General features: G+C 50.3%; 6 protein-coding genes across 11 annotated transcripts in view; 4 read left to right on the top strand and 2 right to left on the bottom strand.

Moving 5' to 3' along the window:
* The first annotated feature begins 806 nt into the window (after positions 1–806).
* Positions 807–18,721, top strand: LYNX1 (Ly6/neurotoxin 1). 3 transcript variants are annotated; one of them, XM_060195895.1, is made up of 5 exons: positions 13,196–13,419; positions 13,871–13,958; positions 14,426–14,585; positions 14,937–15,038; positions 15,268–18,721. In XM_060195895.1, the coding sequence occupies exons 3-5, from the start codon at positions 14,534–14,536 to the stop codon at positions 15,462–15,464; spliced, it is 351 nt and encodes a 116-aa protein (XP_060051878.1). In that variant the 5' UTR covers positions 13,196–13,419; positions 13,871–13,958; positions 14,426–14,533; the 3' UTR covers positions 15,465–18,721. The 3 variants fall into 3 exon arrangements, with proteins under 3 accessions (XP_060051877.1, XP_060051878.1, XP_007535096.1); XM_060195894.1 differs by lacking the exons at positions 13,196–13,419; positions 13,871–13,958 and adding an exon at positions 807–938; XM_007535034.3 differs by lacking the exon at positions 13,871–13,958 and having other exon boundaries at positions 13,197–13,419.
* A 400-nt stretch (positions 18,722–19,121) lies between these two features.
* On the top strand, positions 19,122–22,802 carry SLURP2 (secreted LY6/PLAUR domain containing 2). The gene is made up of 3 exons (XM_060195896.1): positions 19,122–20,128; positions 22,190–22,288; positions 22,485–22,802. The coding sequence occupies exons 1-3, from the start codon at positions 20,077–20,079 to the stop codon at positions 22,613–22,615; spliced, it is 282 nt and encodes a 93-aa protein (XP_060051879.1). The 5' UTR covers positions 19,122–20,076; the 3' UTR covers positions 22,616–22,802.
* Positions 22,803–31,992: 9,190 nt separating this feature from the next.
* On the top strand, positions 31,993–34,735 carry LOC103124647 (ly6/PLAUR domain-containing protein 2-like). Its single transcript, XM_007535379.2, has 3 exons — positions 31,993–32,109; positions 33,766–33,885; positions 34,463–34,735. Exons 1-3 carry the CDS (start codon positions 32,049–32,051, stop codon positions 34,666–34,668), a joined length of 387 nt encoding a protein of 128 aa, XP_007535441.1. The 5' UTR covers positions 31,993–32,048; the 3' UTR covers positions 34,669–34,735.
* Positions 34,736–45,568: 10,833 nt separating this feature from the next.
* On the bottom strand, positions 45,569–48,757 carry THEM6 (thioesterase superfamily member 6). 3 transcript variants are annotated; one of them, XM_060195897.1, is made up of 3 exons: positions 48,037–48,757; positions 46,692–46,844; positions 45,569–45,731 (listed from the first exon to the last, which is right to left on the bottom strand). In XM_060195897.1, exons 1-2 carry the CDS (start codon positions 48,547–48,549, stop codon positions 46,731–46,733), a joined length of 627 nt encoding a protein of 208 aa, XP_060051880.1. In that variant the 5' UTR covers positions 48,550–48,757; the 3' UTR covers positions 45,569–45,731; positions 46,692–46,730. The 3 variants fall into 3 exon arrangements, 2 of the variants coding, with proteins under 2 accessions (XP_060051880.1, XP_007535085.1); XR_009551130.1 differs by lacking the exon at positions 45,569–45,731 and adding an exon at positions 47,150–47,690 and having other exon boundaries at positions 46,757–46,844; XM_007535023.3 differs by having other exon boundaries at positions 45,569–46,844.
* Positions 48,758–52,852: 4,095 nt separating this feature from the next.
* Positions 52,853–56,246, bottom strand: PSCA (prostate stem cell antigen). Its single transcript, XM_007535358.3, has 3 exons — positions 56,142–56,246; positions 54,608–54,715; positions 52,853–53,543 (listed from the first exon to the last, which is right to left on the bottom strand). The coding sequence occupies exons 1-3, from the start codon at positions 56,197–56,199 to the stop codon at positions 53,329–53,331; spliced, it is 381 nt and encodes a 126-aa protein (XP_007535420.2). The 5' UTR covers positions 56,200–56,246; the 3' UTR covers positions 52,853–53,328.
* A 7,466-nt stretch (positions 56,247–63,712) lies between these two features.
* Positions 63,713–67,624, top strand: part of JRK (Jrk helix-turn-helix protein) — a 5,211-nt gene continuing 1,299 nt past the window's right edge. Inside the window, exons 1-3 of one of the 2 annotated variants that reach the window (XM_060195898.1) lie at positions 63,793–63,831; positions 65,172–65,233; positions 65,959–67,624. The exon at positions 65,959–67,624 is cut by the window's right edge and continues 1,299 nt beyond it. In XM_060195898.1, the coding sequence (XP_060051881.1) occupies positions 66,293–67,624 (1,332 nt within the window). In that variant the 5' untranslated portion in view covers positions 63,793–63,831; positions 65,172–65,233; positions 65,959–66,292. Of the gene's footprint in view, positions 63,832–65,171; positions 65,234–65,958 lie in introns of both variants that reach the window. The other variant, XM_007535348.3, reaches the window with a different exon arrangement.

The following is a 67,624-nucleotide window of genomic DNA, read 5'->3' on the forward strand; positions in this document are numbered from 1 at the left end:
CCACAGCACTGAAGCTTCCTCCCCCAGTGGTGTAGCACTTCTATGTGGTGGACTAAGGGGCAAAGCAGATGCCCTCCCAGATAAGCTATCTCAACAGTGCCAGAAAAGAATTTTCACAAAGAGAAGTTTTATCCTTTGTTCAAAGGGAAGGAGAGAACACGTGCCCTGAAAAATCCTTCTTCACCAATCCTGCCAATAGCGGATTGACAGTGGTAGGAACTACTCTCTAGGAACAGTCAACAGTAAAGGGCTGGGGGAGGAAGTGATGCACACACTAATTTTCCAGCAAAAGTGGAGAGTCAGGTTACTGTCCACTACCTTGTGAGAGTCATGCTTTAGGGGAAATGAGGCAACTGCTTAGTTAGTCTTGCAAGCATTATAGATGTCATTTTGCTTACCACAGGTAAATTAGGAACCAGTCATGTAGACTTCATTTAATTTATTTAAAAAAAAAAAAAGACAGAGGCAAAGAGACATAAAGGGTGAAATGGACACAGTAGTGCTGTCTCCTTCAGTGCAGTTCAGGCTGGACTTAAACCCGAGTCATGTGTCTTGCAAAGCAGCACGCTATCCAGGTGAGCTATCCAGGTGAGCACAACGGTCACAGGACTCTGAAAAGATACAGTACGAGGAGTCTGTCACCTACAACATCAGAAAAAAGGTATTGATTAATAGTTTTATCCTGCTAACCTGCAACTCCAGGAAAAGGCATTGCGCAATGATTTTATCTCAGACTTTCACAACCCACCAAGCTCTGGTAATCCAGCATTCCTTCTATTGAGTGGACGGCCTCAGGACTGGGCCTTTGACATCAGTCAGATGGCTGTGTAACCAGACGTCTTCTTCCCACACACACTGACTCATGAGCTTGAATGAACGCTGAACCCCAGCCTGAAAGTGAGATGAGTTTTTGAGACTAGAATCTGCCGTCTTCTCAGGTACGGTAACACCTCTTTAAGTTGTCTTGTCTTTTTTTTTTTTTTGCCTCCAGAGTTATTGAGGGGGCTTGGTGCTGGCACTACTAATCCACTGCTGCTTCTGCTGGCCTTTTTTTCCTCCTCCTCCTCCTCCTCCTCCTCTTCCTCCTCCTCCTCCTCCTCCTCATTTTCCTATTTTATTGGATAGGACAGAGGGAAATTGAGAGGGGATGGGAAGAAGATAGAGAGGGAAAGAGAAACATAGACACCTCCAGACCTACTTCATTATTTGTGAAGTGACCCCTCCCCCCCCACCCCCCACAGGTGGGGAACTGGGTCAGGTGGGCTCCTGTGGTTTCAGCATAGTCAGCAGCAGAGAGCTGCTCCAGCTCAGTTGGTCAGGGAGTCCTCTCTGTTACTACTATTGTTCTGCATTACTCCATAACAAAAATAAGTAGAATATAGTTGATGGGCACAGTGCATACTAAAATATTTTATTTTTAATTATTTCAAGTCGTTCTGGGATAGTGGCTTATTCATTTGAAGCATCTGCTTAAAAAATAAGTTAAGATTAAAAAATTAAGTCTTTAAAATGTTTATTGCTAATCACTAAAGATATAATAGTAGAACCAAACAGTCTTAAATAAAATAGAACTGGGGCCGGATGGTGGCACACCTGGTTAAGCGCATACATTATAGTGTGCAAGGACCCAGATCCAAGCCCCTGGTCCCCACTTGCAGGGGGAAATCTTCACAAGTGGGGAAGTTGGGCTGCAGGTGTCTTTCTGTCTCCTTCCTTCTCTATCTCCTCCTCTTCTCTCAATTTCTCTCCAAATTTTCTTATCCAAAAATAAATAAATAAAAATACTTTTTTAAAAAGGGTGGGGGTTGTAGCAAAATGGTTGTGCAAACAGACTCTGATGCTTGAGCCTCTGAGGTAACAGGTTCAATCCCCTAAACCACCGTAAGCTAGAGTTAAGCAGTGCTCTGGTAAAAAATAACAACAATAATAAAACAGAATCGATTAGATTATAACATGTGAGGAAAATATATTTCAATGTAATGTGTACAGAACAGTAATATTTTGTTAAAATTTCTGATAGAAAGAAGACTACCAATATTATGTACATTTTAGTTGTTACAGTATTAACTATAGGGACGGGTAAATAGCATAATGGCTATGCAAAAGAATCTCATACCTTTGGCTCCAGTGTCCCAGGCTCAATCCCCAGCACCACCATAAGTCAGAGAGGAGCATTACTTTGTTTTCTCATTTTCCTTTTTCTTTTCTTTCCCTTTCTTTTTTAAAATATTCTTTTTTTAAAAGTATTTTGTTTATTTTATTTTTGAGAGCGATGCAGAGAGAGAAAGTCACAGAGAGAAACACCAGAGCACTGCTCAGCTCTGGCTTATGGTGGTGTGGGGGGATTGAACCTGGGACTTGGGAGCCTCAGGCATGAGAGTCTCTTTGCATCACCATTATGCTATCTAGCCCCCTCTCTTCTTTCCCTTTCTTTCTTTGTTTTTGTACTTGGTTTTTCTGTGACTTTATGTAATCAGTATCTAACTAAAATTAAGAAGAATATTTTTAAAAGAGTAAAAATTAATTTTCTGTATTTACTATTTCCCAATAATTCCATAAGAGAATATTTGCACTACACAGCTCTGGCCCATGGTGGCATCCAGGATTGAAGCCAGGATCTCAGAACCACAGGCATGAAAGTATTCCACATAATCACTACGCTGTCTCTCTAGGGTTCAGTCTAGGGCTGGCAAAATATCTGGCATGAGAGAGTATCTGTTTTGCCGTGTGTGGCAGGTTTGATCCCAGCCCCCACTGCACTGGAGGAAGTTTCAGTGCTGCGATCTCTCCTGCCTCTCTGTGTGTGTCTCTGCCTCTTTCTATCTGGAAAAAAAAAAAGTCATTTTGATGCAGTAAAGCTCTAGGGATGATTGAAAAATTAATCAATTAAATAACAGAAAATTGGATCATGGAGACTACTTAGTGGCATTACCTGTGTGGGAAGCCCTGTTTACACCACCTTAAGAAGAAAGAAAAGGAGCAGGGAGCAAAGGACTGGCAAAACAGTTCACTTGGCTAATGTGCTGCTTTACCATGTGCACGACTGAGGTTCGAGCCCAGCTCCCACTGAATTAAAGGAAGATTTGGTGCTATAATATCTCTCTCTCTCCTCTCTCCTCCCTCCCTCCGTCTCCCTCTCTGTCTCTGTAAAAGGAGGAGGAGGAGAAAGAGAGAGAAAAGAAGAGAAGAACAGAAAAGAAAAGAACAGAAAAGAAAAGAAAAGAAAAGAAAAGAAAAGGACTAGTCCCCCAAGAGTGGTATTAGACTGGAGAGAGTAAAAGAAGGAATGAAAGCAAGAAGGACCATCAAGATAAAATGATCACAACCCCCACCCCCAGCCCCACTCCCACCCCCAGGAGGCAGGGCTGGGAGTTACAGGGAGGAGAAGGTGTTAGGGCAGTTGATGCTGCTGTTTTCTGCCACCCCTGCCCACTGCCCAGGCCACTTCAACACAACCAAGAGGCCAGGTCTGGTAGAACCGCAGATATTTTAAGCCTGTCTAATTGCCCCCCAAGAGAGTATTTCTTCCTCTTTTCCCTTGAGGGTGGGAATGAGGAAATGAAATCCAGGGACTTTCCTCAGTTGTCCACTCTGCATCCTGCCAACTTGGAGCCCAGCAAAACTGGGAGAGGAGGGGCTGAGAGCTTGTGGACAGGCACCAGGTCAGAGTGGGAGCTCACAGCGGCAGCTGCAACTATGGCCCCTGTAGCAGCTGCCACCAAGGACCAGCAGCCCTCACCAAGACCTTGCAGAGCTCACATATATAGTGAGGACTCAGGTCAGACACCTCCCTATGCTCTGAGACACACGCGGAGCTCAGCATCTTGCCAGGCACATGGTGTGACACCTGCTCTCCCTATTGTATTACGAGTGCATACTTCCTGGCAAAACCTGTTTGCACACTTGCCTGACTTGGGAGGTTAAGTTGACTGGCATAACAGAAGCAGATGTAGGGCTTGTGCACAGCGCCATCGTGTGAGCACATGCAGCAGCTCATGCTACTGATGGTGAGAATTTGCTATTGACCTTCCACTCTTGGTTCCTCAAGATGAGTTTTCCAGAGTTGGTGGTGGTCACCCTGCCACCAGCAGCCACTGTAGCTGCTCTGCTACCAGCACCCATTTATCCCCCTTCCACACTGGTTCCACTCAGGGAGCCTGAGGTGAGCATCTTCATTGCACCTGAGAGGACCCAGCTGTCTTTGGCTCTCCTGTGAATAGTCCTCCAAAAACTGTAGCCATTCTTGAATACCTTGGTATACAGGTTGCAAATATAGGGTCCCTGGTGGTGATTGGGGCCATTGTGACCTTGGAGTCCTTGTCCATGGAATATCTCCATGACTATTCCGCAAATGGGGTACTGACCAGCCCAGACTGCAAGAGAGGTTACCCAGTCAACTTTGAAGGCTCTGTGCCAAGGATCCTTCTGAAAGTTCCATCTCGTTTATAGAAAATAGAATGCTTTGCTCTGCTCGGCTGAGCTTTGCTTTGCTTTTTCCAGAGCACTGCTCAGCTCTGGCTTATGATGATGTTGGGGATTGTATCTGGGGCCTCCAGAGCCTCAGGCATGAAAGTTTTTTGCATAAGTGTTATGCTATCTCCCTAGCCCCAGAATATTCTAATTTCTCCCTTGCTTTTGGAAAAAAAATTGAAACATTGATAGCCTGTGAAATTCTTCAGTTTTGCCTAAACAATTCCATCTTGTGCTGGAATTCCATCCAACTGAATTTTCAACTTAAAAAAATGGCATTGTTTTCTGAGAGCAGGCTACCAGCTAGACACAGCCTCTTCCTGAATTCTGCAAAAATAAAGTGTTTTTCTTTTTTCTTCTCTCCATAGTAAACAAGGTCAGTTTGGCTAACAGCAAGTGGTATTACATAATGTGATATACAGCCAGTCCTAGCTTTTGATGAATAGCTTCTACATTCCTGTTCTTCCTCTTATGTTGTCCTTCAAAAACCTCTTCAACAAAAATCCCAGCCAACTACAATTTTCAGTGGTACCAGAGTCTGTGCTCCTTCATTTATAAATCTAAGACCTGAAATTAACATTACTTAATCTTTCAAGTGTTTTTCTTTATTGACATTTCTATTATCATTAAGACATGAGTGGAAAAGACAGGGTGGAAACATCCTTGTGAAAACTTATCTAAAAGGAGGGTCACTGATAAAATGAAAAAAAGTGATTTTTTATTTATTTGCTATTTTATATCAACTAGGGTTATCAATGGAGCTCAGTGCCTGCATGACAAATCCATCACTTCAAGTATTTTTTCATTATCTTTATTTATTTATTGGCTAGAGATGACCAGAATTCAAGAGGGAAGGAGGTGATAGAGAGAGAGACACCTGCAACATGGTTTCACCATTTGCAAAGCTTTCCCCCTTCAGGTGGGGACCAGGGGCTCAAACCTAGGTCCTTGCACATTGTAACATATGAACTCAACCAGGTGCACCACCACCAGGCCTCAAAACTTTTTTTGGGGGGTGATGGAGAGAGAGAGAGAGAGAGAGAGAGAGAGAGAGAGAGAGTAGTTGAGTGCAAGGGGAAATAGAGAGGGCTGGAGAATGAAAGAGGTGTAGTTCTGCTTAACCATTCAAGAAGCTTCTCCCCTGCAGAGGGAGATGGGGCCCTGAACCCAGGACCATGTGCAAGGTAATATGTGTGCCCATCACCATCTGAGTCCCTAAAACAGAGACACTTAAAGTAGCTAAAGAATGGCATAACAGAATTCCTAAAGTCTTCCCCCAAACCATAGACTGGAGGATTCCTCAAGATAAATTAAAAAAAAAAAAAAAAACACAAGCAAAAACAGACGTTGGGTACTTCAACAGGCTTGAGAAAGCCTTTCAACACCGCTATCGTGATTTATCTTTCCTCTTCCATCTCAATTTATGTCTCTATTCTAAATAAATAAATAAATAAATAAATAAATAAACCCTTTTTTTTAAAGAAAAGAAATGCAAGCCTGCCCCTACCCCCCATGTTTAGTAGAATATGAAGAGTCTGTCTCCTTTATTGCTCCACAAAAGGAATTTTTTTCAGGTATTTTTTTTCAGACAAAAATTTTGATTGGAGAAAGCAGTATTTTGTAAATCCTTCTATTAAAACCACAATAGAAGTTTTTTTAATTTATTGATAATTGGATAAAGATAGAGAGAAATTGAGAGGGGAGGAGGAAAGGGATAGAGAGACAGAGACACCTGAAGCTCTATTTCATCATTCTTGAAGGTCTCCCCCTGCAGGTGGGGACCATGGACTTGAACCCAGGTCCTTGCACACTGTAGTGTGTGTGTACTTGACCAGGTGTGCCACCACCTCCCCCATCCCCAGCAGAAGTTCATTATCACTGTACTTTGGTCAAAACTAGACCCTGGAAGCCTATTCATAGGGGGAGGGCATTTTCTGCTGACATCCAGATGCTTTAGGTCATGGAAGGTGGATTTTAGTTAGAAGGGATATAACTGTATATCAGAAAAGACATGCACATACCCCATGCGGTGGAATCCTTCCCTTGGGGCAGAACTGCCTTAATATTAAATAAGATACCACTGCAGGAGATGACACTTAACTAGGGAGTCCCATTGAAGTGATACAACAACCCAAAAACCCATTTTACAGGTCAAATAGTCAAAAGGGTATGTAAATTTTGACCTTTATTGCAGCAGTTTGGTTGTGTTTACCACTCAGTCATCAGGGGAGAGAGAGAACCAATGGGATAATTAAAACCCAGTTGGTCAAAATTCTTGAGGCCTTTAATTTACTCTGTCCTGAGGCTCTGCCACTTCTCTTACCCAACTTAAAGTCAACATGGAGAACATAAAGTACCTCCCTTTGAAATTGGAAGAGGGAAACCTATGAGATGAGACTCAGGGGTATTGAGCCCACAGGAACTAAGTGAAAAATTATTGACTTCCATTAAGAACCGATGAGGTGTTTTTGATTTATTTGTTTGGTTGGTTTTTGGGTTTTGTTTTTGTGGAGTTTTTTGTTGTTTTGTTTTGTTTCCAGGGTTATCTCTGGGGCTAGGTGGTGGCACTACAAATCCACTGCACCTTGCAACTATCTTTTTACATGTTATTGGATAGGACAGAGAGAAACTGAGAAAGGAGGGGGAGATAGAGAGGGAGAGAAAAAAGATAGACATCTCCATGCATGCTCCATCATTTGTGAGGTGTCCCTTCTGCAGGTGGGGAGCTGGGAGATCCAACCCGGATCCTTGCAAGGATTCCTAGCACTTAGTACTGTGTGCTTAACCAGGTGTGCTCACCACCGGGACCCCTGATAAGGTCTTAAAGAAAAATGCCAATTTGTTAGAAAAGTCATTCCAGGGACCTGGTGGCAGCGCACTGGGTTAAGTGCACATGGCGCGAAGTTCAAGCACCAGCATAAGGATCCCAGTTCAAGCCCCCAGTTCCCCACGTGCAGGGATGTTGCTTTCCAAGCTGTGAAGCAGGTGTCTTTCTCTCCCCTCACTTACGTCTTCCCCTCCTCTTTCAATTTCTCTCTGTCCTATCCAGCAACAACAACAAGAACAAGGACAGCAATGACAACAACAAAAACAAAAAATGGGGGGAAAATGGCTTCTAGGAGCAGTGGATTTGTAGTGCAGGCACCTAGTCCCAGCAATAACCCTGGAGGCAAAAAAAAAAAAAGGCATTCCATAGTGCATAGTGCACTACTGGGAGATGAAGACCTCTTTTATCTTGACTTATAAGCAAGTGACTCTACTTACTGGAAAAAAATAGTCATACAAAGATAGCCTACATCCCGAATAAAAGGGGCCTTGTACAGTGAAACTCAAAAACATTTATTCCTGGATTCATGTTTTTCATTTGCTTCTTCCACACCTTCCTGGAGATCTACTTCTGCCACAGACCTAAATTTGGGATTTTCTGGAAAGAGAAAGAAGTCTGTGACATCTGAGAAGGCAGCCTCCCCATCGACTACAGGGACCAGGCCTGTATCCCAAGAAAAGCCTAGCAGAGATTATTGGGTTTCTATTACTTATAACATTTGAAATTCTTCTGACTTTCTTACTGTACTGACATTCCTTCATTACTAACCCAAACCTTAGTCACTCATGAGTGATCTTATTATTTTGTTGTTAGCTCTTGCTGCTGTTGATGTTCTTATACCTCTTGAATAAGGGCCAAAATACTTATGTCAGTCTAGTCACAGATCAGTAGTATTTGCCAGCTAACCAAATGCATTTAAAATCTACTCAGTGATATAGATTGGTGCTCAAGAGCTCACTGACTCCTTTTTTATTTTTTAATTAATTAATTAATTAATTATTTAATTTGATACCAGGGTTATCACCGGAACTCCAGGGCTGTATGATTCCTTCTGTCCTGGTAGCCATTTCTAGATAGAGGGTGAGAGACAGAGAGATATAGAGAGGAGAGACACTGCAGCACAATTCCACCATTCACGAAGTCATCATCCCCCCCCCCACCACCTGCCCTGCAGGCACTCCCATGCAATGGCTGGGCCTCAGACCTGGCTCTTCAAGCTTCCTACCATAACATGCATTCCCTGTGTGAGCCGCCTACCAGCCCTCATCATTGCCTCCTTTCTAAAGGCTCTGTTTACTGATAAATATCTGCTATGGTGTCTCCTCCCTCAGCTTAACCATAATAGTACAATTCCAGTGTTCCCACCTTTTCATTTTAGGGGAATTTGAAACAATGATTTCCCACGTTTATAGTTCTCCTACTGGTTTTTAGTTTATTTACATATAGTAAGAGGATTTATTTTGTGTGTGTGTGTCTCTATCTCTGCCTTTTCCTCTCAATTTCTGTCTATCCAAAAATGAATAAATAAAAGTTTTTGAAAAGAATAAAAGAAAAACAGCTTCAATACCATCTGTATATTATTTAACCAGAACTGTTGAGTGAATTATATCTCGTTCTTTTGTTCGAACTTTACAGAAATTTGTGAAAAACACTGACCTCACTGATGGTTGGTTGTGTACCAGGGCAAATCATAATACTATATTCCTGAATTGGGAGCATGGCCTTTATCACTAGAAGGCCAAAAAACACTGACAAGAAATGGGCATGCGTTTTGTTGTGGTCTTCTTGAAGTGACTTCTAAGTTGTCTTTTGGGATGCAAGCCTCAGTGTTACCTTCTTTCATGTGATTCCCTGGCTGGCTGGCCTCCCCTTCACTCCATACTTGGGCACTCATTATCTTCCCTTGTGTTTTGCAAGCATTAAATAGTATGGGGAAAACTTAAGGTTCCACTTAATGTTTACAGTTTCACCTTTACCCATGACTGCTGACCATAAATTGACACCTCTCATACTGTCTTTTTAAAGGGGGAAGGGGCTTCCCCAATCAGTGGGAAAGGAAATTAGGAAGCTGGCATGTTCCCCTTAAACGGCATTTATTAAACTTTAGATCAAATGTCAATAAAATAGAAAGTCTGTTTCCCCCCCGACCTGGTAAATTATGTTCTACATAAGTTGACTAGACAAGCCTGATCTTACCTTATCCAGGTTGACAGAAAACTCTGCTATTCTTACAGCCACCCTCAGACTCTTCTGTCCTCCATTACCCTGCCCTTTGTGAAAGATGGCTCGTCAGGACTGAGATGTGCCTGGTATAGAACCACACAGAGGAATCTGAACACTCTTGAGAACACCAGGCATTTTTTTTTTTTTTTTTTTGGCATATGGCTTTAATACTTACTCCACCTCCTTCTACTTCTGGGCGGGAATGTTGTGGGGTGATCACTTTTACTCCAGATCCAACTCTTAGGAAAACCCACAGTCTGTGCTTTAAACCTGATCTCCTCCTGTTATCATCAACTCAAAAGAAGTAGGAAAAATATTTTCTTTTAACTTTTAAGAATTTTCAAAATAGGGGCTGGCTGTCTCTATTCGATAAACAAATAAAGATAATTTAAAAAAATTAAAAAGAGAGAGACAGAGAAACACTTGCAGCCTCGATTTACCACTCGCAAAGCTTTCCTCCTGCAGGTGGGAACTGAGGGCTTGAACCAAGGTCCTTGTGTATTGTAACATGTGTGCTCAACCAGGTGCGCCCCCACCCGGCCCCTCTCTCCCTTTCTAGCTCCTCATTCCTTTCCATTTCTGGCTGTCTCTGTCCAATAAATGAATAAAGATAATGAAAATCTTGTAAAAAATTAAAATGCCATTAAAAATAATAAAAATAAATATACATATAGAGAATGTGAAAAAGAATTTCCAATACAGGTAACATGGACTTTGGAAAGCCCTTTGCCAGCATTCTAGTTACCTCCTGTGTGCCCACTATCCTCAAGAAAATCACCCATGAGCTTCGCCTTTAACAGTTGAAATCTTTAATGTCCCCCAACAAGCAATCAAGTATTAACAAGATCAAGTTGGTCTTCAAAACATAAGGGTCTGGACATTCTGCCTACACTGTGACAAGGAACTTGTAACCTCCTACAGGAAGAAAGCTACTATATGCAAAGCTACTATATTTACTGTCAAGTAAAAAGAGACATTAAGAAAGTCGGGCGGTGTTGGCGCAGCCGGTTGAGCTCACATGGCGCCAAACGCAAGGACTGGCAGAAGGACCCCAGTTGGAGCCCCTGGCTCCCCACCTGTTGAGGAGTCGCTTCACAGGCAGTGAATCAGGTCTGCAGATGTCTATCTTTCTCTTCCCCTCTCTGTCGTCCCCTCCTCTCTCCATTTCTCTCTGTCCTATCCAACAACGACAACATCAACAACAACAACGACAATAATAACTACATGAAAAACAACAAGAGCAACAAAAGGGAATGGATAAATAAATAAATGTAAAAAAGAAGAGACAGTAAAAATTGAAAAAAAAAAAAAAACCCACATAAATCTATGCAGCAACCAAGATCATTCCATTGATGCTTTAGATCTTGTTGATTTATAAAACTTGTTGTCAAGAGGAATGGAGTTTGGTTAAATAAGTTAATAAGAGATTGGACTGCTTTTACTGATACCAATAATATGCATCACTGTAGTGACTGAATTTCTTCTAGAATTGTTTTTTTTTTTATAACCAGATCCATGACTCAGATTATGAAGGCACAGTTGGAATCACATTATTAAAATCTGTTCCATCAGCTGTCTGCTCATTCCCTTCAAGAACCTCCTTTTGGGGGGGAGGGGAATGAACCCAGAACAGTGACCCCACTGCTCTAGCTATGAGAGACTGATGTTCCTCTGTTGGTGTTTTCTACAGAAAAATGATTACCTAATGAGGAAAATGTGAAAAGGAATATTTGAGACAGAGTTCACAATTCCATCTTATGCCATAATTCCATATTATGAAACTTCTAACTTAAAAAAATGTATTTACTGATTGGTGAATAAAGGCTTATAGTAAGACACAGCCTTCCTCAAGAACTGTGTACAAGTATATTATTTTCTTTTCCCTTATTTTTTTCTTCTCTCCACAGTAACCAAGGTCAACAGGACTAAAAAAACAGTGAACTCTGTGCTGGAGAGACAGTATAATGGTTATGCAAAAGACTCTCATACCTGAGGCTCCAAATTCCCAGGTTCAATCCCTGGCACCACCTTAAACCAGAGCAGAGCAGTGTTCTGGTTTCTCTGTGTCTTTCTCTCTCATTAAAAAAATAAAATAAAATAGGGGCCAGGCTTTTGGCATACATTAAGTGCACACATTACAGTGCACAAGGAATCAGGTTCAAGCCATTGGTCCCCACCTATAGGGGGAAAGCTTCACTGGTGGTGAAGTAGGGTTACAGGTGTTTGTTTCTCTCCCTATCTCCTTCTCTCCTCTCAGTTTCTCTGTCTCTATTCATTAATAAATAAACAATTAAAATAAATTAAATAATATTTTAAATCAATAAACTCTGACGATCCAGCTTTTCATCAGTGATTTCTATAGTCTTATCTATCTTCCTCTTCTTCTGTCCTTTAAAAACCTTAACCGTAAACAAAGACACGTCACTGTTTTATTTTATTCTGTGGTGTTTATCACAACCCACAAAGCCATGGAATCCTGTCAGGGTCTGCCTTTGCTTTGCTAGCTGGGGCAGGTGTGGGAGCTCAGGCCCAGAGAAGCTTGGTCACACAGCAGGCCAGGCAGGGCAGATAGGAAGCCAAGGGCAACCCAGACTGGATCTGTACCCGCAACTGCTCTGGCTACACCAGCTCTGAACTGGACAAGCAGAATAAGGGACCAAAGCAGTCAGCTTCAGCTGAGAGGACAAGGGAGGGGTGAAATGTGGAAAAAGTGGAGAAGGCCCACAAAGCATCTAGGAGGGTGCATGTCCTTCATAGAGTTTTATGGTGTCACTCTGAGACTTATCTGTCTGTGAGTGGCAGCGTGTGGTAACAAGAAGTCCTGCTTTAGGGCTGGGATCTGAGTCCAGTGGGAGGGCAGAGCCCAGAGTTGGGGTCCTAGGGTGGAGCTGGGGCACTGCAGGATGGGAGAGGTTGAGCTGAGAACCTAACAGGTGGGCCTGGGAAGGAGTAGAGGTTGGAAACAGTTGGGGCCTGAGCAGAACTGGGGGGTCTGGGTGCTGGAGAGCTGGCGAACAACTGGGAACTAAGGTGGAAGCTGGACAGAGAAAGAAATGGGGGGGGCTGAGGAAATAACATAATGCATATGCAGAATGATTTGGGGGGGGGAGTTAGCTTAATGGTTATGCAAAGAGACTCTCAAGCCTGAGGCTCAATCCTCTGCACCACCGTAAATAAAAGAAATTAGGACCGGTAGAAAGAGAAAGGAGAAGCAAACAAAGAGAGAAAGAGAGAGAGAGAGAGAGAAAGAAAGAAAGGAAAGAGAAAGGGAGAGAAAGAGGGAAAGAAAAAATAGAGGGGGAGAGGGAGAGAAAAGAAGAAAGAGGAAGGAAGGAGTAATAGAAAGACAATGAAAGAAAGGAAGAAAGAAGGGAGAAAGTAAGAAAAGAAAAAGAGGAAGGAAGGAGAAAGAGACAAAAAGAGGAAGAAAAAAAGAGGAAGAAGGGAAAGAGAGGAAGAAGAGTCAAAGAGAAAGGGAGAGAGAAAAGAAAAAGGAATGAAGGACAGAGACACAGAAAGAGGAAAAAAGAAAAGAAAGAGAAGAAGAAAGGAAGGAAATGTAAAAGGAAGGAGAGAGAAAGGGAAGGAAGGAGCGAGAGACTAGCAGAGAGAACTGTGGGGCTGGAGGCGGAGCTGGTGCAGGACAGGAGGCGGGGCCTAGGTCCACACTGGGCGGCTGGGACTCGATTGCAGTGAGGTGGCGGGTGGCGAGCGGTGCGGTGTCCCCGGCAGGAGGCTGAACTGGATGCGGGGGGGGGGGGCAGGGCTGGGCCTGAGCTAAGTGGAGAGTAGCCGGAAGCTCCTGGCCTCTGAAGGTCGAGGTTAAGGATGGTGGTCATTTTCGAGGTGCAAGGTCCAGTGCACTGATTGACCTCGTGAGCGACTGATGAGCAGCGCAGGTGAGTGTGGGCGCCGCAGAAACTGCTGATGGTTGCGGGGCAGGGAGGGGTGTCGCCCAGACACCTCCCCGCCTAGCTGGGACTGCAGTCTTTGGGGCGGGCTCTCCGGGAGTGGGCGGGAAGGGATGGAGAGCTGGCTGAGCCTTTCTTCCTTCAGTCTCTGGATTCCCGTTATTGACATCCCGTTCCCCAGACATGGGGCTCATGAAAAGATTTGTTGTGCTCAGGGAAAGGGGTGAATCAAATTCAGTCCCTCCTGAGAGAGAGACTAGTGTGGGGGGGTTGTGTCTCCGCGAGAGGAGGGGAGTCGCAGTCCAGAGCACCCCTCACCCATCGTCCCCAGAGAGCAGGCATCTCCCATCCAAACGCCAGCAGCAGAGAGAAAAGTCCCTTCTGCCTTCGTGCCCACTGCTGTCGAGGGATGCTCTGACAGTAGTGCCTTTCTCCGCAGACAGGACATAGCTCATTGCCGCCGCAGAGGCCTCTGACGACTCAGACCTGAGTGCCCCAAGTGGGGCTCTGGAGGTCTGCCTGGACAGGTGAGGTGGGGGGGGGGGGGCAGCTGGATCCGGAAAGTAACTGGCCATGGAGCCATCCCTAGCACAAAGGAGAGGGAATCAGTGAGGCCAGACTCCCACTAACCCTTCCTTGGGCCCTGCCCTCATCAGGAACCTTGAACCAAGGCGGGGCGAGGGGGAGGGGAGACTGTGCCAAGCACTTATATGGCCCTCCCTCGCATGAATTATTCCCCAGGGACAGTGCAGGGTCTGGCTTCTTCAACCTCCAGAGCTCTCCTGGATCCTGCCTCCTGCACCCCTTGTCTGACACTTCTGCCTCCTATATACACAGCTCTCCTAGTAGGTTGGAATGGTCTGCTCTGTTCCAGAAAGCCTTCTGTGCCCCTCCAAAATGCCTTCCCTGCACCCCAGCTTAAGTGGGATGATTCCTCTACCCAGCCCCCCTCATGTACTCCAAGCCTGGAGATGACTGAACTCCCTTTCTGCAGGGCTGCAGTACCCCTCAACAAGGACCCCGACCTTTTCTCCAGCCCAGCCCCTGCCTGAGTTGAGTCCAAGGCCAGTCTGATAACCTCCTACTTCTCTCCCCTCCAACCATGGCACCTCAGCTCACCCTGCTCCTGGTGGCCCTGGCAGGCCTGCCTCTAGGTATGATGGGGGGGGGGACAAGTGGATAAGGTGTTGGACCCACAAGCATGAGGTCCTGTGTTCAGTTCCCAGCATTGCATATGCCAGGGTGATGCTCTGGTTCTCTCTTGCTCCCGCCCCTCTTCCTTTCTTATTAATAAATAAATATAATTTAAAAGATGGGGGAGGAGGGATGGATGAACAAGCTATTTGGAGTAGACAAGCTGACAGTGGGGAGGGAGGCCAATATTCCCAGGGTGTATCTCTACTTCCAGCTGCCTGGGGAAGGGAGAGGAGTGGAGTCTCACCCTGATGGGCTGGAGGAGCGACCTCGCCCACCTCCCAGCTCTATGACTCCCCCTCTCCCCCCAGCTGAGGCGCTGTACTGCCACGTGTGTACCTACAATGGAGAAAACTGCTTCAACTACTTTCGCTGCCCAGCCATGGCCTCTTACTGCATGGTCACACGCACTTGTGAGTTGGAATCCCACCCCACCCCCCAGCCAAAGGCTTTCCTGGGGTAGCTAAAGGGGTGCTCTTTCCTGCCTTAGGATGGGAGACAGAGAAGGGAGGGTCCTTTCTGGGAGCCTCAGGCTGAGAGAAACAGCCCACTAGGCTCTGCATGCTTGGATTGGGTCCCATTCTAGCTGGGTCCCATCCCTGCTCAGAGTCCCACCCAGCCTCCCCACCTGCTGCTCTGCAGACTTCACCCCCTACAGGATGAAAGTGAGCAAGTCCTGCGTGCCCCAGTGCTTTGAGACAGTGTATGACGGCTACTCCAAGCACGCGTCCACCACAACCTGCTGCCAGTACGACCTCTGCAACACCGCTAGCCTGGCCACCCCAGGGACCCTGGGCCTGGGCCTCCTCTGTCTGGCCACACTCTGGGGTCTGCTCTGATGCCCTACAGACTCCCCAAGGACAAAGCTCTAAGAGGCGTTACTCCCACCTCCACCCCACCCCTCATGGCCCTCTGCTTTCCTAGCCCAGAACCATTCACAAGAAGATGCTTGATTTCCCCCAGCCAACATGGGACCTCACTATGACCTTGGCTTCTCCTTGTCAGAAGGCACTGTGGGAGGGGGCATTGGAAGAGCTGGCTGCTCTCCTATCCCACCATAAGGACTCTGACTTAGTGCACCAGGTATGGGAAATTCTTCTTAACCAAACGAGCTAGACCTGGCAGGTCCTGTGGCCCAGGAAGCAAGGCCTCCTGCCTCAGTGTGCTGGAAGGGAAAGGAAAGAGTGGGAATCCACAGAGAAGGAGGGAAAGTCCTAGAAAGAAAACTTCTCTGTCTCTGGTTTCTGCTGGTCAATGCCAGGGCCAGGGAAGGCTTGGTCCTTGCCAGCTGTCCCCATGGCTGGAAGGGCATAGAGGCCTGGAGAAGCCCCTTCAACCACAGAAGCCAGTCAGTGCTGTGAAGGGCCTGTGGGTCTGCTCCTTCCACTGCATTCGTGTTCTTCATCCTGTCCGGGAGCCCGCCGGCAGGGAGGTGAAATCAGGTGGGCGAGTTTCTATATTTGGAGGGACCTGAGCTGACCCCAGATCTATTTTAAACCAGTTAAGCCAAGAGAAAAGGGAGCAGAGGTGTGGGTCACCGGAGGCTGCTGTAGAGAGTAGGCATAGCAGGCCCGGTGACCTTGAAGGGGATACTCCACACACACATACACCCCCCTACACACCCAAGTTAGTGACAGGGGGCATCTATTCTCCAGCTGGAACAGCACTCCCTCTTGTGGCCATTTGGGTCAATGCTGGGGAGAGAAAGGGAGGTGAGAGAGATGAGGTTGCAGAGGAGGTAAGGAAAAGGGAGAGTGAGGGGGCAAAGAGGAAGGGGAGGAAGGAAAGAGGTGAGGGGGAGTTCTAGGAAAGAAAGGAGATGAGGGAGAGAGAAGCAGCCGGAGGTCACTGTGCATACCTGCCAGTGACGGAAGCACAGTGAGCAGTCTTGGCCCTTTGAGGGTCTCCACACACCACCTTAACCCTGACTCTGCCCTGGGGGAGGGAGGGAAATCCTTTATTCAGAGAGTGGCCTGAAGATGTTCCATCCCTGAGGAATGTTGAGACCCCAGAAAATAAGTGTCATTTACAAGGGGAACATCCTGGGTGACCCCCATCCCTGGTAGGTAGGGTACCCTCAGCCTACCATCTTGGGAACAGGTGTCTGGGGAGCCCCTTCAGTGAAGTCACACAGGTGGCAATATGGCACCATGTCATTCAACACCTTGGCCTCCTCCCCTGGCCATTGTCCCCAGCTCCCATGTCCATCCAGCAGCCCTCCAAGCTGGCTCAGCTCACATGGACAGTATGGTGGCCAGTGTCCCCATGATGGAATTGTTCCTGAGCCCTGGAAGCCATGGTCTCTAAGTTCAGACCTGGTGTGGGGAACTGTGCTGGAAACCCCGTTCTGAGAGCTTCAGCCCAGAGGAGCAGGACCTTCAGGAAAACCTGGAGTTGGCTTCCTTGAGGAGTCTGGAGCACATCCCCCCTGAGGTCCACTCCCCCCTCCCCCTACTGTGTCCCCCACACACAAACATACAGACAGACCAGAGCATGCAAGGGAGTTCAACCCCCGCAGGGGGCGCTGGAAGCCCAGACTGCAGAGCAAGTGTGGGAGCTACTCCCTGAGGCCTGGTCATGTGTGAGCCCCTCCTTGGGAACCCCTCCCTTGAGTCCCTATCAGTGATCAGAGTCCCCTGCAGAACTGGCTGGCAGCTGGGAGAGAGGGAGGACAGGACCAGACACAACCAGGTAGTTTGGGAAACAAGTTTGCCCTGCCTGCTGGTGCAAACCCTTCTCCCTGAGTCAGGGGTCAAGGTCAGAGCTGGAGGGAGCCCAGGTTGGCCCTCCCTGCTGTCCCTGAGTGATGGAGTGTAGTCTACCTGGCAGCACCTGAATCTGGAGTCACAGGATCCAGTGGAAACTAGCTGTGTGATGGGTGGGGGGAGGTGGAAGGGGTTCTCACACCTGCCTCCTGATTCCACCTGTCCATCTCTTCTCCACTCTGACCTTCCTCCCAGACCCAGGGTTCTGCCTGGCCACCAACCTTGGTGCATAGTACAGATTATACATTCAAAAGGCATCCAAGTAATGCTTCTCCTAGGAGGGTGTGTCCAACTGTGGAGGGGGTGGTAACTCATCTGTCAGGGTGCCCTACATCATAGCTATTAGCTCCTCAAATCAGTCCAGCAAAGTAGGGACCATTCTCATCCCCTTTTTGCAGATAGGGAAACTGAGGCACAGAAAAGTGAAGTGGCAGACCTGGTCCATCCACCACATACTCCTGCCCCCATCCCCACTTCCATGGCAGTGTCAGGGCTCTCAGACTTTGAGTCCCTGCACCAGGGAGAGGAAAGCAAGGGGGGTAGGTTGACGCACTTTAGAAAAACTTAACATGTTTGATGTTTAGAAAAGCTTAAGGTCAGGAAAGCATAGCAGGAGAAAAATTGGAACCAGAGGTTTGAGAAGCCATGAGGATCATTTGGGAGTGGGGCATCCAAAATTATCTGTGTCTGGGGACCATGGGGGTATAGGGTAGAAAAATGAAGTGGGCAGAGGGGCATCAGTCTGCTCCAGGCTTGCTGGACCTGTATCCTTCCTACCCAGCAGGATGGATTAGGCTGCAGAAACAGACGCGCGCGCACACACACACACACACACACACACACACACACACACACACACACACACACACCATTGCCTCCTGCCATGTGGGTGGACGCTCAGGTTCTTGGTCACAGTTCTAGGCAACATCTCAAACCTGGAAGCAGCCTAAGCCTCTCAGGCTGTGCACCCACCCTCCCGTGGCTAGCACTTGCCCGGCAGAATGTGACTGAGAGGACTGTGCCGGGCTGCTCATGAGCCTTGCTGTCCCCAGGTGAGAGAGGAAGAAAGTACCCACCCAGCCCAGGCCTTTGAGAGTAGTGGGGTCCTGGGTGCACGTGCCCATCTGGAGCCTGGCAAGGAGGTCTGAGAGGTATGCATGAACGCTCGCTCCCTCCCACTGTCCCTTCTCCTGAAGTCCAGATAGTTTCTGCCTGTGACCCTGACCCTACCAGCCTGGGACTCTACCTTCAGGCCGCCCTTCCCACTCATGCAGAGTGCCCAGAGCTGCTGTTAGATCCTCATGGAGCTCAGAAATAAAGGGATGAGCCAACAGTGTCTATTTTTTTGTGTGTGTGGTGCCAGCCGCCAGGCCTGTGCTCAGCCCCTCCTTGGGTCTGGCTTGGCTGGTCCTACAAGTTACTTAAGTCCCAGACTCCTGTCCATTTTGGTCTTGGAGCACATCCTGGAATGCAGGGAGGGTAATCAGTGGGAGGGGCAGTTTCCCCCAGGCTCCTGGGAACACCACCATACCTGGGAAAGAGCTAAAGCCTCTGGAAGGAAGGGGAGGCTGGCATGGCTGGGTCAGGGAGGTGGGTCCCCACAGACTTGCCCTACCACTTCTGACTTTTCCTAGCTTTCTGCCCACTGACCCCACCCTGCCCCTCTTCCTGGGAGCAGACTCTGAGTCTGTCCACCAGCCCCATGAAATAGCACACCAGATGGGGGAACAAAAACCACCAGCAGCCAGAGCAGGCCCAAGGGGCTTCCCGGCTGGCAAGACAACTCCACTGGCAGCTAGCCACCTGCATAGCCCCCATGGTGCTCACCTTCCTCGCTTTGGGCAGAGTAACAAGGCTGGCAGAACGTGCTCCCCAGGACGCCCTTCTGGCCTCTCGTCCATTAAAGGCACCCTTTTTCAATATCAGGGGTTTTTCTGTCCCCTAGGAACACCACTGGGAGAAAACCCCCCCACACAGGTCCTCAATGTTGCAGTGATGTCAGATAATAACCATGCTCCCGGGTCACTCCCAGTGTGGCAGATGGCTTTTACAGGAAGCCTGAGAATGCCATGCCGGTTCTGCCAGGAAGCCTATCCTCTCACTGGTGCCGGAAGGGTTCCGGGGCAGCTTTCCTGTTCCCACCCATCCCCCAAGCTCCTCTATCATTTGAGTTGGAGATGGAAAGGAAACTACAGGCCAATATCTTGGATGATCATAGATGCTAAAATAATTGAACAAAATCCTCGCCAACCGGATACAGCAGTATATTAGAAAGATTGTCTATCATGACCAAGTGGGGTTTATCCCAGGGATGCAAGGCTGGTTCAATATACATATAAATCAATCAATGCGATCCAGCACACCAATAAAAGAAAAAAAAATAAACAAAGAGTTGGGTGTGACCTCTGGGACTTTGTGACCCACATTCCAGGTCCCCAGAGACATCAAAGAGTGGAGGATGAGGCACATATGTGTGACTGCCACCTTCACAGTCCTCTCATGTGATCAGCCTACTTGATGGACCATGAAAAAGGGCACACAGCCATCAAGCCTTGGGGGGCAGGTTGTACCCCTGTGCTGCCCTGTCAAGTGAGTCAGAGGGAGCTGGGTGGGGAGGCGGCACAGTGGATATAAGTAGACAGCTGGGAGTCCGGGAGTCAGGGACCCTGGCCTCTCCTGGAAGAACATGCGGCTTTTCTTGGGGTTTCTGCTGGCTGCAGCCCTGAGCCTGGAGTTGGGTGAGTCCTCCCTACCCCCTTTCCATCCTCCCCACTACTTTAGGCTCATATCAGGTAGTCCCCTCTCTTGGGGCATTGGACCCTCCACATCTGGCCATCCTAGCCTTCTGCTGCGGACAGGAGTTCTCTTCATGTATGCCTCCTGGACCCACAAGCCCCTCAGTTAAGCCCATATGCTATTCCCAGCAAGAACTGCCGACTTCTCAGCACCATGACCCCTCACCCCACAGGCCTCTCTAATTCCACAATGCCCCCCACTCCCCCATCCATTCTGATTATGCTGCTCCCGTCCCCCAAATGGACCTGCTGCCTGGCCTCAACCTCTCCAGCTCCCAGCTCTGCTTGGGGATGGGGCTGGGGCTGGTTTCTCCCCTCCGCACACCCTTCATGTCAGCATTCAGTGTTCCCCAACAGCTGCAGTCCTCGGGACCAGGTTCCTATTTCAGGGCTCCCCAGGGACGCTTCCCTGCCAGTGGGGCTGCCCACATCTGGGCTAGTCACTCTTCACACTCTCAATTTGGGCAGCACCTCCATCTACCCAGCAGCCCCTACAAAACCAGCCCCAGCAGTGCGGCTCCCCACTGGGGAAGGCTTGTGTGGCTCTTTGGGTGTGCACACTTGTTGGTAGGCCCTGGCCCTAATGACACCTCCAATCACAGGCACAAGATCTTAATCCCAGGAGTCTCAGAAGCCCTCTAGCTATCTCCATTGCAGGGAATCTCCTCTCCTCAGATCTTGTGGCAAGACCCAGGCTCAATTCCTGACCACTGAAAACCAGGGTCACAAGGCTGAGCAGGGTCACAAGGATGCTTGCAGGTGCCTGGGCTTCATGCAGGGATAGCCTTAGTCACTGGGGTCTGTTGACCTCCAAAGGAAGGGCCACCCGTCATCCACACACTCCACCAGGGCCAAGAGCCCCACCAGGTGTTCAGTGTCCACCGAGTTATCTCTGGCCCTCAGGCCCTTCCCCTATCTTGAACATCTCTCCCTCTCCAGAAATCCCACCTACCACACACAGGATGTATCCTAGGCCTGGGGGTGGGGGTCGAGGCTCTGCCAGTGGGAAAACTGGAGACTCTGAGCCTTGTGACACAGTCGGGGAACCTCACATGCCACATCATCATTGCTAGCACAGTAACCCCCACCCCCCATGCTCATCCTTGTCTGACCCTGCTCTGCAGTGGTCCAGGGAAGAGCCCATTAGTCTGTCTTCTCCCCACTCTCTTCCTCCAGGTACAGGAGGGGGGCAGTCCTGGGGAGCTGTGGGGGCACTGAGGAGGGGATGAAAGGCCCCACCCAGGTCCATCAGTCTGGTGAGGGTGGGCTGAGAGTCCTGAGCACAGACTATGTGGAGGCAGGGGCACTGTTCTGGGTAGGGGTGGGGTGTCAGTAGTTCCAGTAAGTCACATATGAAAGCCCCATCATCTCTCTCCAGAATGAAGGCTGCTCTCATCCCTTTCAGCCCCCCCCCCCCAGACAAAACTAGGCAGTGTCACATCTTGGGAGCCTTCACCTCTTTCCACCTCCTTCCTTCCACCCCCAGCATTCTCTGGATGAGGACTAAACCCCCAGATTCAGCCTTCTGCTCCCGCTACAGGGCAGCCTACGTTGTCCTCTTCCCCCCCTCACCCCTCCCCTCTCTTTCTCTCCTTCTCTCTCTCTCTCTCTCTCTCTCTCTCTCTCTCTGTCTCTCTCTCTATGTGGCTGCTTCTCAGTGTTGACACCACGGTGACCTGGTTCCTTGCAGGCTATGTATGTTCACCTGTGTCCCAAGCTAAGCCATCTCCTAGATGGCAAGGAGAGAGAGGCCCAGGACCTTGCCCAGTCCTGAAGGTTTATTACAGGGTGACCTCTCTACCTCCCATCCTGGAGGTCTTGAGATGTTACGTAGCCCAAGATGAATAACCAAGGACCCCAAGTCAAGGGAGCTGGATCACAGAATTGGAAGAGGAACCAAGAATGGACATGTGTGTTGGTGGAAATGGGGGGGTGCATTCTGGGGGAGCTGTCCACACCCCATCCCTGTGTATCCCCCAATCTGTCCCTTCACCTGTGCTGCAGTCAAAGCCTTGCATTGCCATGGGTGCAAGGGTTTTGGAGGGTGCGTACGGCACATCAGATGCCCATGGAACTCCGACCACTGCGTCACCTTTGCCACCCGTGAGTGGGGGATGGGTATGGATGGTGGGTTTCCCTGGGCTGGGAGGAAGGATGAAGAGAGAGGAACAGGGTGAGGACATGGCAGCCTAGGCAAGTGCCCAGTGACAGCTGATCCTGGGCTTGACAGCAAGTGGGTTGGAGTCCTGGGCACGAGAATGCCCCAGAGAGCCTGAGGGTTTCTTTTCTGCCCACCCAGGGTCCCCTTTCAGGGACCTGCCTCTGGTCACCAAGATGTGCTCCGTTGGCTGCCCCGACTCAATTGCATTGCACCTGGGCCCCCACGTGTCCGTCTCCTGCTGCCAGGCCAGCCTCTGCAACCAGGACTGACTGACCTGCTCGTCCCACCTCAGCCAGCAAGCTCTCCACCCTCCCTCCAGACCTACTGGACCAGCCTCCTTGTTAGTCCTGTGGATCCTCAACCAACTCCAGAGCCTTCCACAGACTGGACCCTCCTCTGTGCTGTTTCTTCTAGTCTGAATCACTACCAATAAAGAATATAAGCCAATTCATTTGACAGGGATTGTATAATGAGGCTAGTTTTTTAGACCAGGTGCCAGGACCCCGTGCTCTGTCGCATCTCAGGCTTGAAAGAAAACTTCAGTACATCATTAGTAGTGAGAGGAAAGAGGTCTAGAGTGGAGGCCACAGCTTACACCTTGAAGTGACATTCTGCCATGTGTCATGGGCTGCTTTCTAATTTATTGGGTATGTATGTATACAGCCATATCAAGTATAAACATCTTTATTTATTTACTTTATTTTATTTATTTTTGAGAGAGATGCAAAGAGAGAGAAAGACACAGAGAAATACCAGAGTACTGCTCACCTATGACTTATTGTGGTGTGGGGGAATGAACCTGGGACTTTGGAGTCTCAAGCATAAGAGTCTCTTTGTATAACCATTATGCTATCTACCCCCAAGTATAAACATCTTAAGAATGTACATGAACATATTTTTTAAAAAATTTATTTATAAAATAGAAACACTGACAAAACCATAGGATAACAGGGTTACAACTCCACACAATTCCCACCACCAAAACTCCATATCCCATTCCCTCCCCTGATAGCTTTCCTATTCTTTATCCCTCTGGGAGTATGGACCCAGGATCATTATGGGGTGTAGAAGGTGGGAGGTCTGGATTCTGCAATTGCTTCCCCACTGAACATGGGCAATGGCAGATCTATTCATTCATAAACATCTTAAGAGTGTCCATAATTAAATAATCCCTCCTTAGTATGTAAAGCACTCTATATCTGACTTGCTGTTTCCAATTCCGGTGATTACATCAGAGCCTATGTTTAGTCTGCAAATCCTGGCCTTACCCCTAGGATGCATAATTCAGGGATATCAGGTAAGGTAGGCTCCTTTTTTAGCCTGAAGGCCTATTGACTGCTATCTGTGTTTACCCTGATATGGCTAAAGCACTCCCTGGTGGCTGGAGAAAGGACCACAGAGATAACAAGGAATTTCTTTTCTTTTTTTTTTCTTCTTTTTTCTTTTTTTATTTCTCTTTTGGGGGTTTAATGGTTTACAGTCAACAATGAAATGCAGTAGTTTGTACATGCATACCACTTCCACATGACAATATAAGCCCCACTAGGTCCTCCTCTGCCAAGATGTTAAGAATTCCTGACATACCTGGTTCCCACAAGTGATCAGGCATTATAAATCACAGGGTCTCCAATTGTCAGGAGCTTTTAAGTCAGAGCAGAGGGCACTGGACAGAGTAGGACACTGGGGGTGAGGGTGTGGGTGAGGTCTGAATGGCACCTGTTCCTTTACCACCTCAGCCCTACTGGCACACATGTGGGACACATTCACATTGGCTCAGCTGCTCAAGTGCAGAGGTTGGGAAGTCAGGTTGGCATTACAGTAGCAACTGCAACTTGGTGGCTGAAATTCATTGAGATATGAAGCACAACAAATTGTTTAATAGTCAGGAAACTAAAGGTAAGAATATAGAGATGAGATTTGGGGTCTTCATGTTGGAAGAAGTTAGGAAGTCTATTTTAGGTATATTCCAAGGGACCCATGACTTTCAGCTCTGGTTTACGGTAGTGCTAGTAATTGAATTTAGGACCAGTGGTGCTCCAGGCATGAAAGTGTTTTTGCATGACCATTATGCTATTTCTCCAGCCCCCTGATCCCTCCCCCAGGACCTTCATAAGCCACAGCAGTGTTTTCTGTACTTTCTCTCTCACACTCTTTCTTCTTCTTTCTCTCATTAAAATTATATATATATATATGACTGGGGAAACAGCATAATGTTTACACAAAATACTTTTATGTTGAGGCATTGAGGTCCTGGGTTCAGTCCTCAGCACCACCATAAGCCAGAGATGAGCAGTGCTCTGGTTTCTTTCTCCTTTTATATATATATATATATATATATATCATTGCAATGAGTAAAGTTAAATATATGTATATATAATTAAGTAGTTAAAATATTATTTTTAAAAAGGTGCAAAATGGGGAGTCAGGCAGTAGCGCTGCGGGTGAAGCACATGTGGCGCAAACTGCAAGGACCAGCATAAGGATCCCAGTTCAAGTCCCCAGCTCCCCACCTGCAGGGCGGTCGCTTCAAAGGTGGTGAAGCAGGTCTGCAGGTGTCTTTCTCTCCCTCTCTCTGTCTTCCCCTCCTCTCTTGATTTCTCTCTGTCTTATCCAGCAATAACAACAATAATAACAACAAGGGCAACAAAAGGAAAAAAATAGCTTCCAGGAGCAGTGGATTCATACTGCAGGCACAGAGCCCCAGCAATAACCCTGGAGAGAAAAAAAATTAATTAATATCAATTAAAAAAAAGAGCGTCACTTTGTGAGCTCATACAACACATATATTTAATATAGTGTGTATATACTTTTTTAACTTTTAAAAATTATCTTTATTTATTTGATAGAGACAGTCAGAAATTGTGAGGGAAGGGGAGACAAGAGGAAGAGAGAGAGAGAGAGAGAGAGAGAGAGAGACATCTGCAATACTGCTTCACCACTCATAAAGCTTTCCCCCTGCAGGTGGGGACCAGAGATTTGAACCTAGGTCTTTGTGCATTGCAACACATGTGTTCAACCAGGTGTGTTGTTTACGCCGGGGCTGGCTTCATGGGCAGGTAACAGAGATGACCAGAGTCACATGGCTGAGCTGAGAATGCAGTTTAATCTTTATTCATGAGCGGGCAAACATGTGCTCCTCCATCTTTCTCCTCCGGCGGCAGAGAGGGACTCTCAAACTAATCACCACACAGATCTGTCTTCCATCCTTCTCCTCCAGCAGCTGCGGCAGAAACTCAGGAAGTACGTAGGGTAGGTGGTGGGGAGAAGGGGAAGTGAGAAACTAGCAGGGGCTAAACCACAATCTCCCAGAGGTGAGAGGATGAGACCAAACCAATGTGAAGCATAGCAACAATTTCCCCTTTTCTTTTTAACTAAATGACCATAGTATCAGGATGAACAGAAACCTATATCGTACAGGCATTTTTAAAAAAGAAACTGGCACAAACATGGAGGAACATGTAAGCGAGCAACAAGAACCAGTGTGCTGCCAAGGGAAGGCCTGAGAGGGCCATTTTTTGCCTCTGTGGGCAAAGCTTTATCAGCTAAAAACCTTTGCTGCCTCTGTGGGTTTTTGCCTCAACGGGCATTTTTTTTCTCTGTGGGCATTACCTAGCATGGGGGGGTATGGCCTAGAGTCCCAAGGCAGCTGGCTGCAGTCAGTCTTTGTGTACCAGTAAGTCTGATAGAAGTCTCAGTCCAAAGCAGATGTCCACTGAAGAATGCCAGGGGGTGGAACGTTGTATGAGGAAGGTCAGCTGTTGGAATTCTGTAGAGAACTTGACAGCTGCAATTCACTTATTATGAAACAAAACTTGTAGCAGGTTAGAAGTTTACCACAACTGATAACTCTATTACAATTGGAAGTCTTTTTTAGTATGATTTTAAGGTTGTTTAAAGTTTAAACAATAAAATATGGAAAGGTAAACAGAAGAACCATGGAAAAAAAAGAAAGCCTCAGGCATGAGAATCATTAGCATAACCATTGTGCTATCTACCATTTCTAATTGAGAAGGATTCGAGATTTTTACATATCAACAAGTCTATTTAACCTTTTGTTACACCCATTGAAGATGGAGACACACCCTAGGTGTGTGCAGGTTTTTCTTTTTAGACTAACTTAGTTAAAATATATTGATTTTTTACTAATTTTTAACTCAGACTTTAAATGTAAGTTAATTTTACCTTTATGAGAACTATGTTGAAAACCTTTTTCATTTAACTCTGTCTGGTAAGAACATAGCCTTAAAGTTACATTTTTAACCGTAAAGTTAATGTTTACCAAACTTTAAACACACACATAAACATGGTCTTCAATACACAAGGAGGAAGACTTTTGTTATGAAGACATGTCATTTTAAACACAAGTTTAGATCTATACTGTCTTAGCCGTCCGGGGAGTACGTTGTTCAGCAGTGGCTTCTTGGGCAACTTCACTTCCAGGAATTGTAGGTAGCGATCTCTGCAGGAATCTCTGTGTATTCTAGCTTTTCTGACTTCAGAGCCGAGTTGGGGATCTCGGCCAGGGGGCCCAGTTTTGGCAGGAAGCCCGCGGTCTCCAGGTGGTCTAGGATCTGTCCAGACTTTGTAGCAGGAGGGCGGACAGGCCAGCCATGCAGAAGGCAAGGGCCAAGGTGCCCCAGGGTGGCAGCCAGGATGGGCTGCAGCCCTGCCTGCCATGTCTGCTGCCCTGCTCTTGGTGGCCGAGCAGCATGGGGGGAGCCCACGCCCAATGCCCCACGCCATGAGGCGGAAAGCCGGCTCATGTGGGCTGGTGTTGGGCTCCTGCGGGCTGACGTTGGGCGGAAACCAGAGTGGTCCAGAGATAAATGTTCCAGAAACAGCGAAACAGTCTCATGAAGAAAGGGCAGAGGCCTTTGGAGATCTCTTCACAAGCAGAAGAGAAGGTCATAGTGCATAGGTAGCCAAATTGTCACTTATCTGGGGGATGGGCAGGTCATGTCCCACGTTGTAGGCACCATAGGTTGTTTTAACTGGGCTGGCTTCACAGTCGGGTAACAGAGACAACCAGAGACACACGGCTGAGCTGAGAATGCAGTTTAATCTTTATTCATGAGCGGGCAAACATGTGCTCCTCCATCTTTCTCCTCCAGTGGCACAGAGGGACTCTCAAACTAATCACCACACAGATCTGTCCTCCATCCTTCTCCTCCAGTGGCTGCGGCAGGAACTCAGGAAGTACGTAGGGTGGGGGCGGGGAGAAGGGGAAGTGAGAAACTAGCAGGGGCCAAACCCAATCTCCCAGAGGCGGAGGGATGAGACCAAACCATTGTGAAGCATAGCAACACAGGTGCATCACCACCTGGCCCCGAAGTGTATGCATATTCTAATAGAGCCTGAATATTCTCACAGAGCAAGTGTGCACTAATGTAGGGTGTGTGTACACTAAGATAATACCTGTGATATGGAACACTGTGTTTCACCAGGCAGTAACTTCCTTTCTTGCAGGCTGGGTAGGGCAGGCTCCATGTCAGAGAGGCCACACTCAGCCACTTCGCATGGTCAGTGGTCTGCAAAGGCAAGAGTGTGAGCTCACTTCTATGTGAGCATGGAAGCAGGTCTGTCTAGATGACACTTGAAACGCTCGGAGACCAAGGGACACTGATGGCCATAGGGCATGGATGGCCAAAGACACTGGGTGGTCACGAGACAATGGAGAGCACAAGACAAGGAGTGAAAGTTCTTCTTCTAGCGTTTGCCCTTCTTCCGTAGCCAGTCAACAGGTCAGGTTGAAAGCTGTCAGGAGCTGCTTGTTGCTGGCTTTGAAAGTGACTGGGATCCATGTGGATTCAGTCGGCTAGGAAGGATCATCAGTTTCCCCAATGAATGGGTACTCACGAGATGCACCACAAGAAGGTCGATCCAATGCATCCCAGTGAAAGTAAGTCCCTGGAGCACACCCACTGGAGATTGCCCAGACTGGTGCCGTGTGACCCATGGAGCTGCCACAGAAGTAGCCACACAACAGTGGCTGTTCATCCCCACATTCACCAGCCTACCTAAGTGCCTTTGACAGAGAGTCCTCCAGTCTGACCTTCACAGGGCCCTGGGTAAGGAGTAGGAAGGTCTCCGGGAGGGATCCATAGAATACAGAGCTGGTAACAGGAGAGGATCAAGCATTCTCTCCCTGATGCAAGTACACAGAAGGTTCTGGAGGTCAGAAGTTCCAGAAAGCATGAGTTTCCCCAGGTTCAACAAGGTGTGGGGGTGGGGTAGGGAGAAGGTGTCTTCCAGAAAGGTAGATCCATCCTTGACCTGCTTACACTCTGACCTTGACCCAGGTCACACTTACTCTGTTCATACACTGATCCTGACCGTGGTTACACTCTGACCCCTGACCCTGTTCACACTCTGATCCTGCAGTTTGTCATACTCTGAACCTTGACCCTGCTCACACTCTGACCCCTGATAGAAATAAATAAACCCATTCACCCCAAGAACAGACTCAGCAAACTTGAAAAATGGTGGGAAGTGAGACATTTATTTGATTCTGCAAAATTGGGCACCAACCCGGCCTAGATCAACCACGTTGGTAAGCACCAACTGGAGGCAACAATCATTTTATGATTTAATGAAAAGTCTCTCCTCCAGTTCCCCTGTTGGCTGGGCATTTCTGGAGTTACAATCTAGTCTGAATGCCTAGCAAATAGAAAAACCATAGTTTAACATATATGTCCTCATTCTTTAGTTACTCAGTTACTGATAGAGGGGGTCTCTGCCTCATGACAGTCTGAGGTTAAGACAGGTGGGGAGAAACTTTTCTCCCTTTATAAAACAAGCTCTTTGTGCAAGTCTGCTGAACTCACTGGCTTAGGTCCGTGGTGGGGGGGAGGATGAAATACTAAAATAGCATGTGTCCCTTTCTGACCCTTTTATTTGAATATTTGGAAAATGAAGCAATTTTTACTTCTTACACCCTTGACCCTGATCACATGTTGACCCTGACCCTGTTCACACTGACCCTGACCCTGTTTACACTCTGACCTGACCCTTTTCACACTCTGACCCTGACCCTGACCCTGTTTACATTCTGACTCTGACCCTGTTCACACTCTGGCCCTGTTCTCACTCTGACCCTGACCCTGTTCTCTGACCCTGACCCTGCTCACACTCTGACCCTGACCCTGTTTACACTCTGACCCTGACTCTGTTTATAATCTGACCCTGACCCTGTTTACACTCTGACCCTGACTCTATTTATAATCTGACCCTGACACTGTTCACTCTGACCCTGATCCTGTTTACACTCTGACCTTGACCCTGTTTACACTCTAATCCTGACCCTGTTTACACTCTGACCCTATACCTGCTCACACTCTGACCCTGACCCTGTTCTCACTCTGACCCTGACTCTGTTTATAATCTGACCCTGACCCTGTTCACACTCTGACCCTGACCCTGTTCTCACTCTGACCCTGACTCTGTTTATAATCTGACCCTGTTCACACTCTGACCCTGTTCTCACTCTGACCCTGACACTGTTCACACTCTTACCTTGACCCTGTTTACACTCTAATCCTGGCCCTGTTTACACTCTATACCTGCTCACACTCTGACCCTGGCCCTGCTCACAGTCCAGTGCCCTGACAGGGAGGCTCCTTGTGAACTAAGGGAGTGGGACAGGTCTCAGCAGGACACATCCCAGACACTGCCTGGTCCACATTCCTCCCTGCTCTAAACAGACAACAGCAAAGATGTAGAAGGTTCAGCCCAGGTACCCAATGGGGGCCAGACAGAAACTCTAGGAGGAGCTGTACACCTGGGGGCTGGGTGTTTGCTCTGGGTGGAAGCACAGGTGGGTACTGCGTCTGAGGACAGGAAGGGGTGGAACTGGGCTGGGGCAGTCAAAGGAATTGGGCTAGACCCCAGGAGGAAAGGAGGGTGTGTGCAGGGCTGTCTAATCCAGTTAGCTGTGCAGCGTCAGTGTCTGATGTAGCGTGGCAGAGGTGAAGAGCGAAGTCAGACAGGCCCACACTTAGGCTTCTCCCAACCCAGCCCTTGCTCAGTGATCTGCCCCAGTCACTTAGCCATTAAAGTAAGGTCACAAGTGCAGTGTAATTCCAGAGCTGCAGTGAGGACAATTTCCCTCATTGTTCTGTAACGGGTGTTAGGGGAACTTGGGACCTCACCCTACCCTACCCAGTGCCCAGGGTGATGCAAATCCCCCCACACACCAGTTATGGGGTCAAGACCTGATTCCCCAATGGAACTGCCCCCACATGAAAGTCCAGAGACTAGAAAAATGCTTCGGAATTGGGGGTGGGGTGGAGTATATCTAGATGGAATTGCATGAATGGGCAGAAGGAAGGAATGAAATGTGGAGAGTCTGGGAGAAGGTAGGGGAGTCAGAAGTCATCCAGGAAGCCCCAGGGTGAGCCAGTGAGAAGGCCTTGACCGTCAGGGACCTTCAGCAGCAACTCTCCCCTACCCACAGCCTCAAGGTTTCCCATGCCAGCTGTGGGACTTGGAGGAGAGGTGGCACACTCACAGGCCGGATGCATGCTGGAGAAGATGAATGCAGTGCATGTGTGTGCACATGTATGCCTGTGTGTACATGCATGTGAAATTATACATGTGTGTGCCTGTGTGTTCATTCATGAGTATATGCATATGTAAGTATATATCTGTGTACATGTGTGTTAGTATGTGTAGGTATGTGAATGTGTGCATGTGAATATATAGCTGTGTGAACGTGTGAAAGTATATGTATGTGTGCGTGTCTTTGTGTACAGGTGTGAGCATATGCATGCATGTGAATGCCTGTGCATGTGTGTGAGTGGATGCATGTGAGTGGGTGTCTATGTGTATGTGAGCACAAACATGTGAGTATAGACATGCATGTGAGTGAATGCCTGTATGTATGTGCACGTATGCGTGTACATGTGGTCAGGCAGCAGAAAATGACTTACTTGGCTCATTCAGACCCAAACTCTCCCTCCTGTCTGAGGCTGGGTGAGAACTTTTATTTACTCCATACCCATCTGCAGTGGGGCCAGATGAGCCCTGCATGAGGGCTGCCCATTTACACCCCCTCCCCCAGCCCCCGAGATCTAAGTAGGTGCTGTGTTCACAGCCCTAAGGTGACCTCAGTCCCTCCCCACCCCACCCTTGTTCTGCTTTTGTCTCCTTAAGCCTCTGGACAAACGTTGATGTACTGTCCAGGCAGCAACCTCGTCAGAGGAGTGGGGGCAGTGGTATAGGGGGTGGGCAGCAGGGTATCCTGGGAGGAACTGAACAGGAATGTGCCCTGGAGACTGAGTGAGGTTGGTGGTGGGGTGAGTACTGGTAGGGTAAGGCCGCCCCCAAGTGCTCTGAGGAATTTTCCCAAGCAGTGTGCAGAGCCTGGGGTCCCAGGGGTGAGGAGGAGAGCCCCAGCCAACGGAGTTACAAAGCAAGAGGACCCTCAAATAGGAAGGGCACTTCCAGGGGACCAGGTGAGGCCTGTGGGTGGTGGAAGAATGAGGAAGGGGGAGCAAACGAGAAAGGGCGGGTGCCCCTGAGGAACAGGGCATCCAGGTGGCAGCAGGAGGGGCCCCAGCGGGCCAGGGCGGATCCCTGCACTCCACAGCCCGAGGGGAATTCAATCCCGCTAATCTGCTTGGCTGACCGGTCAGGTGGCTGCACTGAGTCCACTGTTCTTGCAGGCTGGCCGCAGCTACGTGGAGCGGTGGTGCGGGACGGACCATGCGGGGCGTTTGGCTGACTTTGCTTCTGGCACTGCTGCTGGCTGTCTTCTGCGAGCTAGGTGAGGGACCCAGAGTATGAGCTGGGATGGAATGGTGTAGAGGAAAGCAGAAAAGCTGAGAACCCGACCTGGACACCCAGTTAGTGGAGGGAGAAGATGGAGAGCAGATAGGACAGCCCAGTGGCACCAGGTGCCAGTGGCCCATATACAGATGAGGATCCCACTAAAAATGGCTGGGTGGGCTGTGGGCTGTGGGCTGTGGGCTGTGGTCTGGCAGAAAAGACCCTGGATGCCAAGAGAGGTGTCAGATACTGTCAGGGTGAGGGAACCTGGGAAGGCTTCCTACAGGAAGCAGACTTTATACCAAGAGGGCAAGGTTAGAATCCTGCTGCCTGGTTGGGATTATTGTGCGGTTTAGGTGTTGGAATGTGTGTGTGTGTGGGGGGGTGACAGAAGCCTGGGGGCTGGATGCAGCAGGGAATGGAGAGAGAGTGGAAACCCAGACATCTGGAGGACTTAGATCTGAAGGAATCGCTAGGGGAAAGGGCTCCTGTCTCTCAGGGCCAGTTCTAACCAGAGAAGGAGCTGGGTGGGGTGTATGTCAGCCAGATGACTCTGCTCATTTCCAGAGGGAAACTGAGGCTACCCTGACACAACCGGCACACGGGGATACAGAGGAGTCCATGATCTGACTGTGTCTATGCAGCTGGGGCTGCCAGGGCCAATCTGGACGGACTCCCGTGGGTGAGGGGAGGCCAGGGTGGGGACGGGGCTGGCGGGGGATTCACGGGAGCAGAAGGTAAGGAAAACATCCTGTCCTGCCTGCCGGCCCCCCTGTACTCCCACCCTGTTCTCTGCCTCCCTGGGTTCCACTGATGGGGGTTCCTCCCCCACATCCCCTTTGTTAAGTGCTATCACCCCACAGATCTCCTTGTCTGACCCTTAAACATGGATTTATGAGGGGACCAGCCGGTGGCGCAGCTGGTGAAATGTACATAGTACTAAGCACAAGGACCTGCTGAAGGAGCTGGGTTCCAGCCCCTGCTCCCCACCTGCAGTGGGGATGCCTCACAATCGGCAAAGCAGGTCTGCAGGTATCTATCTTTCTCTCACTCTTCCCTCTCAGTTTCTTTGTCATACCCAATTAAAAAAGAAAGAGGGATTGAGTGGTGGTGCACCTGGTTGGGTGCACATGTTGCAGGGCTCAAGGACCTGGGTTCAAGCCTCCAGTCCCCACCTGCAGGGGGAAAGCTTGGCAAGTACTGAAGCAGGGCTGCAGGTGTCTCTCTCTCTCTCTCCCTCTCTATCTCTCCTTTCCATCTCAATTTCTGTATGTCTCTATCCAATAAATAAATAGAGATAATAAAAATAAAAAAAAGAAGAAGAAAGGAAAAGAGAGAAAATGGCTGCCAGGAACAGTGGAATCATAGTTTGGCAGGGATCCCCAGTGATAGCCCTGAAGGCAAAAAAAAAAAAAGAATTTATCTTAATAAAAGAGAACTAGAGCGTCACTCTGGCATGTGCAGTGCCAGGGACTAAACGCAAAGGACTTTACGCTTGCACGCACCATGGAACTCCATGGAGTGTCAGGAGACTCAGCTTGAAGTCCTTGCTGACTTTCCTGTGTTTCACTGGGCTATTCTCCCCTCAAATCTGGGTCTGCAGTGGGGGGCGGTCACAGGGCCTGGTCACTGTCTCTCATGCCCTTTTTGCCAGCCATGACCCTGCAGTGCTATACCTGTCATGAGCCCGTGAGTGTGTCCAGCTGCACGTCGGTCATCACCTGCAGAGCCAACGAGACCATGTGCAAGACCACACTGTACTCTCTGGAGATCGGTTAGTGAAGGAGTGGGTGCTGGTGGAAAGGGGTGCATAGGAGATGGCTGAGAGGCCACCTGGCCTTGTACAGTGGGGCCAACTGGGCTGCCTCTCTCTTTGTCCTTCCTCCTGCCTCTGTCCATCTCTCTACCCTTTGAGAGGAATTTTCAGCCTTGCTCTGGAGTCTTGGGGGAAGGTAGCTTTTTCCAGACTGATTTATAAGAGAAGGGAGAAGACTGAGAGAAAACCAGATCATCATGTTGGCCTATAGGATGCTGGGGAATCAAACTTGAGACCTCATGTTTGCAGGTCAGGTGCTCTGCTCACCAAGCTACCTCCCAGATGACACACAGGGTTTTGTTTTGCTTGTTTCTTTCTTTTACTGTCCACATCACATTAGGAATTTTTTGTACAAGTGGTCCTGTACAAGCCACTGTGTTCCTGTGGTACACAGCTGACACTTTGCTGATGTTTGAGGAAGGAAAGGGGAGGGGTGTTAGCTCATGGAGGACCCAGGCAGGATGGTCACTCCCCCCAGGGGACCTCAGGACTGGGACTTGTCCACCGGCCCTGACCGAGTTCCCTCACCCCACAGTGTTCCCTTTCGAGGGGGACTCCACCGTGACCAAGTCCTGCGCCAGCAAGTGTGAGCCCTCTGATGTAGACGGCATCGGCCAGACCCGGCCCGTGTCCTGCTGCAACACAGATCTGTGCAACGTGGACGGAGCACCTGCCCTGGGTGGCCCCCACTATCTGGCCCTCACCTTCATGCTTGGCCCCCTCCTGAGCCTCGGTCTCTAGAGCCCCTGCTGAGGAATGCTCCCCCACCTCGCCTAGAATGCTCTGGAAGAATTCACACCCACCCGAACCAACAGTCTCCTAAATCTCGTTTCTATGCGCCAACCTGACCCCTGATCTCTGAAGTCCCCCCCACACACACCTTGAATCTCTGCTCCTCAGCCCAGGATGGACCCCTTAGCATCATATCCAGGCAGGGCCTAGCTGGGGCTGGGAGTGGAGTGGGGATTTTTGGGGCATGGAAGGATGGAGACACTGCTTGGGCCAAGAATAGGTTGGAGAAGGTGGAGAGAAAGTCTAGGAGGGGAGACAGTGACCAAGAACTGCCCTTTCTGCTTGTGGCACTCAACTGCCCACTTGCCCCTGGGCAAGGCCTGCCTCTCTTACTGGCAAGGATGCTCAAGGAGATTAACAGGAGGGCATTGTTGAATTTCACATCTTACTCAGAACGTCCACTGGCTCTGCTTCTGGCCCATCCCATCCCCAAGAGTGCGAGAAGGTGGGGTTAGAAGTGGCCTGTCCTACATGTGTGGGTATCCCAGCTTGGTGATAGTCCTCATGCCCGACTCTGAGTACTCAGGAGAGCCTGGACACCACAGAGGGGACAATCCTCCACTTTGGCCTCAGACCAGCACCAAACTTTCTAGACCCCCTCCTGGATCACTGGCCCTGGAAGTAACTTGTCCCCAGGGGGATGTCTGGGCCTCAGTGTGTGTTAAGAATCTTTATCTTCACAGAACAGCTAATGCTTTCATCATCTGGTGATTCTCATGAGTTTACTTTTTTTAAAAAATATTTTGTTTACTTGTTATTGGATAGAGACAGAGAAATTAAGAGGGAGGGAAGTATGAGAGAGAAAGAGACAGAGACACCTGCAGCCCTGCTTCACCACTCGTGAAGCTCTCCCCGTCTGTGAGGACCAGGGGCTTGAACCCAGGTCCCTGCACACTCTAATGTGTGCACTTAACCACCTGGTCTCAAGGGTTTACTTTTAAAATAGTATCAACACAAATAACACGTGTGTGTGTGTGTGTGTGTGTGTGTGTGTGTGTGTGTGTGTGGAGCGTGGTGCAAGGTGTGTGTGGTGTGTGGTGCAGAGAAATGTTTCACCCACTTAGGTAAGTAAACCCTTCCAGCTGGCTGTAGGGACCCCTGATTCATAATACAAGTGCTCATATTATTATTATAATCATCATCATTATTATTATTACTATTATTATTACCACCAAAGCACTGCTCAACTCTGGCTTATGGTGGTACATACACAATTGCATGCACATATGCATACACACATACCTACAACAATTACATACATGTCATATACACTATATGCACAGATTTATACATACAACACTCACACAAAAGCATACACATCAATGCACCACACACTTGAACACACACAGTGTCTTCTAACAGTTGGACAGGAACAGGCCACTTGAGAAATGAAGGACCCAGCCCTCTCTCTAGCATGTTCTTCCCAGCTAGAAAGGACACTGGGGTAGGGCAGGAGCCTGACCAGAGTGGGGCAATCACCCTGCAGGGCTAATCATTGGCCAGGCCTCTAGTCTCTGCCCCTCCCTGCTCTGGAAGCTTCTCCCCTGGCACCTGGTGAGTCAGTCCCCTGAGCCCTGGGAGGAACACCCAGCAACTCTAGCCATGATGGGGCAGGGTACCTTCCTCCTAGCACCACAGGGAATCCCAGCCCTCAAAAAAGTCCTTGCCCCTTAGCCGCCACCCCTCTAGGGTTCCCTGCTCTCAAGAAGAGGAAGGTCGAATCTAGGCCTGTCCTAGGGCAAGGGGCCCATGATCAGACATACTGAGGGGCCCCCATGGCAGTGGGAGAAGAGACTAGTGATCTCAAAGGCCCCTTGACCTTGGGATACAGAAACTCCACACCACTGTGTCTTGACAGGACAAGGCTCCTGAATTATCTCTGTGAACTACCACAGCCTGCGGACCCTCACCAGAAGCCTGTGAGCACATACGTGCCCTGCTCAGACTGACTACACAGCAAGACCACTGTCACCTACAAAGCGCCATCGGGCCAACCAAGGGTTACTCTGGGGTGGCAGGTGACCAGGGACACATCAGTGAAGTGCTGACTTGTATGCTCCCTCTTCTAGGATCCTGACTCTTCAAGTTGTAACTGTCTGAGGAAGGCGCTCCTTAGCCAGCCATCCATCTCACGTCTCACCTGCCTTTTACTGAGTCTCCCTCAAACTCCCAAACTAAGGAGAGTGTTAGAGTCGGTTACTTGTCCTTAAGGACTGGATTAAGAACACACACATACACACCTACAAACAGGCAACACCACAAATATCACCCATCTGTAGCCAAGGATCAAGATTCAGTCTAATGTTAAGACCAGGGCTTAGGGCTCAGTCTACAGTCAGAATCAGGATGAGTAAGGAGTCTGTGATCCAGGCTCATCCTATTCTCTGTGCCAGGACTCTGTCTAGGACTGCTGCAGGGCTGTGGATAGTCTAGGAGCAGGGTTTGCCTAGCGCCAATGGTCAGGCTTCAGTCTGTGATTAGGGTCAGAGCCTGGTGTCGAAGCAAGGTTTAGAAGTGATGGGAAAAGGTGTTCTGTTCCTACCCTAAGCACAGAGTACAACGGAGCCCCCAGCCATGGCTTTAGAACCCTGTTCAGTGTCTCTCTCTCATTTATTTACCATGAGGCCAGCTTGTAGGCACCTTCCTTTGTCCTGAAATTCCTGAGGTCTGAGTCCTCCAGCCAACTCCCTACCTCCTCCTAGCTTCCTGTCAAAGCAAGTTGTGTGGGGAGGGTGGAAGGGGCTTCCCTCTCTTGGGGATCCCTCAAACAAGCTTTTGTTTGAGACCTAGGGAACATGTGGGTATATAAGAGAGCCTGGGTATAGCCATTGTGCCAACCTAGAATTAAAGTGTATTCCTTCTTCCCCTCCCCCCACAGAAAGTCTAAGGAGTGGGGAGACAAAGGAAAGGGGAAGAAGTGAGGCAGAACAGGTTGGGGAGTGGGACTTCCCAGCCAAGTGGGTCACACACTGAGTGCCTGATGTCACTTGCTGACAAGTGGGTGCTATGAGTGGTCTTCAGAGGTGAGTTAGTTTGTAGGTTCTTCCTACACTGTTCTTGTGCGATTTGACCTTGAACTAACACTGGGGCAATGAGGGGTTGGGGGTGGTCCGGACGTAGGAGCAGGGATAGGGGCAGAGGCTACTGCTGGGGATGAGGTGCCCTGCTAAAAGGAGCTGTAGTGGCAGGTGCCACATGCAGGGGAGGTAAGGCACAGCCAGGCTGCCACTTCACCCTCACGCCTGCACAGAGGGCTGGGACAGGCCTGGTTGTGATGGAGGGGAGGTAAAGCAGTGAGGGAGGGATCCCAACCCAAGACCCCAGTGTCTAGGTCTGCAAGGCTCCAGGACCCTGAGGAGCAGCACAGGCCAGGACATGTGGCAAGGGGGAGGGAAGAAAGAATGAAGGGTCCCAAGTCTTTGTTGAAAGAGGAGCCCAATCTGCTGGCCTATGGCCTTGGGGCTAGTTGAAGGGGTAGGTCTTGCTCCATGATCTTGGGAGTCGGGCTGTAGCGCAGCGGGTTAAGCACAGGTGGCGCAAAGCACAAGGACCGGCATAAGGATCCCGGTTCGAACCCCGGCTCCCCACCTGCAGGGGAGTTGCTTCACAGGCGGTGAAGCAGGTCTGCAGGTGTCTGTCTTTCTCTCCTCCTCTCTGTCTTCCCCTCCTCTCTCCATTTCTCTCTGTCCTATCCAACAATGACAACAACAATAATAACTACAACAATAAAACAACAAGGGCAACAAAAGGGAATAAATATAAAATAATTATAAAAAAAATTTTTTTTAAATTATCTCTTTATTGAGTGGATTAATGGTTTACAGTTGACAGTAAAATCCAATAGTTTTCACACATGTAACATTTTTCAGTTTTCCACATAACGATCTAACCCCCCACCTAGGTCCTCTTCTGCCATCATATTCCTGGACCTGAACACTCCTGCCCCCACCCCAGAGTCTTTTACTTTGGTGTAATACAACAAAGTGTGTTTTCCCTTCTGTTCTTATTTTTCAACTTCTGTCCATGAGTGGGATCATCCCATATTTATCCTTCTCTTTATGGCTTATCTCACTTAACGTGATTCCTTCAAGCTTCACCCAAGAGGAGGTGAAGGTGAATTCACCATTTAAAATAGCTGAATAGTATTCCATTGTGTATATAGACCACAACTTACTCAGCCACTCATCTGCTATCGGACACCTGCATTGCTTCCATGTTTTGACTACTACAAATTGTGCTGCTGTAAACATAGGCATACACAAATCTTTCTGGATGGGTGTGTTTGGCTCCAGGAAAGGAAGTACACGGTCATAAAATAGGTCTGCTTCTAGCCTTCTGAGAGTTCTCCCAGACTGCTCACTTCATGTATTTTCTGTCTTCAGTGACCCACCTACCCATCCTATCTATCCACCCATCTCTGGCCTCAGCAGCCTTCCTCCCATTCCATGACCCCTGGCCCTAAAATCAGAAGAATGATAATCCCACAATAATCTGTGCAGTAGCATCTGAGGACTTGGCAGGTTGTAGGACAGAGTGCCCACTGCTCAACTCTGCTTACCCAACTGGGCATCCACAGTCTGTCTGGACAGGCCTCCTCAGGACTCCCGGACACACACAAGTGAGTCTCAGAGTAGAATGTCTACACCCTGTCTTGCAGCTCAATGTCCAAGCACCCACCCAGGACACCCTGCCTGTAACATCATCACATTATAGGTTCAGAGGACTGGGAAGCAGGTCCCCAGTGCCAGAGGTCTGAAGGTCAGTCATCAGCAGCCCACAAGGGCATGACATGACCAGCACCCTTGGTCACCCAGGGTACCTAGCACAGGTGTTCCAAGTCTGACTCTAGGGGTCCAGGCAGTGGTGCACCTGGTTAAATGCACACATTACAGTGCGCAAGGATCCAGGTTCAAGGCCTTGGTCCCCACCTGCAGGGGGAAAGCTTCAAGAGTGGTGAAGTACAGAATTCCAATGTCTACGTCCTAAAGCCTCTGAAAGGCTAACACTTGACCTACCAGCCATTTGTGGAGGAGCTGACAGTGACGGAGGTGGTCCAGACACCCAAACTCACTGTCTTAGAAGAGGGCCCACACATAACACCTAAATCCCCACTTCACCTGGCCTGACTCCCACCTCCAGACTCTGCTCTGTGGATTCTGTCAGGCACACAGCAGGTAGGAAGTGTCTGGGCAGGTTAATAATCAGTGTACCTAATCAGAATGAATCAAATGGGTAATTTCTCAGTGGCCACCAGCAAGGCCTAAGCAACCAGGTACCAAGGATCCCCTTAGACCTGGGTCTGGAGGGTCCCCAAAACTGGGGGTTGCCATGACCAAAAGAACAGAGCTGGAACTGGAAGTTTAGGGGCTCAACAGAGGGTACGTCTGAGCTGTCAAGGGGAAGGAGAGCTTTCTCAGCCAAGGATGCTCCGGTATAATGGAATACCTGTCAAATAATGGGGCATGTGCAGGACAGCGGAGTGACGAAGGGGGCAGTCAGCAGTGGTGGCTTGCCACAGAGCAGGATGTATTGTGGAGACTGGGGTCCTCTGAGGGATGTGTAGAGGGTCTCACCCATGAGATTCTATGAATGATGCACCAAGCCACCCCTCCTGGTTCCTCCCACTTCCACCTCACTGACTCACAATTCTTTTTGACACCGCCCCTAAGGGGTGGGAGGACATGGCGAGGTATAAATCCCCAGGAGGCTGGCGCGGCTGCCTGCCTGGTTCCTGCACACTTGGGAATGGCCTCTCCTGGGTCTCTGCTGCCCCTGCTCTTCATTGTGGCCTCCTGCCTGCACTGTGGTGAGTGTGGATGCCGCCCTCCAGGGACTGAGGCTCAAGCCCGAATGATGTGACTTCACTTTACCCACTCATCAGTGGAGAGTGGGCTCAAACCCCCACTGGGTTCATGTTCCACACTCTAAAGGAGACTTCTGAGTTCAAGAGCCAGACTTGACTCTGGAACAGAGATCACAGCCTTCTGGGCCTTCCAGGCAGGGAAACTTGAGGCCTGGGCAGAGGAGTGAATTGCCAAGTCTTCCAGACAGGATTCTGAACCCTGAAGGATCCCAAGAAGGATCAGGAGGGAGAAGGGCTCCAGGTGGACCACAGGTTCCAGGGCTCAGTTGGGCTGTCTCCTCCTCCAGTCCTTCCTCTGTGGCTGGTGGGTGTATAGACAGATAGTGGATGGAGGGGTGGATGAGTAGATGATGATGGTGCAGTAGAGGGGTGAACAATGGATGGAAGGGTAGATAACTGGATGCTGGGTGGATAGGTGGATGGACAAATGATGGGTGGAAAGATAGATGGTTGAGTGATGGATGGAAGGCTGGATGAGTGGATAATGGGTAAAAGGGTGATGGGCAGGTAACAGATGACTGGAGGGCTGGATGGATGGAGGGAGGAGATAGAGGAGTGAGCAATGGATGGAGGAGTGGATTAACGGATGTCATGATGAATGGGTGGATGATGGATGGAATGGTGGGTGGATGGACGGAAGGGTGGATGGGAGGATAAGGGATGGATGGGGGGAATGAACAGGTGATGGATGATGGAATAGATGGAAAGATGGGGGGTAACCTTTTCTCCAGCCCCTCCTCTTTGGGCCAGGTTATTGAGCCTGCTCTCTGCCCCTTGCTCAGGTGAGGCCTTTAGGTGCTTCTCATGTGAAGAGCCCACACTCATTTCCTCCTGCATCAACATTACCCACTGCCAGCCACAGCATACAGCCTGCAGGACCACGGTGGTGATGGGCCGGTCAGGTGAGCAATCCGTGGGCTGCATCTGCTCTGGTCGCTATCTCAGGGCCAAAGCAAGGCTGGGATGAGATCCCAACCCCACTGTTTGGTGGGGGTCAGGGGAGTAAGGTAGCTTCAAGGAGGCAGGTCATGGCCAAGTACAGAAAGGCTGGGGAAGGTGCACAAAGCTGGGCAGGGGGCACTGACACCCACCTCTCCCCACCTCTGCAGAATACCCCTTCAACCAGAGTCCCCTGGTGACCAAATCCTGCTCCAGTTCCTGCCTGGCCAATGACCCTGACAGCATTGGGGACTCTAGCCTCATCTATTGCTGCTTCCGTGATCTCTGTAATTCTGTGGGGACCTCCAGTCTGCATGCAGGGACTCTGATCATCATACTGGGTGTCACCCTCCTTGGCCACTTTTTTTCCTGAAGGGCCTTGTCATCACCTATGCGTTCACAGCATAGCCCCAGGCCCGCTGGTCTCTGGTTACTCATGGGTTCCAAGAGGAGAGAATGGCATTTGGGGCACTGCTTGTTTCTGCTCCCTGAATTTGCAGAAAATAAACCCATCAAGGTTAGAGACAGTTCTCTCTTCTAAGGGCACGGAGCCTCAGGGGAGCTGCACTGCACTCAGGAATCCAAGAACCTAAGCCTGGCCCTATCAGGTCTGCCTGAGTCATTTCACAGAAGGCAAGGCACTGGACAGGGCTTGTGGGGGGAGGAGACAGGCATGACGGGGTGCTCTTTTGCAAGTCCTACAACATCTCGGCCTCACATTCTTTGCTCTGAGGTAAATCAGCCCACCCGAATCCCCTCCTCCCGGTCTTGAAGGGATTGTTCCTAGTGGATGAGAAAGAAGGGTGAGTTGGTTTCTCCCCAGTTCTGCCTGTCCAGTTTCAGGGGAGCTGGGGGGAGAGGTAAGTTGAAGTTCTAGTAGCCCACTAGCCATTCTTGTTCCAGCTTTAAGTGTGTACATGCATGTGTGCACGAGCGGTTGTGTAAGGATGCCCCTGGGCCTGCTGGTACCCATGAACCTCCTCTGACAAACGGGCTTTCTACATCCTTGGCCCTCGGGTAGCTGAGATCAGATGAAGTCATGCTAACGGAAAATGTTGCTGCGCCAGCTTGTCCCAGAAGCCTGGGCTGTTCTGGGCTCCATGCCAGGCTGGACTCAAGTCTCTGCCAGGGGATGGACAGCATTGTCCTCAGGGGCTGACCCTGCAGAAGTCCTGAGGACCCCAGAGGCTCACCCAGCTCCTGCCACTCACCCTCTGTGGCCCTCCAGCACTCCTTCCTCACCCTGAGCATGGGGGTGACATGGGTGGGCCTGGCCTGCTGGACACACCTGAGCGAATGAGACAGCTGCAAGTGTCCCTCAGAGTCCTAGAGAGTTTCGTCTGGAAAAAGGTAGAGGTCAGAGGTGAGTGCCCATCTGGACGCATTTCTGAAGACCCAGGGCAGAAGCCTCCTCTACAACATACCCTGCAGGACACCACCCCCCATACAGACACACACACACACACACACACACACACACACACACACACACACACAGACATTGGCTAATACCCACATCCACAAGTCCCCTCAACTATGGTCTGCCAGGATTTGAAGGCAAGGGGCTAGGGCCACTGCCTCATCAAGGCATGCGAGGAAGCCCACAGCTGCAGGGCCCCCAAGAGCTGCAAAGTGTGGGGGCTCCTGCAAGATGCAGAGGATTCCAGGGCCTAGGAGTCATGGCTGCCCCCTTGTGGAAGATAAGTGTAGTAAGTCAGGCAGGCAATGGGTTACCACCAGCATCTCTGAGCTGTGCTGACACTGCCAGCAGAGGGTACCCGCCCTCCATGGACCAGTGCACAGAATGCAGTTCCAGAACTGGAGGGGTGTGGGGGGGATGCAAAGTCCTGTCCCTTGAGGAGTTGGGAAGTTGCAGATGTGGGTGGGTGAGGTCTGAGGAGGATACACCAGACATGTGGACAATAGGAGAGATGGCCACCATGGGTAACTGGCTCCCACTGGTTTGGGGGTAGTGGTGCTCAAACCCCCATCAGCAAGAAGAAGCAAGTATGTGCTGCCTTCCACTAAGTTCAAATTGCCTACAGGAGTGGTTGGAGATACCCCTCTCCCCGCCCCAAACACACACACACACACACACACACACACACACACACACACACACACATAGGGAAGTCCTCAACTGCTGGATGCCTGTCCCTCAGAGGCAGGGCCCCTGGCATGGTTCTGCCATGATGCCCATCTTATACAGGTCCACTGGGATTGATCCCTTTCTTCTCATGATCCTGATGGCCAGAGATTGGCAGCCAGAACCTCTCCACCCCACATCCAGCTTCCCTGACCTCCCTAGCAATGAGAACACCTTTCCAGTCTGCCTGCCTGACCCTAGTCAGCACCATGAAGTCTTCTTGTACCACTTCCTCACAGATACTGTGGGGAGGCGGTGTATGTGTGTGTGTGTGGGGGGGTGTCCTCATGGCCGGCCATCATTGTGGGAGAGAGGCAGGAGGACAGGGCTCAAAGTGGAGAGGGAGGGATGGTTTCAGTCAAGAAATCAACACATGTTGTAATGCACAAAGACCTGGGTTCAAGCCCCTGGTCCCCAACTACAGGGGGGGAACTTCATTAAGTGATGAATCAGTGCTGCAAATATCTCCCTCCCTAGGTCCCCTTACCTCTCACTTTCCTTCCATCCTATGAAAATAGTAAGTTCAAAAGAAAGCCTACACCAGCTGAGTGCAGGTCCAGTCAGATGGTCTCTTCAACCTCAGCAGTCAAGCCTGTGTCACAGTGAATTGATTCCACCTAGGAAGCAGGTGGCAGGTGCACTTTCAAAGTCTCAGCCCCAAGCCAGCAGCTCCGCAACAAGAGTTCAGCCCTGTTCTCTACCATGTTCCTAGTCACGTCTCCTCTGCCCTGCCCACCTGCTGGGGCACCTGCCTTCAAGCAGACAAGCAGGCCTGATCCTCTAGCCATTGCCACCGGCTGCCCTGAGAACAGTGGACACACCATAAGCGTGCACATACACACACCCCAGGCAGAGCAGGCTAGGCCCAGTCACCCTGCCCTGCCCACTCCAGTTCCCACCCGGCACTGAAGTTTCCGCTGGCCACAGAAACACCCCCTGGATCTGGAACACCCGTGTGCACTTCCATCCCCAACTACAGTCCCAAGAGGAACTAGTCCTCAGCTAGCAACCTGGACTCTTGCACAAGCCACTCCCACTTCACTCTACGTGGCTCTGGTTCTTTGTGTTACGGCTCCTCCAGGCTTGAAAGGGCCTGTGTAACAGGCATTCTGTGTGGATGACCAAGAGCCCATAGCACCACCCTCCCACCAAGCAGATGGTCTGCCTCCCCCTAACCTGCCACCAGCCTTAGCCAGTCCAGGGACCAGCCCTTACATCCAGCCCCACAGCTAGAGTTCCCCCCATTGTCCTCACAGCCCTGACCTCCCTGCCACCTCTTCAGGACTGATAATCCCCCAGTCCACCTGCCTGAGAGAACCAGCCAGCAGTAACAAGGGTGAGCGGCTGACTGAGGGTCTTCACTGATGACCGCTGCTGACTCAGTGGTTTCTAGTGCTTCATCTTTCCCAGGGAAAGCGTGGGCCTCCTGGGCAGGTGGTCAGAGTGGGAACAAGACCACTTTCCATTATTCATTGGTGCTATGGCCTGGGGTCCTGCTCCCCCATCTTCTTCCAGGGGCCTGCTGAACAGTTAGGCTCAGCCCACATGTTAACACCCACGGACATCTGCCCCTCAACTACCACCCACAATCATGCCCAGATGACCCCAGAAGCCTGCGTGACCTGGGACTTGATTCTAGGATCAGATGGGAACCTGGGTCAGACATCCGAAGAGGAGAACAAGGAGAAGGCCAGGGCTAGAAGTGGGTCCACGTGAGAAGCTCCTTTCTGTCCTGAGTCTTCTGTGGGGGCGGGGGAGATGCTGACAATTCCTGCTAAGCAGGCTGTCCCCCTGGAGTACAAACCTGGCCAGCCCCCTCCATGTCAGAATACACACTAGTAAGGGGACTGCTATTTCTCCGAGTGGCCAGGACTTGGGAAAATGAGAAGCTCCCCACACACTCACATTTAAGGTCCTTTTAATTGTGGTCTTGTTTTAAATAAGACAGAAACATTTCAGCTCTCCTGTGGTGGCTGTAAGGCAAACAACAGCGTGGGGGCGAGCAAGGAATGGAAGTGTAGTTGTGCTCCAGGCTCCTGCTCCAGATGGCCTTCCTGGACTATCCTGTCTTGGGCAAGGAGACAGTCCCTCGGGCCTGCCTGTTGAGCAGTGGGGCAGAGGCAGGCTAGCACAGCATCCTCATAGTCACACATGCAAGAAAGCAGAATCCCCCCAACCAGGGACCCTGATCCAGTATTCCTGCCAGTCAGGGAGAAGAGGTGTGAGGCAGAGTCCTTGCTTGGTCCTAGGCATTCCGGGCCACTCTCAGTGCTCTCTAGGCCTCCCTCTCCTCTGCTGGAAGGTAATTGGTTCTGAGGTAAAGTCAGCCCCAAGGGAAAAGCGGGACCAAAACAGGCAGCCTATGGGCACCAAGGGGTGTGGAGAGGCAGGGGCAAGATGCACAGAGTACCAGGGCAGGACTCCATTGCCCGCTCTGTGCCACCATAGGTAGCAGGCCCCATTGGGAATCACCCAATAACAGGAAGTTCCCCACCATCACAGGCATCCCCACCATGTGTTCTGTACTGGTCCTAGCACACCTCCCAGACACAAATCTCCCAACCAGGAGCCCAAATAGCCAGGCCTCCCTCCTGGTGTGGTCTTCAGATGGCCTGGGCCCTCCCTCCTAGATTCTATCCTGGGCTGGTCCCCCTCTCTCCCACACAGCCAGAGGGATCTGCCCTGAGATACTACTCAGACCGTTCAAAGCTCCATGTGTGACGACCGGGAGACCTAAGTCTTGTTGTGCCCCCCCAGGAAAGCCTGCAGCCAGGGCTCTGGGACCACTCTGCCACACACTCCGCCTTGAGGGCAAACCTAGGCCAAGGCACCCTGTTACCCCATCTCCTACCCAGTGTGGGGTGAGTTAAGAGAGCAGCCATGAAGAAATGGGGACAAGGGACCTGAGTGTGGGAAAGCAGCTGGGCTGGTCACCAGGCAGTACCAGCTGGTAGCAAGCCCAACCAGACTATCCCAACCCGTTCTGCACCTGCCCATGGCAGGCAGAAATGGGTGGACGATTACCCCCAGGTGGAAGCTGGCAGGTAGATGGGCAGGGGGTAGTCACTGGTCTTTAGCTGTGTCACCGAGCCCGCTCTCTGCCCGGAGCAGCTGGCTGCTGGTCTCATTGTAGGTGATCCAGTGCTTCAGGTCCTCTGGCAGCTCGGGGGGCTCCACCTACAGCAGAAAAGGAGGTGAGACACCCATGAGCCACTGCGACTCAGGGAAAAGCACAGGGAGGGCATGCCCCCTAGCCCAAGCACCTTCCAGTTTAGATCTGGCTGCCCTGAGCTTCCCCTGCAGTAAAATTTCGGTGTCGTCCTCTCCTCTGCCTACTAGGTGGTCCCTGCTCTCAGCCCATGGACTCAAAGCCTCACTGCGCACCCACCTCTTTCCAGACTTCCCCAAGAAGCCTCTCTCACCACCGGGGTGTTCCTGACTCAATGGAAACAGGGAGCCCAGGAACTGAAACCCAGACCTACTGTGCAGTGCTTGGCAGCTCCCAGCCCTCTCTGAGCCCCAGTTTCCCATCTCTGTTTTGGGGGAAGAGATAACCTTTCACAATTGAGGGGAGCCTGTGACTAGACTGATCAGGAGACCAAAGGATACTGCCCCGACTGGAGGCACTAAAGTGTGGTAGACCTGGCTTTGGCACAGAGGCTCCAGGCAAGAACGTTTTGCAGAAGCCTGCCCTGGCAACCATTATACAGTAATGCCAGGTCATCCCGGGGGGCTGGTTGCTATGCTTCAGTGGCCACTGACGCCAGAGAAGGCTCAGGGGAAGGCCCTCCAGCCCCAAGCAGGCAGTATCAACCAGCTTCCCTCCAACTAGAAGGGGCAGAAAGGCTTGTAGGTCTCAGTAGCTCCATTCCCCCAACCCCATGATTTGGGGACACAGCCTCTCAGCTATAAACTGTGTGAATGAGGGGTACTTCTTAGGTCCTTGAGAACTTCCAACAGCCACTTCTCATTGCCATTCCCTTTCTATGTGCAGAACCAAGGACCAGAGAGTGTGGTTCCATTCTGCACACACAACAGCATTAGGATCTTCGGTGGTTGGGGGGTAGGGGTGAGTGGGGGGAGGTCTACGGTCTAGTCTGGATTTCCCTGTTCTAGAAAAAGTGGAGGGTAGAACGTGGAACCTAGAGGGGGCAAGTTAAGAAATGGCGGAGTGGAGCACATGCTAAATCTGACCTTGAACCATTGATTGTGGAGAGAGTAGCGAAAGAGGTGGAGGTCCTGAAAGTTCCCAGTAAAGAAGGTTCGGACTCCAGAGGAAAGGGATAGAGTAAGTGGGGCGCGCAGGTCCGTGCGGGTACCCAAAGGAACCGTTAGCAGCCCATGGGGAGGAGAAGAGAGGGGGACTCACCCTTCGTTTGCACAGGTGTTGCACAACGCGCTCCGGCGTGGTGCCCAGCACGTGCTGGCGGGAGCGCAGCAGCGCGCACAGGAAGCCATCGCGCAGGCTGACGAAGCGGGCCTCCAGGTAGAAGGCACGGTCGTCCCAGCCCAGCAGGCGGGTGCGCACCTCGAAAGGCTCCAGCAGGCGCAGCGAGCGGCGGTAGCGCGCACAGGAGGCGGCCAGCACCGCGTGCGCCCCGAGCGCGCGCAGCGCCCCCAGCACCCCGCAGCGGGTTAGGTGCGCGGCGCGCGCCACGTCGGCTTCGCGCAGGTAGCGCGCGTTGTTCATGTGCAGCAGCAGGTCCAAGTCCGAGGGCAGCACACGGCCAGAGTACCGCTGCTCCGCCAGCAGGTCAGGGACGCGCGGCTGTAGCAGGCGCGCTCGCAGCACGGCGCACGGCACCCGCACCAGGTACCAGCCGTCCAGCAGCGCGAAGTAGGCGAGTGCCAGGGCGAGCACGGCCGCGAGCAGCTCCAGCATGGTGGCAATGGCAGGCGCACCGTGCAGTGGAGCCCGCAGCGCCGATGCCCGCACCCAGGCCGGCTAGACCCGGAGCACAAGAGCGCAGCCGGAATGAACCACTTCACTAAGCCGGCTGAGGGGGAGACACGCCGCAGGCGCCAACCGGCGCCGCAGACCAAAATCCTGTCCTTCTCGCCAGTCTCCCCCCGGGGCCCTCAGTGGTCCGTCCCGCCCCCACCGCTTTCGCTTTTCCCAGAGCAGGCGACGCTCAGCGCCTACGCCACAGTGGCCCCTGGCGGGCACGCCCAGTACTGCAGATACTATCACTGCGGACGCTAATCCGCTGTTCTGGGGCTGAGGTCTTTCAGACCTCTCTGCTCCTCCCCCCTGGAGGGTCCAATTGGCGAGGAGATTCAGCCTTTATTTCAGTAGAGGTAAAGGCTCCAGCACATGCCCGATTCGGGCAAAGGGACTTTGCAGGAGAAATGGCACAGCCCGGCTCCCAAAGGCGCTGCTTTGAGATTGGACTGGAAACTGACCCTCCAGCTTCCAGACTCTCCAGTCAGCAGAACGACTCCCCCCAAGGAGTCTGCAGGGGATGCAAGGCGCATGACAAAGTGTCCTTAATCCATCTTTTTAGTTCCAGCCTGGGACCTCATTACCTTCCCCCCACACAAATACATTCACCCCATCCCACCCCCCAAAGATTCTGGTAACTTTCAGACTCTTCTAAGCATTTCTGCACACTGTCTCTGTGGACACTGGAGCTCTAGAGTTGGAGAGGGAGGAAGGGAGTAAATGTAAATGACTCAGCAATGGATTCACAGCAGATGGAGCCAAGTGTCTCAAGCCCTTGGGATATCAGCCCAGCTGACTGTCACACTCTGTTCCATGACCCTCCTGACTGTGAGGTTGGGAGGGGACGAGAGATTTGCGAAAGCTCCGTCATCTCTCAAGTACCCATCCCCCCTCCCTCCCCCCATTTTCATAATGGCTTGCAGGGGACCTTGGAGGCTGCCACACTGGTCTGCCCCGGAGTCTCCTAATGGGGTGGGTTTCTGGAGCTGCTGGCTCACTGTTTCGACTTTGAGAGCACAGGTGGCTTTGGTCCAGCTCCCCCCCCCCCCCCCCCAGTCAGGCGTCCTCTGGGATCAGGAGTTTCACAGATCTGGGTTTGCCTGCATCTCCGGATCTGCTTGGACATCCCCACGCACAGACTTCATTCCTTATCAGGATAGATTCAGCTGCCCTAGGAAGCCCAGGCGTGAGAAGGGCCTTCTCCACACCTTGTTCTCACCTGTCCTTGTCTCAGCTTGGCTCTGAGTTATCTGTCTTGAGAGTGGGACTGCTCTTCAAGGTGGAGAAACTGACATGTCTTTTGAACCCCCTAGGCTACTGCTCTGAGATTACAGCCTGTCAGGAACCAGGAGGTCCCAGTTCCCATGGGAGGGGCTCATAGTTAGTGGGCTAGAGTGTGAAGAGCTTCCAAGACTCATCCTCCCTCTATGTCGGTTGGCAAACCTCAGGGCCCACCTCTTGCCCCTGCACCAGGCTAGAGAACCCTGATCCTTCGCCGCACCCCCCATCAAGGAACACATCAATCCCAACGAGCGTGGGCATTTGGGGGGAGTTGCAGGAGGACTAGATGGAGGCCAGGTCAAGTCCTGGAGTCCCTCTCTCCACCTCCCAAGACCCTGGCTTGGAATATCCGCACCGCGGAGCCGTGGAGGTGCTTTGGAAGGGTACTCCTGAAGGCCTTCGATTTCGCGTTGTGACAGATGAGAAGCAGATCGCCAGAATAAATTCCAGCAGTCCAGCTTGAGTTCCTGGCTGCAGTACAGGGCGCGCTCAGGATGCAGCCCCGGGGAACAAGAACCCAGGGAGGCCCCGCCCCGAGCCCACCTAAGCCCCGCCCCGAGTCCCTGCAGAGACTCCGCCCCAGGCCCCTCCCGGAGCCCCGCCCAGGTCCCTGCGGTGACAGTTCTGGGTTCCACTTTGACCCCACCCAGGTCCCGCCCCACCCCTGCAGAGACTTTGTCCAGGCCCCGCCCCACTTAACCCAGCACCTTCCCAGTCCCACCCAGACTCTACCCACCTCCCCTTGGCGCCTCCCCAGGCCCAGGCTGGGTTTCCCTGGGAGCTGTGAACTATGTCCAGACTTCCCCGTGGCTCCTTCCACAGTCGCCCGCTCATCTCAGCAGCTCGGTGCTGTACTGATGCAGGTGATCTAAACCCAACCTGCAGGCTTGCTGTCACAGCAAATCCTAGTTGAAGAGTCTCCCTGCAGCCTGAGGGCGGAGTAGGGGTCGAAAGGACACTGACCTGTTTGTCTGCAATGTAAACTGGGGTCCGTGAAGACTTGAGGACAAACACTCTGGCTGAGCTAAATCTCCCGGGGAGGGCATCATCAGACTCATTGTAGTGGCGATGTAACCAAAAATAGACAAGGAAGCAGATTGAAAGTAGATCAGAAAATTAGATTGAGAAAAATAGATTAGTAGAAAACAAAGAATTAGAATGTATAAAAACAAGTTAGGTCAGACCACTCCGTCATATGTAGAGTGAAATATTCCATCCGCTGAACAATGTACCTGCTAGTTGAAAACATCATTGTTATTGATGGTGGTGGGTTGCAAAATTCCCTGTAACTGTAACCACAAGAGCTAACTGCTTTGAATTTTGCTTCTGTACTTCCTGGCTTGCTTGCTCGCTTGCGTTTATAGACTTGGAATAGACTATAAAAGACAGTTTAATCCAAGGTTGGGGGCTGAGCATTTTCTCTGGAGTATTCCAGGCTCTGGCCCACCAGTGTCATAAACTTCTCTTTACGCCTATCTTGGTCTCCCCCTTGTTACTGGTTGTGCATCATCTCCAGCTGCTGGGGTTGGGGGTGGGGTTGCTGGCCAGATGCCCACTCAGAAAAGCCCCTGGAGCCTACCCTCTTGAAGTAGTGAGGAAGTGAGGACATGGAAAGCTCTAGAAAGTGCCTAGCAGTGGGATGAAGGCACGTAGTATTATTGCCACCTTGTATTAAAGACCTGGAGGGAGCAGGATGACATCTGTACATGGCCCTATAAAAGGCAATTGAAAAGACGAAGCTTTCATGCCTGAGGTTTTGAGATCCCAAGTTCAGTCCCCAGCATCAATATAAGCCAAAGCTGAACAGCACTCTGGAAAATTAATAAAATAATAATAATAATAGTAATAATAATAATAATGAGCCGGGTGGTGGTGCACCTGGTAAAGTACACACATTATAGTGCACAAAGACGGGGTTCAAGCCCCCCAGTCCCCATATACAGGGGAAAAGCTTTGAGTGGTGAAATAGTGCTGCAGGTGTCTCTCTGTCTCTCTCCCTCTCTATCTCCCCTTCCTCTTAATTTCTGGCTGTCTCTATCCAATAGAGGGGGAAGGATGTTGAGGCTATCCCTGATGCCTCTTTGGGTCTATGCCATGCAGAGGAGACACATGAACTAGGAAGGGTATAAGAACAGCTCAAGTAGTCAGAGGACACTTCAGTCTTTGGGAGTCCAGACTCTACCAGGCAGGGACTGCTTCCTTCTCCCTAGTCCTAGGTGCAAACAATGCTCAAACATTGAGCTCAGGACCCTTCCCCAGGGCATGGCTTATATGTACCTGCCGAAGACATTGAGTCTCCTGGCTTCTGCAGAGACTTTTCTGGTCACACTGACCTCTGGGACTTGCTTCTTGTTCTCGTAATATGGGCACTCCAGAGATGAGGAAGAACTGTCTTGTAGTGTGGGTTTTTGCTGAGTGTCTGAAGACTTCCAACAAACAAGTATAAGCATACAGAGGAGCCTCAAGACAAAGGGACATGAAGTAGAATAAGACATGAGGATTTCCCACCTAGAAACAGCCCACTCTACAAAGTCTCTGGGTCTGTCTTCACAGAAGAAGGCCTTCAGTATGAGTGCTTGAAACCCAGAGAGGTTGGGGGCCAGGTGGTGGCACACCTGATTGAGCACACGTTACAGTATTAAAGGACCCCAGTCCCCACTTGAAAGGGGAAAATTTTGTGAGTGTGAAGCAATGTTGCAAGTGTCTCTCTCCCTTCTGTCAGACCCTTCCCTCTCAATTTATGGCTGTCTCTTAACAAATAAATAAAGATAATTAAAAGAAAGAAAGAAACTCAGAGAGGCTGAACAGGGCGTTTGAGTTCTCTTGGAAAACTAGCAATATCCAGAGACACTCATCCCTCCATGCCAGATGCCAGAGCCTGACCACAGGACTAAAGGCACAGTCATACCCACAGATGGACACTGTATTTCATTCCACACTGAGAGCACACATAGACACAAGCTATCTGCTGCTATGTCACCTAGTTTTTATTAAGGATTTACTATGTGCTGGGGTTGCAGCCCCAGGGCCTGTGAACATGGAAAGTCCCCACCCTCTCACCCACCCAGGCTCATCTCCTGGGGGCTCCCCAGGAAGGACCTCACACTCCCTGCCTTGATTCTGGGTACATTTCATCTCAGCCCCTGTGGGGCCCTCCCCTTGTGAAGTGTGGCGACATCCTGGGCTTGGTTTTGGAGGTTTACTGGAAGAAGAGGTGACTGATTAAGGGCTAAGGGTAGGTGGGGAGATGGGGCAGTGGAAACAGGAGCAAATCAGCACGTCACTATCGCTCCAGGGTAGGAGTTAGACAGTAGACCCACAGGGAACCTGGGAAGGCTGGAAAGTACAAGGGGTTCAGCTTGGTCTGAGTTAGGGTCCAGGAAAGGCCTCAGCTGCTTCGGTGTGCATCTGAGTGTACCTCCCTGGTCATGCAGGAGCCTACAGCTGCCCAGATCCCCAGACCAGCAAGCCACCAAGTGTGGTGATAAGTGCTAGAATGACACTAACAGATGACAGGGCCTGGGTCCCACTGACATTGCACAAGTTGGTGGAGCAGCACGTGACATTCTTCTTGCCCACAAGGTAATCCTTGAACTCTTCTTTACAATTCACGCTGCAACCTTTGTTGAAGATGGTCAGGAGTCCAACAGCATCTGGAGAGACACGAAGACCCCAGGCTAAGGCAAGGTCCTGGACATTCATCTACCTGGCCTCATGTAGCCACAGCCCCTCTCATTCCTATTCTAACACACCTCCAGAGTCACTTAAGATTAGTCTCACACGTTAGGACATGATAGGACAGGGGCCTGATCTCACTCGTGTTCACAGGCCTTGGACAGCCATCCCTTGATCTGGGTTCCAGAGGTTTTAATGAGAGTGTGGATGAAGATGGATAGACGAGTGATGGGTGGGCAGATGGATGGATAGATGGTGAGTAGGTAGGTGGATATGAAAATGGATGGATGGGTGTTGGATAAAAGATGGGTATGAGGATGAGTGAATGGATAAATGGTGGATGGATGAATATGAAGATGAATGCATAGATAGGGGATGGGACGAAGGAAGGATGGGTGCATGGGTGGATGGATGGATGAATAGTAGAAGGAGATATGGGTGGATGGATGAGAGGATGGATGGATGGATGAGGGGATGGATGGATGGATGGATGGATGGATGGTGGGTAGAGAGGTACATGGAGTGATAGATGAACAACTCTTGGATGGATGGATGGATAGATGGATGGATGGATGGATGGATGATGGGTAAAGAGATGCATAGAGTGACAGGTGGACAACAGCATGATGGGTGGAGGGGTGGCAAGATGGGAATCTGAGTGGTCCGGGAGGTGGCACAGTGATAAGGCTTTGGACTTGAAGCATGAGGTCCTGAGTTCGATCCCCGGCAGCACATGTGCCAAGTGATGTCTGGTTCTTTCTCTCTCCTATCTTTCTCATTAACAAATAAATAATTTTTTAGAAAAAAATATGGGAATCTGAGCACCTGTACCTGTGTGTGAATAGAAGCAAGTGAACAGAGGGACAGGTGAGCAGGTTGACCGAGGATGAACATCCCAGTGGTAGAAACTCAAACCCAGGTGTTCTTTTTCCTCCCTCCCAACTGAGAGAAGGTGCCAATGGCCTGGGGTGTTGCTGGAACAAGAGGCAGAACTCTAGGTTGGGTCACAAGGAGGACAGGGTGAGGCAGCAGGGCTACTCACTGATGCGCTCAGTTTGGCACTGTGTTTCCTCCCGGGTGCAGTTCTGTATGGACCGGCAGTTGGCACCATTTGTGTTCCCCCGGCAGAAGTAGCACTCCAAGGCGGTGCCTGGGGCAGAGAGGAGAAAGTCAGAGAAGTGACCAGCTGTACTCCCTGGGGGCAGCACAAGGCAGGGGCAGCACCAGGCAGAGGACTTGCCAGCTTCCTGTGTGCCATACAGAACATGTAGAGTGTTGTTTGGACCTCTGTAGCTGCTGGGTATGTGGGCAGGTGGCATGTGCGGTGTTCCTTACAAAGAGGACCCTGCACTGCTGCCCAAAGCACCAGAAAGGCTTCCCTGGCTCCTCCCGTCCTGTGCCAGGGATCACCAATGCCTCAGCAGCCCCCTTAAGACCCAAAGCTCTGTTAATGCCCATCTTCTGTTTTCTTTTTTTCTTTGTCATTTATTTTTAACTGTCACCAGGGGTTTCTCTCCACTATTTTCACTAGATAGAAATTGACAGGGTGTGTGGAGTTGTACCCCTCTTATCTTTTGGTTTTGTCAGTGTTTCCTTTTTATAAGTAAAATTTAAAAAAAATAGAAATTAAAAAAAGAAATTGACAGGGGAGAGGGAGATAGAGGGGAGAGAGAGAGAGAGAGAGAGAGAGAGGGAGAGAGACCTGCAGCACTACTTCACCACTTCTGGACCTTCAGGTGGGGACTGCAGGCTTGAACCTTGCTAATGGTAAGTTGTGTGCTTAACCAGGCTGGGCACTAATGCCCAAATATTGGCTCCTAATACTAAAATTCTTTTTTAAAATATTTATTTATTTATTCCCTTTTGTTACCCTTGTTGTAGTTATTATTGTTGTCGTAATTGTTGGATAGAACAGAGAGAAATGGAGAAAGGAGGGGAAGACAGAGGGGGAGAGAAAGGTAGATACCTGCAGACCTGCTTCATCACCTGTGAAGTGACTCCCCTGCAGGTGGGGAGCCGGGGGCTCGAACCAGGATCCTTAAGCCGGTCCTTGCACTTTGCGCCACCTGCGCTTAACCCACTGTGCTACTTCCCGACTCCCCCTAATTCCCAAATTCTAAGAGGGGAAGGGATGGCAAGGCCCAGAGAGGGGACTGACTGAGTACCCCAAGTAGGGAAGGGTGTGGATAGGTGCTATGTCAGCTAGCATCCTCAGTGCAGAAGCCTAGCCCAGTATACCCACACTTGGCCAGGGAGCAAGACTGGGTTCCAGTGTCTCCCCATTTCATTCTTCCACCTTCCCACTGTGGTGCTCAAATGGAGATCCTTTACTCCTGGGCCACCCACATCCCTTAAAGGCTCTCTGCATCTGTCTGTCTGTCCCACCTTCCTCCCTATAAGGCAGCAGCTAGAGACACAAACCGCAGCTTCACCAGCAGCTGTCACAGAGATGATCGAGTAAAACCCCTCCTGACTGCCTCCCCTTCCTTTGTTCCATCTGCTTGCTTCTCCCCTCCTCCCTGTAGTGGCCTGATCTCCCTCAGTGGTCCTCGTCCCCAGGTCAGAGGAGGTCTCACCTGTGTGCAGAGCCCAGCCAGCGGCCAGCAGGAAGAGGAGAACAGCCTTCATGGTCATACACACACCAAAGTGGAGGAGCCCTTGGGGCTTTTATCCGCTTCTACTGGCCACTGCCCTGGGCCAACACAGGTGAGGGCGGGCTGATCTCAATCTCTTGCATACTGTCACCTAGGCTACACTTGGCAGGCTTTTTTTTTCCCCCTCTTAACTTTGTGGTTCTTTGTTCTTTTTTGTTCTTCCTTCTGCTATGGGGTGGGGGAAGCAGGCTATGCCCGCTGTCTGTGTGGGTGTCAGTTGGGGATGGGTAAAAGGCCCCTTACCAGGGTGTAGGGGAAAGAGAATCCCTTTGCTTTTTTTGTTGTTGTTGTTCCCCCATCTTTCCTTTCTCTCTCCTATTTCTCTCTCTCTCTCTCTCTCTCTCTCTCTCTCTCTCCTCTCCTCTCCTCTCCTCTTTTTTCTCTCTCTCTCTCCTCTCCTCTCCTCTTTTCTCTCTCCCTCTCTCTCTTTTCTCAACAGGACTTTTCACCTTTGTGGCTCCACCAATCCTAGTGTGCCCTCTCTCTCTCAGAGAAAGTGAGAGACAGATAGAAGGGAAGACATAACAGCACTGCTGCACAGCTCATGTAGCTGTCCCCTTTTCTAATTAATTAATTAGTCTTCCCATTTATTTATTTATTATTGCCACCAGGGTTATTGCTGGGGCTCGGTGTTTGCACAATGAATCCACTGCTCTGGCAGCCAATGTTCCATATATATATGGAGAGAGAGAGAGAGAGAGAGAGAGAGAGAGAGAGGGGCACAGAGAGAGAGAGAAAGAGAGGTACAGGGAGAGAGAGAGATTAAGAGAGGAGGGGAAGATAGGGCGAGGGAGAAACATCTTCAGACCTGCTTCATCAATCATGAACTTTCCTCCCTGCAGGTGGAGAGCAGAGACTAGAAGCCAGGTCCTTGTGTGCAGTAAGGTGTGCACTGTACCAGCTGCATGGTTCTGTGTGGGGGCCAGGGACTCAAACCCAGGTTCTCACGCATGCTCAGAGGTCTACTGGCTGAGCTATCTTTTGGCCTCTGACGCTGTAGACACATTTCTAACTTTCCCCTTACTCCTCCTCAATGTCCCCCTGGAAAAGAGATGTGGGGATATTTCCAGAAGGGATAACACAGGAAGAATGGATTCTTTCTCTAGATTACCTGGAAAGCAGAAAGATCAAGGGCAGAGGAGACCTTAGGATGTGAGTATGGCTCCTGCCTTCCCACCTGGAGTCCTGCATCAAGGTGACACAGCCACAAAGGTTGAGGGACCTGAAGCCTAGACTTCTCTGGGACTCTTGGTCCCTCTAGGGGTCTCCATCCCCTTCCCCTGGGCTCTTCTGCTTGGAGGTCTCCCCATGTTGCAGACATGGTGCCTGGGCCCAGAGAGGGGCAGGGAAATATCTCAGGATGCCCTAGAAGTGAGTGTATGTCCCTTGGGACCTTTCTTGGTGGTTCCCAGAACTTTCTCTTCGATTCTCCCGAGCAGTCACAGTTTTGAGAGCTCAGGGACCTTCAGGAGAAATAAAATGCTTGTGACCTGAATGTTTATGGTTGTGCCTGCCTCCTGCCTGTTCCTCTCTCACTGGGCCTGCTGGGTGTACTACACAAACCCTTTCTTATCTGCCATCTCTGTATTCAGGATACCCAGCACCTAGCACCACCCTGGAGCTTTCTGTTCTTCAAATATTGTCAAATGAGCAAATGTTTGTTGATCTGATTTGATAGGCAGTGACGAGTCTAGGAAGTAGCAGGGTGCTTTGGTGCCCCAGAGGCACCTTTGACAAAGCCTAGAGACATTTTCAGTTGCCCAAACTGCTCAACATGCCACCGTGCACAGGTGTCCAGTGACAGAGAACCATCTGGAATCACCACCCTATGTCAGGCCTCACAGCAGGGCCAGAAGCTTGTCCAGAGCTGCCCAGTCACCCTGGGACCTAAGGTCAGACTGAAACCAGACACGTATGTTCTGCAACCCGAGGTCTATTGAACTCTGGTGGGACTGGGTCTCCCTGTGAACCGAGAGTTCCAACACTTCCTTTAGCCTCTAGGCACCGGTCTGGGTTTAGCTTAGGATGACTCACTTATATCCCCATTCCTTTGCACTATGGTCACCCCTTGGGACTTATTTTTTTGGTCTTACCCTTCCACCTTACCACCCCACCCATGTGGACCCAAACCAGCCAGGTTTCCTGAAGATGCTGCCTCCACACGGCCAGGCCAGGCAACTTCCTCATTTTTGCAGGCTGTGAGCAAGAACTGGGAGGAACGGGTGAGCCTAGCCCTGGGTGGGAGACACTGTGTACAGGGGACAGCCCCACTTCACGTTGAGAGGAAGCTCGTTGCCGGAGTATCATCATAACATCCAGGGGCTGCCACACGGTCTTGAAAGAACAAATTGAAAGAACAAAGAACGTCAAGACTTAATTTGATGCAGAGTTCATTAGAAAGGAAAAGATGGCATGTGAATTGCAAAACTATGACTGCCTCCACTTACTATCTTTTAGATTTTTTTTTTTTAATTTTCTCTCTCCTAGGAAAATGCCCTTGTGATCCAGGAGAGCCATCTGTACACTGCAAGAACTCAATTTGGGGGCTTGTCTTCTTCAGAGCAATGCAATGACTATTCCCCAGTTCTCCTGTGAGAGAGTCCTCAGTTTGACTCTTTAATAAGTCAGCCAAAATCAAGTTGGTTTGTTTTTCAGTCAACAGTCCAATATCATCAAAGTGTCCTTATGAGGAAGGAGTGTCAGAGTTGGAAGACAACAAGAGGGAAAATAGAATGATAGGGCAGAAAACCTCGGTCAAGCCATGTGCTTTGCAGTTGGAGGAATGCAAGCAGCCTCTAGAACTGGAAAGGAAGGAAACAAATTTCCTCCTAGAAACTTCAGAAGGAACAAATGCCACTGACACCTTGATTTGATTTCCTTTTCTTTATTTTTTCAAAATATATGTGTCATGAGAGAACATGGGGAAATGTGTGTATGTGTGTGTGTGTGTGAGGGGGGGAAGAGGAGAGAGAAAGGAGAGAAAGGAGAAAGAGAGGAGAGAAAGGAGAGAGAGGAGAGAGATAAAGGAGAGGAGAGAGATAAAGGAGAGAGAGAGGAGAGAGAGGAAAAAGGAGAGAGAGAGGGGAGAGAGAAAGGAGAGAGGAGAGAGAGAAAGGAGAGAGGAGAGAGAGAAGAGAGAGGAGAGAGAAAGGAGAGAGAGAGAGGAGAGAAAGGAGAGAGAGAAAGGAAAGAGAAAGGAGAGAGGAGAGTGAAGAGAGAGGAGAGAGAGAAGGTAGAGAAGAGAGATTGAGACCAGATACTGCTCAGTTCTGGCATAAGATGTGCTGGGGACCGAACCTACAGCCTCAGACATCTGAGTTGCTCTATTAGGCTGAGTCATCTCCCTGACTCTGGCACCTTGATTTTCTTCCTGTAAGACTCACTGCAGATCTCTGAACTCTTGCACTATAAGATAATGAATGTGTGTTGTTTTAAGCCACCAATTTTTTTCCTGAACCCTCCCCCCACCCAAGAGTTCTTTACTTTGGTGCAATACACCAAACCCAGTCCAAGTTCTGCTTTGTATTATCTTATTTTTCAACTTAAAAAATATTATTGGGAATTTAATAATGATATAAAAGATTGTGAGATAAGAGGGGTACAATTCATATAACTCTCACCACCAGAGTACCACATCCCATCCTCTCTATTGGAAGGTTCCCTAACCCTCTGGGAGTATGGACCAAAGATCTCTAAGGGGTGCAAAAGGCTGGAAGTCTGGCTTCTGTAATTGCTTTTCCATTGGATATGGGCATTGGCAGGTTGATCCATACCCCAAGCCTGCCTCTACCTTTTCCTAGTTCTTCTTCTTCTTCTAGCGTTTGCCCCTTTTCCTAGTGGGGTAAGGCTCTGGGGAAGTGGAGTTCCAGGACACACTGGTGAGGTCATCTGCTCAGGAAAGGCAGGCTGTAAGCTATCAATTTTATGCTTGTTGGACTTGGACTGCTTCTGCATTCATTCACTTTTTTCTCTTGCTTTAAGCCCCTACCATCTTGAGCTTACTTTCTTCCCCTTCCCCCACAGATCCCAAGCTCATCAGGCTCATTACCCATACCTATTCCCTAGGCAATTTCTTCCATCCATCAAAGGCAAGCAACTCCCAAATGCATGCCTGTTGCCATGGCCACCTCCTGAGAATGCTAGACTACTGTGCTGGACCCAATACCTCCACACAGCTTTCTAGCACACACCTTGAGCGACTTTCTGGTACTTGCACTGGGTCTTTTCTCCTCAACCCTACTCCATCTGTACATCCCCTCACCTCAGGTGATGGTGCCTCTACCTTTCCAGCAGTTCAGACCAAAATTTCAACACCACCTTTGTTTGATGTCTTCTCACAGTAAGAAGATCAGGCACTCTTCTGAGCTCTATCCTCAACATCCATCCCGTGTTTGATTTCTTCTCATTCCCACTCACCACAGTCTGATCTTGCAGTGCTCCACACCACTGGTCTCTTTTCTGCTGCTTCTCTGGGTTCCTCCCCACCCCCCCATCAGCTGTCTACTGATGCTTCATGAAGCGTAGTGACTTCAAACAGCAACCTTTTGTTGTGTATGTGGTGTGCGTTGGGAATGTGGACTGTGTTCTTATCTGAGTATGCCACACCGCTCCCACCAACAGAGTTCTGTGTCCCCATTCCCTTCTCTGGAAACTGCAGTGGTTCTAAAGTCACAGATACGGGCTGGTTATTATTTCTTTTTATTTTTAATATTTATTCCCTTTTGTTGCCCTTGTTGTTTTATTGTTGTAGTTATTATTGTTGTTATTACTGATATCATTGTTGTTAGATAAGACAGGAAGACAGGAAGAGAGAAAGATAGACACCTGCAGACCTGCTTCACCACCTGTGAAGTGACTCCCCTGCAGGTGTGGAGCCGGGGGCTGGAACCGGGATCCTTACACCAGTCCTTGCATTTTGCACCACCTGTGCAAACCTGCTGCACTACCGCCCGACTCCTGGGTTGACTATTATTTCTGTAACTATCTATTTTTACACATATTTCCCCCCCACCACCATGGTCCTGCCTTCCCTTCTTTTCTAAGTTGCATCTATACATATTACTACTTCCCAGTGTCCTTCCTTTATCCTTCTTTGGGTCCTGATGGGTTTATAGCTCTATGGTCATCTTCTTCTAGTATTTCTCTGCCTCTAAGAGTATGGACCAAAATTCATTATGGGGTGCATAAGGTGAAATTTCTGGCTTCTACAATTGCTTCTCTGCTGGACATGGACATTGGCAGGTAAATCCCTATCTTCAGCCTACTTCTATCTTTCCCTAGTGGGGTATGGCTCTGGACAGGTGAGGTTGTCTGCCCAAGGAAGTCAGGATGGAATCACAGTAGCATCTGCAGGTTGGTGGCTGAACAGCGGTAAGATATAAAACAGGACTAAATGTTTAATAAACAGGAATAGAAAAAAAAAGTGGGGTGCGGGTAGCGGTGCACCTGGTTGAGCGCACATGTTACAGTGTGCAAGGACCCAGGTTAGAAACCCTGGTCCCCACCTGGTCCCCACCTGCAAAGCTTTGTGAGTGGTGAAGCAGGGCTGCAGGAGTCTCTCTGTCTCTCTCCCTTCTTATCACCCCTCTCCCTCTCAATTTATGGCTGTCTTTATCCAATAAATAAATATGAAAAAATCTAAAATAAAAGAAAAAAGTAGGAATAGAGCAGATGAGAATAGGGATCTTAGTTTGGAAAGAAGCTAGGAAGTCGGGAGTTGGGTGGTAGTGCAGCGGGTTAAGCGCACAGGGCACAAAGTGCAAGGGCCAGTGTAAGGATCCCGGTTCGAGCCCCAGCAATAACTCTGGAGGCAAAAAAAAAAAAGAAAGAAAGAAAGAAAAGATGCTAGGAAATCTATTTTAGGCCTGTTCTTAGGGGATCATAACATTACTAATTTTTGCATGTGATCGATAGCTAACATGGAGGTGGACAAAAATGTTGTCTGGGAAGATGATATCAGAGAATAGGACTAGAAGGTTGGATTAGGGCAGAGAGTAGCTCCTAAACTTGAAATAAATATATAAATACAATTAACTGTTTACCCCATCAATCTGACCCATGATATATATACAGGAACCTGTATAACCTCTGAGTTCCTGTCATTCTGAGCTCACAGTCCATGGTCACAATTGGAAACTTTCTAGGCTGCACTCATTTCAGAGCTAGCCTTGCTTGAGTGGCAGAGTAGGATGACCTAGCCTCCTCTGGAGAGTGGGGCAATCCTTACCATTGTTCCTCCCCTAGTCCTTACCATTGTTAGTTCACAGTGACGGTATGGTCCTGAAGAAGCTTACAAGAGGGCTTATGATGGCATTTCTGATGGAAGTGATCATTGATGGTGGAGAGAGGGATCTGTTAGAGGTCTAGGTCTATGTTATCGATGGGGGAGTCCAAGGATTCCCTGATAAGGGCCCCAAGTGATGGGATAGCCTGGTAGTGACCAAAAAGGCCATCATTAAGTGAGCCAGTCTCTTGCCCTTACCTAGCTTCACAGTCCCTTCTTAATCTGACAAGCTTAGACTTTCTCCCAGTTGTTAAAGCGTGGAGTGTCCTTTGTTGTATCCAAACTAGTATTTGTTTTTCTATCTTCTCTATCAAATTGTTCTGCTGGGTGTTGGGTGCTAGGTATCATGGCTGTTGGGGGCCTTACGTGCCAAGAGTCAGTTGTTCTTTGAGTCTTCTTGATGGTTAATGAAGTTCATGTCTCTGGTCATTGTGGCCTCTCAGTCAAGAGGTTTGGGGCATGGCCTCTTCAAAGAACCAGACCAGTTGAGCCCAGGTGGTGGTGCACCTGGTTGAGCACACGTTACAGTGCACAAAGACCCAGCTTTGCCAGTGGTGAAGCAGTGCTGCAGGTCTCTCTCTTTCTCTCTGTCACCCCTTCCCTCTCAATTTCTGGCTGTTTCTATCAGATAGATAGGGATAATAAAAAAAAATGTTTAAAAAAGAAAAGAAAATTAAAGAAAAGAAAAGAGAAGAACCAGGCTAATTACATTTGACTTTTGGCTTACACCCAAGTCCAAGAAAGATGGTGGTTTCAAGGTGATTTCTTGGCAATGTACATTTCCTATAACAGGGCTCATCAGATTAGCCAGGGGCCATCTCCTCATCTCAAGAACTTGAATGTATTCGCTTCTGCAAAGTTTTCTGTTATCATGTGAAAGTGCTGGGGATTGGGAAGAAAGCAGTTTGGTCATTGAATTTTGCTACGGGACTAAATCACTACACTTCCCCTTCATCATCAATCTCTCATCCCCTGGACTGGCATCTGGTCTGCTTGACCTACCTCTGATATCTGCCTAAGACAACAACCAGACTTGCCTCTTGACTCAGGTCTCCAGATCTCAGTTCTGGGGTCCCTAGAACCCAAGCTTGCAGAAAACGCGCAAGCGCAGAGCATCCTGGGCTCGGTGCCCCGCCCTCCCGACAGATCACAAGGCCCGCCCCCTGCCCCGGCTGCCCTGCCCCTCCGAGCTCGCAAGTGTCATCGAGATGCCAAGTCCTCCAACTGCCTAGAGGGTCCGGGAAGTTCCCCGGGAAGGCGGAGAGGCGCGGACCGGCGGAGGACAGAGGGGGGCACTTCCGGCCGGTGGTGGCTGCTCGGTTTCTGCAGGTGATTGGGGTGCGGTCTGATGGGGTGCGGCTGGCCTGGCGAGTGTGGTTGGACCTCTCCCCTGAGACGTTTCTGGGGAGCTCCTAGAAATCGGGGGTCGGTCGTTGTCCGGAGCCCCGGCCGTGTTGGCGGACGTGCTGATGGGGTGTCCTGGCCCCGGCAGAGGCACAGCCGCTTCTTCACTTGGTTGTGCTTTTTCCCTTTGGTGTTTTTTGTTCTTGGTCCAGACTGAGTTTAGAAACCCCAACGTGGGCCCCGGCTGGAAAGGCTTTTCAATATTTTTACTAGCTTATTGAATAGAGACGGAGAGAAATTGAGAGGGGGCAGAGAGAGAGAGAGAGAGAGAGACACCTGCAGCCCTGCTTCACCACTCGTGAAACTTTGCCCCTGCAGGTGGGGACCAGGGGCTTGAACCCGCGGCCTTGCACGCTGTGGCACGAGTGTGCTAACGAGGTGCACCACTGCCTGGCCCCTGGAGAAGCTTTTCAAAACTTGCCTCCCCGGCCTCGCGGAGAAAGGGTCCGGTTAGTCCAGTTGCGCTGCCTCCCTGCCAAGTGCATCTCCCTGTCCCTTCCTTCGTCGCCGCCGGGACTCTCAGTGCTTCTCGCCGATATCCACACCCATGCAGACTGCCTCCGCTTCTGTGCAAAGATGGTTTCTTACCTCCTCTTAAATTCCTCTTTTCAGATAGGAAGAAGCCTGAGTGTGGATAAAGGACACCCCACCCCACCCCCTTTCTTTTCTGCTTCGGCTTTGCCCCCTTTGTTTTAAACCCCACCCCCAGTTTCTTAGGCATAGAAGGATGGGGTGTTGGCCTCCATGTGCAGTGACCTCACGGCCGTGTTTGTTCCTTCCTTTCTCTCTCTCTTTTTCTTTATTGTGGGGATTAATGATTTACAGTCAACAGTAAAATTCAGTATTTTGTACATGTGTAACATTTCTCAGTTTTCTACATAACATTTGTAATATACCAGGACATGAACCTTCCCCACAGTCTTTTGCTTTGTTGCAGTACACCAACTCCAGTCCAAGTTCTGCTTCGTGTTTTCTTATTTTTCAGCTTCTCTCTCTCTTTTTATTATTAGTGATTTGATACTGATAGACAAGATTGTGGGATAAGAGGAGTACAGTTCCACACAGTTCCCACCGGCAGCATCCTGTATCCCATCCCCTCCACTGGAAGCTTCCTTATTCTTTACCTCTTTGGGAGTGTGGACCAAAGATATAGAGCTCTGTGGGGAGCAGAAGGTGGGAGGTCTGGCTTCTGAAATTGCTTCTCCGCTGGACATGGTCATTGACAGGTCGATCCACACTTCCAACCTGTTTCTATCTTTCTCTAGTTGGGGAGGGCTCTGGGGAGGTGGGGTTCCAGGACACTGGTGAGGTTGTCTGCCTGGAGAAGGTAGGCACAGCCATGGGTTTGTTTGTTTGTTTGTTTGTTTTTTGTTTTTCCTTCCTTCCAGGGTTATCACTGGGGCTGGGGGCCAGCACTACGAATTCACTGCTCCTAGTGGCCAATTTTTCAATTTTATTGGATAGGGCAGAGAGAAATTGAGAGAAAAGGGGGAGGTAGAGAGGAATAGAATGATAGACACCTGTAGACCTGCTTCACGGCTTGTGAAACATCCCCCTTGCAGGTGGGGAGCAGGGGCTCAAACTTGGATCTTTGGGCTCCTCTCCCCTCTGCCCCCGCTCCCCCTATCCTGACTCGGCTGCACTAGAAGGAGCTGGGGTGTGCAGATGGAAAGATGATTAGGTGGACAACCTGGCAAGCTGTCACAGAAGAGAGTAAGGTTCTGGGAAGGCGGGAAGTTGGTATGTCGATCCCCCTCTGCCCACCACTTCCTGCCTTTGTTCAGGCCCTCTCAGCGTTTTTCACTGAGACCAGCCTGTTCTCGTGAGAGACACTTAATTTGGAGTTGGAGGGAGTGATGCAAGAAGATGTGTAGTCAGAGCTGGTTCCCCGGACACCTCCCGCCGGACACCGCCGCCCTTTCCCGGCCAGCTCGTTTTAGTGCCTGTGTTGCCATTTCAGTGACAGCTTCCCAGTGTCTCTGAGGGATGAGGGCGTTCTGACAGGTGGCCTACACTTAATGACATGTTCTTTGTTCCCCTTTTACTTCCTAGTTCCTGCTGCATTATGCATACGAGTGTCGTGACCCCTGAGAGAGAACTGACAGCTCTGACAGCTCACCCTTCACTCACCAGAAATCCTTTATGCCCTGCTCTGTCTGAGGGGAGAAGCTGCCACCACCCCCAAAGAGAAGACTGGGAGCGTGATGCTGGCCACCGCCCCTGCAGAGAGGACCTGGCACCAGCCACATTGCTAGGGGGCCCAGGCCTATGTGTGTTGATGTCCAGAAGCCGAGGACAGCTGAGGCAAGAGGCTGCTGGCACTGGGGGACTGTGGCTTGTGGCGTTCTAAGGCCAGTGGAGAAGGACAGGCAGAGTGGAAGGGGAAATGATGCAGGAAGACCGCCCAGGACTGGCCCCAGCATGTCCACCAGGCCCAGGCTCCCTCCACATGGCCTCTAAGCAGGCTGCCGGGAGGGGCCCAGGGGAGAAGCGCAAGAGGGTGGTGTTGACCTTACGGGAGAAGATTGACATCTGCACGCGCCTAGAGCGGGGGGAAAACAGGAAGGCACTGATGCAGGAATACAACGTGGGCATGTCCACCTTGTACGACATCAAAGCCCACAAAGCCCAGCTGCTGCGCTTCTTTGCCAACTCCGACTCCAACAAGGCCCTGGAACACCGACGCACACTGCACACGCCCAAGCTGGAGCATTTGGACCGCGTCCTGTACGAGTGGTTCCTCGTGAAGCGCGCCGAGGGTGTGCCTGTCTCGGGCCCCATGCTCATACAGAAGGCCAAGGACTTCTACGAGCAGATGCAGCTCACCGAGCCCTGTGTGTTCTCTGGAGGATGGCTTTGGCGTTTCAAGGCCAGACACGGCATTAAGCTCGACACATCCTGCGAGAAGCAGGTGGCTGACCACCAGGCTGCCGAGCAGTTCTGTGGCTTTTTCCGGAGCTTAATGGCTGAGCACAGCCTGGCCCCTGAACAGGTGTATAACGCTGACCAGACTGGCCTGTTCTGGCGCTGCTTGCCAAACCCCAGTGAGGAAGGAGGGCCTCTGCCTGGTCTGAAGCAGAGCAAAGACAGGCTGACCGTCCTGATGTGCGCCAATGCCACGGGTTCCCACAAGATCAAACCACTGGTGATTGGGAGGGGCGGCGGCCCCAGGGCATTCAAAGTCATCCAGGACCTGCCTGTGGCCTATAGGGCCCAAGGAAGTGCGTGGGTGGACAAAGAAATTTTCTTAGACTGGTTCCACCACATCTTTGTCCCCTCAGTGAAAGAACATTTCTTAGCACTGGGCTTAGCCGAAAACAGCAAAGGCATTCTGCTGCTGGACAGCTCCCGGGCCCGCCCACAGGAGGCTGAGTTGGTTGCCGGCAACATTTTCACCATCTTCCTGCCTGCCAGCGTGGCCTCGCTCATTCAGCCTATGGACCAGGGCATCCGCAGAGACTTCATGAGGAACTTCAATCCTCCCATTCCGCTGCAGGGCTTCCACCCCCGGTACAGCGTGCACGACGCCGTCTTCAGTGTGGCCTGTGCCTGGGACGCAGTACCCAGCCACGTCTTCAGCCGGGCCTGGAGGAAGCTGTGGCCTGAGGCTGCCTTGGTGGAGGGCTCGTCTTCAGAGGAGGAGGCGGAGCACATCGGGACAAAGCCCCACAGCCAGACTTTGGCGCACATCATAGAACTGGTGCAGGAGGCCCCCAGT

Source organism: Erinaceus europaeus, chromosome 8 (genome assembly GCF_950295315.1).
Source record: "Erinaceus europaeus chromosome 8, mEriEur2.1, whole genome shotgun sequence".
Lineage (NCBI taxonomy): Eukaryota > Metazoa > Chordata > Mammalia > Eulipotyphla > Erinaceidae > Erinaceus > Erinaceus europaeus.

What these genes read in the sequence shown, in the direction of transcription:
- LOC103124647 (XM_007535379.2), top strand. Translation starts at nt 32,049, where the DNA reads ATGCGGGGCGTTTGGCTGACTTTGCTTCTGGCACTGCTGCTGGCTGTC. An exon ending in GGCTGTCTTCTGCGAGCTAG is followed by an intron (nt 32,110 to 33,765) that starts GTGAGGGACCCA and finishes CCTTTTTGCCAG; the next exon opens with CCATGACCCTGCAGTGCTAT. An exon ending in ACTGTACTCTCTGGAGATCG is followed by an intron (nt 33,886 to 34,462) that starts GTTAGTGAAGGA and finishes CTCACCCCACAG; the next exon opens with TGTTCCCTTTCGAGGGGGAC.
- SLURP2 (XM_060195896.1), top strand. Translation starts at nt 20,077, where the DNA reads ATGCGGCTTTTCTTGGGGTTTCTGCTGGCTGCAGCCCTGAGCCTGGAG. An exon ending in AGCCCTGAGCCTGGAGTTGG is followed by an intron (nt 20,129 to 22,189) that starts GTGAGTCCTCCC and finishes CCTGTGCTGCAG; the next exon opens with TCAAAGCCTTGCATTGCCAT. An exon ending in CTGCGTCACCTTTGCCACCC is followed by an intron (nt 22,289 to 22,484) that starts GTGAGTGGGGGA and finishes CTGCCCACCCAG; the next exon opens with GGTCCCCTTTCAGGGACCTG.
- LYNX1 (XM_060195894.1), top strand. Translation starts at nt 14,534, where the DNA reads ATGGCACCTCAGCTCACCCTGCTCCTGGTGGCCCTGGCAGGCCTGCCT. An exon ending in CCTGGCAGGCCTGCCTCTAG is followed by an intron (nt 14,586 to 14,936) that starts GTATGATGGGGG and finishes CTCTCCCCCCAG; the next exon opens with CTGAGGCGCTGTACTGCCAC. An exon ending in CTGCATGGTCACACGCACTT is followed by an intron (nt 15,039 to 15,267) that starts GTGAGTTGGAAT and finishes GCTGCTCTGCAG; the next exon opens with ACTTCACCCCCTACAGGATG.
- PSCA (XM_007535358.3), bottom strand. Translation starts at nt 56,199, where the DNA reads ATGACCATGAAGGCTGTTCTCCTCTTCCTGCTGGCCGCTGGCTGGGCT. An exon ending in TGGCTGGGCTCTGCACACAG is followed by an intron (nt 54,716 to 56,141) that starts GTGAGACCTCCT and finishes TCTCTGCCCCAG; the next exon opens with GCACCGCCTTGGAGTGCTAC. An exon ending in GTGCCAAACTGAGCGCATCA is followed by an intron (nt 53,544 to 54,607) that starts GTGAGTAGCCCT and finishes GTGTCTCTCCAG; the next exon opens with ATGCTGTTGGACTCCTGACC.
- THEM6 (XM_060195897.1), bottom strand. Translation starts at nt 48,549, where the DNA reads ATGCTGGAGCTGCTCGCGGCCGTGCTCGCCCTGGCACTCGCCTACTTC. An exon ending in AACACCTGTGCAAACGAAGG is followed by an intron (nt 46,845 to 48,036) that starts GTGAGTCCCCCT and finishes TTTCTGCTGTAG; the next exon opens with GTGGAGCCCCCCGAGCTGCC.